At 41.2% G+C, this 72,089-nt stretch overlaps 2 protein-coding genes across 2 annotated transcripts; both read left to right on the forward strand.

Moving 5' to 3' along the window:
* Positions 1-27,682: 27,682 nt before the first annotated feature.
* On the forward strand, positions 27,683-39,644 carry LOC308353302 (spermatogenesis-associated protein 31D3-like; the record flags this gene model as incomplete). Its single annotated transcript, XM_080820175.1, is given in 10 exon segments — positions 27,683-27,791; positions 29,419-29,479; positions 29,755-29,797; positions 29,801-30,516; positions 34,447-34,726; positions 35,123-35,230; positions 36,242-36,301; positions 36,419-36,584; positions 36,919-37,114; positions 39,581-39,644. Coding segments are annotated over 10 exon segments (1,803 nt in total).
* A 10,385-nt stretch (positions 39,645-50,029) lies between these two features.
* Positions 50,030-53,910, forward strand: LOC308353303 (spermatogenesis-associated protein 31D1-like; the record flags this gene model as incomplete). The annotated part of the gene is given in 2 exon segments (XM_080820176.1): positions 50,030-50,383; positions 50,386-53,910. Coding segments are annotated over 2 exon segments (3,879 nt in total).
* Between the last annotated feature and the right edge of the window lie 18,179 nt (positions 53,911-72,089).

Below are 72,089 nucleotides of genomic sequence, written 5' to 3' on the forward strand. Positions count from 1 at the left end.
AATTTGGCTGTGTCTCTCCACACAAGCCATTCTGGGATCCGGGCTGAAGGAATAGGCAGACCCTATCCGCAACATACCCTTTGCATGGTAGAGGGAAAAGAACAGTGAAGAAAAAGTATGCAATGGAACCTAGATCTTCTATTTGGACATGATTTTCATCACTTCTGTTCCTATTCTATTGTGAAGTAAGTCACAAGGCCAGCCCTGGTTATCAATGGGTGTAGAGGGGATTCCTCCTACTAGGAGGGGCTCTGAGGTGGTGGCACCTAATAAAGGACAGCTAATATTTTCAGCAAATAATGTACTCATAGCTATCCAAATTCTCTCAGCCAGAGAGAGGCAGGGCTAAAGTTTTGAATCCAGCTCTGTTTGACTTTCAACCATTGTGCAATGGTACTTCCATTTTCTTTTCTCTTTTTGCTGATTTTGAGTACTTAACCCCTAGTTTGTTTAGCTCCACAGTTCTTACCTACTCTTCCCTGATTTAGCTGTTCTCCTGAATATAATTTCTGGCTTGAGTGAACCATATTCCTGGCAAATGGGTCTTCAACTTAGCTGAACTACAGGTCTCTGCCCTCTGATCAGCTTTGTTCTCCTGCTGCCCGTGGCTAGGATAAGTCTGAGTCTATCTCCAGCTTTTAGCTACACAGATCAAGTATCCATTCAGATGATGGATACAGAGAGTTTCCTTAATGCTATATCAAAATTCACAGGGACTAAATTTTGGCAACATGGCCTGAAATCCTGAAGAACTATATTTAAACTTGGATAAGAAACTTGTTAGGACAATTTGCTGTCAGAAACAAATTCTTTCTTGTGGTGGTGAAATGTGCTCCATGGGAAGTCTTATTTATTGCTAGTCTTGGTGCAGTGGGCTAGTGAGGTTTTATCAACATGCTTGCATCTTCCCAGAGTGGGTTAGCTCCTCCAAAATCTACCCATTCATGTTGTCTTTCATCACTCATCAAGAGAAGCCACAGATTTAAAGCTTCCCATTTCTTCTGCCAATGTGAGATAGCAGTAGAGTCTTACATGCTTTATTTCCAAACAGAAAATATATTTTGCTGCTATAAGACCCAGTGTCAATATATATCACTCATCATTTCATTAACCATAAATGAGAGCTGAATTCCTCTTTTGAAGGTACCAATTTTGACCTGCTTTTATTATTATTTTTTTAAGATTTTATTTTTTGTCCGATAGAGCAAGCACACACAAGCAGGCAGAGTGGCAGGCAGAGAGAGAAGAAGGATCCCTGCTGAGCAAGGAGCCCGATGTGGGTCTAGATCCCAGGATTCTGGGATCATCTTGCTGAAGGTAGATGCTTAACTGACTGAGCCACCCAGGTGTCCCCTTGATCTGCTTTTTATATCAGCATTTGAGAAAGCCACTTTCTAACTTAAAAGCTGAGTTCACTTTTTAAAGAATGCTTATTGGGAAAGAAAATAAATAGCAGGTCCAAACTGTCTTTGTTAAAATTTCTTTACAGAGAGTATGACCTCACTGTATTATCCTTTAAGAAACAGTGTTTACTTTCTCTAGTATACATAAGCAGCTATGCTCTGAGTTAACAATATATTAAACTTTATGTCCATTAGAGATAATGAAAGAAAGAATTATATACACAAAAGCATAAGTTATAGAGTTTTAGATACCAAACAAAGCTTCCTTCCAGAAGAGCAGTTATTTCCATACTAACCTGCTTCCTAATAAGTTCTTGTTCACATATTAGGATTGACTGTCTCATAAACTATCATCTCAATTTATTTTTTTCACTCAATGGTTGGTATATATGAAATCATAATGAGGCATAAAAAATCCTATTCAATGTTTTTCAATTTTTTTGCATCTTGGCTTAAAAAAAAGGATGTATCAAAGGCCTCAAGGCTAGAATAAGACTTTTCTTTAAATGCACGACTCATAATTAGATGTTCTCTGTATGTGCCTTCTATGAATGTTCATTATGTATTTTTGAGTATATAAAATAGAGGAAAAGAAAATTAGGAAATGTGGTTCTGACCAAAGAATGATTCTCTTTCTTCAATTTCCTCCAAATTTAAGGATGTGGTATTCATTCTAACCCAACACTTAACAAAAAAGCAGTGCCCATTTAAACTTGGCAATCTGGGCTTTACTCCTGCTGTAGCTTTATAATTTTCTGCACAAGTAGCAATCACTGCAGTAGTTTTGATTAAATGATTACCCATAGGTCTGCTCTTGAATGAAATGACAAATGTTCTCTGGAAGAATTCAAGTAGACATTGTAAACTTGGAAACTTTCTAGGGTGTGAATATCCTCCAAATGACATTATGTATTAGTAATAGCAATGATCTATGACTCAAATATAATAACATACTTCCTATAGAGAGAAGAAAGTAGTTTCAATGACTAAAAATGATGGGGAAAAAAGTAAAAATACATTTTTTTTCAATATAAGGAAAGAGCTTGGTGAAGTTCAAAACTTCCTTATCAGTACTTGAGGAAAGTTTGGTGGGTGTGTGCAGGCTAAGATGCTATACCTATGCCAGAAAGGAATGCTTTGAAAGGAGATTGGAAGGCCAGCAAATTTTTTCTCTCCCTTTTTCAGTCTTCTCCACCCATTATATTTGCTATATGGACAAGAACTTGTTTTTTCTGAATGAGAGAAAAATGATTTGGACAGTCTGATAAGGAAAACTTCACAAATCTTTTTTTTTCTTTTTTTTAAGATTTTATTTATTTATTTGAGAGGGAAAGAGAGACAGTGTGGGCGAGAGTGCAAGAGCCCAGAGAGGGAGAAGCACACTCTCTACTGGGGCTCTTCCTGGGGCTCATTCCCAGGAAGCCAGGCTTGATCTCAGGGCACTGGGATCATGACCTGCACCTAAGGCAGATGATTAATCGATTGAGCCACCCAGGCAACCCACAAATTTTATTTTTAAGGTCTATGATCTAATTGCTGAAATAACTGTATTTCTAAAGAGTAATACTTTATGCTCTGACCAACTATGTCATCCTTGTTTCAGTGTTTTCATCCTTTTGTTACTATGTTCAGTTAGCCAACATATAATATGTCCTTAGTTGTTTTTTTTTAAAGATTTTATTTATTTATTTGACAGACAGAGATCACAAGTAGGCAGAGAGAGAGGAGGAAGCTGGCTCCCTGCCAAGCAGAGAGCCAGATGTGGGGCTGGATCCCAGGACCCTGGGATCATGACCTGAGCTGAAGGCAGAGGCTTTAACCCACTGAGCCACCCAGGCGCCCCAACTTTTTTTTTTAAGATTTTATTTATTTATTTGACAGAGAGAGAGATCACAAGGAGGCAGAGAGGCAGACAGAGAGGGGGAAGCAGGCTCGCTGCTGAGCACAGAGCCAGATGCAGGGCTCGATCCCAGGACCCTAAGTTCATAACCTGAGCCCAAGGCAGAGGCTTAACCCACTGAACTACCCAGGCCCCCCATACATCATTAGTTTTTGATGTAGTGTTAGGTGATTCATCAGTTGCATATAACACCCCGTGCTCTACACAACACATGCCCTCCTTAATACCCATCATTCAGTTACCCCATACCCCAACTCCCCTCCCTTCTCTAACCCTCAGTTTGTTTCCTGGAGTCCAGAGTCTCTCATGGTTTATCTCTCTCTCTCTGATTTCTTCCCAGTTTTTTCATCCTTTAAAGATAGTCACTAGCAGGGCAGAGCCCAAAGTTTCAAAGCACGAGGAAGCTATGGCTTATTTCCAAAACTATTCACAACTTAAAAATAAATAAAAATATAAATTTTGCAATTGGTAGGTTTTAAAGGGCATACTCCATATTTTGCTTGGAAAACAACAGAATTATTGAAGTATCTAATTTTAGGTTATTCTAAAAACTTTTGATCTCAGCAAATCCTAAAATGACACTGATTGTAGCTTAAGAATTCAAAGGAATATGGTGAAGAGACATTAATTCATGCCACTGATATCAAAACGAATTATTTGCCTTTGAAATTTGGGGGCTTTTATAAATACAAAGATAAAATATATGGGTTGCTACTATATTTTATCAATTATTATTATTATAATAATTTGTATGTAAAATAATTTTTTCTTCAATAAACCATAATCAAAATGGAAATTTATAAAATAATATTATACCAAAATAAATAAATAAACCAAACAAGTTTCAGGGAAGGAGATCTTGGGGACCAGGTTTTTATTCTGGCTTTGCCACTAACCAGCTGTGTTGTTGATTTCAGGTGAATTAACCTATATGCTTCAGTTTTCTATCTCTTTTATAATGATGGGGGGAGCTTAAGAATTAGGACTCCCCACTGTCTACTCTAGCTCTAATTTGAATTTGTTTCTTTAAGCCCTCTGCAGGGATATGGCATAGTTAGGGATTGAACAAAGGCCTAAAATGTCTATGAAAATTGAATGGTTATTGGTTAATGGTTAAATATGGTTATTGAAGAATAAATGGAAGATGTTTCAGTAAATTTTCCCTTAATGGCATCAAGGAAGGCAAGATCAAGAGTGTAGAAGACAAGGGTAGGATTAGCAAGGGTCTGGCCAAGAGTGAAAGTAAAAGAAGAAAACATTTCCCATAGATGTTGCCAGAAATTCTTAAAGGGATATCAGTAGAAGGACTTCTTATAGCCAATAACTCTTTTTCCCTAACATTGGTGGTGACTCTTGAGAATGAAGTCTGAATGTGTGTGGCATCCAACAAAGGACACTGAAGGACAGAATGCCATAACTCTGCCACTTCATGATGGTATAACTCTCTGAATTTACAAAGCATGTCTCCTATATTAGCCTGCTGTTTCTTCCCAATAACCTTATGGCTGAGGCAGGGAAAGAATACACTGGTTAAGCACATGAACTTCAGAGTCAGACAGTCTTGGGTTCAAATCCCACTTCTACCGTTCTTGGCTGAGTTGACTTTGCACAGTTCATTCTTTTAACAAATACATTTTGAATCTGCTATGCTAGCTACTGAAAATATAGGAGGCAGGCAATAAAGTAAATGATGATTTTTAGATTTTGTGAGTGCTCTGTGGAAAACCAAATTGGGTAATGAAATGGAGAGTCTTGGGGGTGGAGCTAAATGGGATTGGGTTTTAGGAAAAATTATTCTAAGAAAGTACCCTTTGAACTAAGACTGGAATAAGAAGGAGTCAGCCATGTAAAGCTCTTCTGGAAGGGAGCAGAAATCTTCTAGGGCAGAAGAAACAGCAGATGCAACGGCTCATGGTGGGAAAGAGCTTATGTGTTCTAGGAAAAGCAATTCAGCTAGTGTACTGAGTGCTATGAAAGAGGGGGAAAGTAGAGCATGGTTAAATCTGAGAGATAATTAGGAGTTAGATCATTTGTGAGACTTAGAGAACCCGAGAGGACGTTTAGATTTCTTTTTTTTTTTTTCCCTCTAAATGCAATTAAGCCATCGGAGGGTTTGTTTGTTTGTTTGTTTCCCAAGGAGCATAACATTATATGTTTGATGATTTTAAAAGATCACCCTTGATACTGTAACAAATTATATTGAAGAACAATGAATGGAAACAAGGATTCTAGTTATGTGATTATTTTAGTTGTCCAGACTCAGCTTTCTTATTTGTAAAATGGGAACAATAGGTAAATGACAGGGCAATTTTAAGAATTGAATGAGATAAGATAAATGAGCAAACGCATAGTTCCAACAGATGGTGAGTGTTTAATAAATAGGGATGTCATTGTCTCCCATTTACACAAAAGAAAACTGGCTTTCTTAAAGGCTAAATGACTTGGCCATGGTCAGGCAGCCAATATCCATGGCTGGCCAGAGTCTGAATCCAAGTAGTGTAAGTCCATATTCACATGACCAGAAAAAGAGAACTTGAACTTATACTTTAATTCAACAAAGCGAGAGACATACTGTAATGTGCCAGACACTGTGCTGGGACTGCCGATAAGAGGCCTCTTCTGAGAAGTGCAAAGTTTAGTAAGGGTGACAGATAAAGTAAACAATTTCAAACCAAAATGACATAGATGACAATAGATACAGGTCATTCACAGAGAGGATTTTACATAAGATACCTCAGCTGGGTTCTGAAGTATAATAAATGATCACCAGACAGATGGGAAACAGCAAAAATAGCACATGAGGAGGGGTCATAAGCATAAGAATAAGCAGCAGCTTGTCATAACGTGGTGAAGTGAGTGATTTGAATGTACTGGTGTAAACAATATGTGGGGGAAGAAACAGGTGTTGAGGTTGGGGGAAAAGGATCAGGGTGCCATCATTACCAACAGGAATGATAATAGGGCTAAAAGTAGAAACTACCACTTCTATCAGTTGGAAGTGAATAGGATATCTAGACTGCCAGGAGGGCTGGGACAATGGTGACGTTAAATAAATAACAGTATATGGCACTTGAACATATTGCTTGACTTATTCTGCCTCATATGAGCCTGTAGCATCTCCATGCATACTCAGCACAGAATGCACCTATGTGGAGAATGAAGCTCAGGTAGTTTAAAGTGCCTTGGCCAAGGTCACTCAGATGGCAAATAAAAGAACCAAGAGAAGAACCTAGATTGCTTGTCTGTTGTTCAAGTACCATCTATTGACTACATTACTTGTCTGTTTGCCCTGGGAAATAGAGAAAACTTTTGAGAAGGAACTAGAGGCAGAGCATAGCAGAAGGGCTGAATGGCAAGGACATTCAGAGCATGGATGGATATTTAAGGAGCAGGTGGGGAAGAGAAATTAACATCTGTCTGGATAATACCTGAATATAGGTTAACATTGGGGAATTTGGAAAGAAAATGACATAGTGCCTGGAGGAGACCAGGGACCCAAAGCCTTCTGGAATTAAGGAGAGGAGAGAGGAAGGATGGAAAAGAAACAAGAGAAAGAGAAAGAGAGGGGTTGGGAAAGGAAAGTAGAAAGAGGCAGAAGGAGAAGGGAAGATAAGCTGGAAGACAGGCTGTGGGGGAAATTGTAGCTAGAACATGCAGATGACTATGCCAGAGAAAAATGTCCCTGATTAAAAAAAAAAAAAAAAAAGTTGGGGGGAGTATATAAAATTTTGGGTGGCTATATACAAAGAGTTGGTGGTAGTTCAATGATTACAATAGGGGTGACATGGTTTAGAGCTGGAGAAGACTGAAGAAAATTTTCCTCTCCCCATTGTTTTAGGAGCCTGCCACTAAGTGAAAAAAGGTAATCTAAAAGTGTAGTTAGTTGGCATTTTTAGGATTTTTCCATGGTACGTGACTGCAGTGATAGAGAATATTTGAAATTGGGAGATCTCAGAAATCCCAAATTATGTAATAATAACAACGAATCCTTTTTGAGTGCCAAGCTTTGTTCTAAGCACTGAAATCATTTCATCTCCTCAACAACCCTATGAAGCAGATTCTTTTATTATTTCCATTTGCCAGATAAGGAATCTGTGGCATAGTGGGGTTGAGTAACTTCTCAAGGTAACACAAATAGCAAATGGCAGAGCTGGCTCTGAGTTTTGCTTCCCCCAACTACTATGCAAAATTCCCAAAGGGTTTGATTACATTTGTTTTCATTCCCTTTGAAGGTGATATTATCTCAAAGGGTTTTGGAACAGAGAGGTTATGAGTTTTACAGATTCTGTGAATGCACACCAACAAGTTTAATTCACCATTTAAAATATTTGTATGTAGTTAAAGTACAACATTATGAACCACAAGATAATTTAGGCAAAGAGCATTGAGATCTTCATAGGAAGCTGACATGAATTGTTCTCTCTTTCAAAATGAAAAATATCTTGCCAAACAAAGGTGAAAAGTCTCAAACCAAATACCAAAGTAGGTAGTATTTCTTTCTATGTTGCTTTATGAAATATTGGCAGCCAGACATATTTCTCAACCCTAGAAGACATAAATCTTTCAGAGGGAAATCAAATTTCTTTGGTTTGGCTGCCAAACAATGACTTCAGCCTTGAATCTCATCTCAGAAAACTGTAAACACCCTTTTCCTCCCCTGTGTTTAATTTTAAACCTATCTTCCCTTCCTGAAGACCATCTTTTTCCTTTGGGGAGGCTGACTCTCACCCCTACTTATCCTGCATGTCAGCTGACCTGCTGGCTGACAGGCTGCCCAGGCCCATCGCAAGCCCTCTGCACTGTCACCTCATGCTCGCTCCTCTCTGTTCTTCTTTCCTCTACTTTCCATCTCTTTTTTTTTTTTTTTCACTAGCAGTTCTTGGCTTTCAATTCACATTCCATTAAGAGTTGATGATTTTGCTCTGGAGGTTTTTTCCACAGACCTGGGCTATCTCCCTTATCACAGTGACCTTTGGCTTACACTCTGTGCCTCTGGGGCAAAAAAGATTTGGAGGTTTCATTTAAAAATGGTCTTAGCTCACCTCTCTAGCAACCATGACTGACGAATTCTACATAAGTATGCAAGTATATCTACATCTACATGTGCTTCAGAGTGAAAGGAACTGATGTGCCTGAGAATGGGGAGGGGATGGGGTTCACTCTCCAGAAGTTCAGATCAGCATGATACCTTCTGGGTGTTCTGTGAAGGAAAGAGCAGGGTATAGAGGAATGAGCACTGGACCGGGAGACAGGACAGTAGAGCAGGTACTAGTCTAAGTTCTGACACCAAACAAGCTTGTGTGACACAGGAAAGAAAGTCATACTGACATCCAATCTGTTTTTTCATACTTAAAGCATTGGACTAAGTAGATTTTTTCATACTTAAACCACTGCACTAAGTAGATTCTCAACCTGGATAAACCTTGGAATCACTTGAGAGAGTTCTGGAATGTCAGAAGAAAAATCACTATTAGGGCTTCGACACAAGACGTACTCAATTGGGGTCCTTATGAATGGAGCCCTAGAATCTGAAGATATGATTTGATGTAGCCACCCCAGCCTAGATTTGAGGACCAGCATTAGGGGACCCTTTGATTCATTAAAATCTGATGTCCAAATTCCATTAGCACTCCCCAGGCAAGGCAAGCACAGAATAGTAACAGCCACTGCTACCCAGCCATCCTTTAGAAGTGGCTAGTGCTGAAGTGAGCAACACAGAGATCCCAAATAGCTGAACTTGTTGCTTTGGACTAGTTTACCAGGTGCTTGGATGTTCACAGTCTCTATATAGTAAGTAACAATTCCTTCTTCTGTATGACTTTTTTTCACAATGTATTGAAATTACAATTACTTGCAAGGTTGTTCCTAAAAGGAGGCACATTATCTAACAATGATTTGACCACTTCTACTTATAGCTTGAAATACTGGTCACATCTCTGCCATAAAATGATTTTGTTAGTTCTTGGAGTCTTATTGGTGTATGAAGGTGAAATAGAAGAACTACCTAAAACTGCAATTTGTAAGAACCAGGTGAAAACAAGACCTTTCAGGAATTAGTCATTTGTTGGGCTCATTTCTTTTTGCTATCAAGCATCCTTTTTTTTTTTGGTAATAACCTTGATTTCTTTTATTGTAATTACTAGTTTTTTGATTCTTAGGTAATTAGGCCACTTTAATTATTGATTCATTTTTGCACCCCTGTTTTGCATCCCTGTTGTCAGTTGATTCGGCTGTCACTCCCACAAAAAGCAGAGTGTACTTTTCCATCATTTGACATTGGGTTTGGTCACATGACTTGCTTTGTCCAATGGGATGTTAGCAGATGTGATGAGTGGAGACTTCAACACTGCTTATATGGTAGGACTTGCACTTTTGTACTTTCCCATGACAGGAACCTCTCCCATATAGCTCCTGGCCCTTATCTGGGCTCCTGAAGGAATATATGTGACATATATCTTTGCCACCTGACCTGATCTTTAAACAAGAGCCACACAGCTAGGCCCAACTTAGATCAGCTGATCCCCAGCCTATCTGTAGATGCCTAGGGAAATAAATGACTATGAATTCAAGCTACTGAATTTTGGAGTGATCTGTTACCTTTGTAAGAGCTGTTTGATTCTTTATGTCAGTCAAGATCTTCTGCCTTACCCTGGTCAATGGGTGGCATGTGGCCCAATCTAGACCAACCATATCTCTTCCTCCAAATCACAAACCACTGATGAATAGCTGAAACTGTCCTCAGCCTTAGCAGTCCGGTGTTTCCTAAACACTCTTAGTTCCTGATACAGAGACAACTTGAACTTACCTAGTTTTGTCCTTTATTTGCTGGTTCATCAGACTTACCTCATGCTTTGCCCATTCTTCATATCCTTCTAATGGGGGTTTCTTAGTATCACTCCCTTATGTTATGCCTTATGTTTATATCCTAATAAGCTCTTTACTATTTAAGTTAGTGTCTTCTCTATTGCTTGCAATGAAAAACTTACTTACTTATTACTGAAGGAATCAAAGGGAAAATGAAATGGTGTCAAAGCAAACTTGACCTGACTCACAAATGGTGGGTGGGGGTGAGGGGGTAAGTCATTAGCTATGTTTTCCTAGTACCTTTCTCACATTACATCTACATTTTTCATGATAAAGAGAGAGGAATTCTGTGGTTTCATTTAAAATAATCATATCAATACAGGAGAGGATAATCTGAACCTCTAGTACATTAAAATTTTACTTATGAATGATCAGCCATTGAATGCTATAATTTAGAGATTTCTATGCATCATCATAGCCACAGCACAACTTTTTAGAATGCCAAATATGTGCCATAAAAATGCATAGGAACATAGGTTCCAACAGATGTTAAACACCCTTTCTCATCAGAACCGTGAATCTTTGTTTTCATGAATCTTGAAAACAGATTGCCCAAGGTCTTTGAAATAATACATAACAGAAAATAAATCCACCACAATCAAAAAATGACTCAAAGGAAACAAGCTTCCAGAATGGGGAAAAATAAAAGCAGCTGCCAGTCCCCATGCCCCTCCCATAAATTGTTGCACAGCTGTTACCACCTCTGGTATTGATGTTTTGCCAAACCAAAGACCAAGGTATTCCAGGGATGATGTGCTGAAGTCTTCATCCAGGCATCTCTGTATAACTTATGCATTCTAAAAGCAAGGAAAATTGGTTCCTCTCCAAGGACAGAGTTGGTGGAAAAGGGACATTTTTTTAGGGCATGTGTCTCCTGGCAGGGTTCTAGGCAGAGGTAGTATCCCCAAGCATTCTTTCCCTTCCAAAAGACTTTCCGAGATTGTGTTGACAAGCTTATCTTCAGAACACAAAGAGTGTCCAGGAAACACAAAAATACTGCATTAGGAAATCATCACTCCAATGAGAAAGTGGAAAATGTGGTAACAGAGTGAAGAAATTTTGTTCAGAATCTTAAAGTTTGCTTTTACTCCGCAGACTATAAAAATACTTTCAATTACATTCTCAAGCAATCACTAGGTCACTTTTATTCTTTTTCCTTTTTCTTTTCACTTCCATTTGTTTCTTTTCTTTCTGGAGCAGTGGTTAATTTTGGATTTAGCAGATATCACCAAGTTCCCACAAGTTGCATCATGACTCTGTGAATACTCATATTACCCTTGTGAAGCTCACTGTGAGAGGTAATTTCCATTTTACTTACAAACACGTATACAGGAATGGATAGATTCTACAGTAACCCTAGGACCATGGCAAATCAAGCCACATCACCAAACAAATCTTTTTTAAATTCATCATTTATTATGAGCCAGGCACTGTGGTACAAAATGGGGACTTATTGACAAATAAAATATTATCCCTGCTTCAAGGATCTCACAGCCTAGGGAGGAGGAATTACAGAGTTTAACCTTAATAAGTAAATGGATTGTTTTCAATTCTATAATGGAGACATAGAGAAAATTCCTGCTTCATATACCCAACTGCTTTCTTAGAAATATAGTCTCAAGTCTTAGAAACATAGTCTCAAGATTTGCAGTGCTTGGATTTTCTTATTTATTTATTTATTTATTTATTTATTTATTTATTTAAGATTTTATTTATTATTTTGAGAGAGAGAGAAAGAGACATGGCAGGCAGAGGGTGAGGGAGAAGCAGGCTCCTGGCTAAGCAGGGAGCCTGATGTGGGGCTTGATCCCAGGACCTGGAGATCATGACCCTAGCCGAGGGCAGACACCAAGCCATCTGAGCCACCCAGGCACACCACTCAAAAACTGGATGATTTGGGGCTCCTGGGTGGCTCAGTGGGTTAAGCCTCTGCCTTCACTCGGGTCATGATCTCAGGGTCCTGGGATCGAGCCCTGCATTGGGCTCTCTGCTCAGCGGGGAGCCTGCTTCCCCCCGCCCCCTGCCTGCCTCTCTGCCTACTTGTGATCTCTGTCAAATAAACAAATAAAATCTTAAAAACAAACAAACAAACAAAACTGGATGATTTGGCATGTGAAATAGTTTCCATAAGTCTCAGTTTTATCTACTTTAAAATGGGGGCAAAATCTTAGTTATCTCACAGGTTTTTGTGAGAATTAATTGAGATCATACTTGTAAGAATCCTAGCACAGAACCCAGAGTAAGCCCTGAATAAATATCAGCTTAAATTATTACTATGTTCCAGGCACTTTGCTATGTACACACTTGGGTGTGCTGACATGAGTATTTTACTCTCACTATCATTAAGGATCATGCAACACAGTGTAAGAGATAATTATTCTCTATAAGCTCTGCTCAGAGATCATTGTTTTCTCCTTTAGCAACCCACTGAGTTCTCCTTTGCCCCACCATGCTCTTTGGTCTGGATTGGAGAGTTTCATTTTCTAATTTAAGAACCTCATGAAAACATTCAGTATAAGACATAAAATTGTAATGTCCCTATAATCAGCCAAGATGTTCCTATCATCAGCTGAGACAGGAGAAGAATGAATAAGCATTCCTGAACTTTCTCTTTTAAGTTACTCATTTATTTGTTGGTTTGTTTACTTTAGTAGTGAGGTATAACATATACACTATAAGGTACACAAATCCAACTCAATAAATTTAACTTACATACACACTTGTTAATTATGACTCAGATCAAATTCACCAACTTCCAGAAGTCTTTCATGCACCCTCCCAATCATGAATTTCTCACCAAATACAACTGTTATTTTGACTTCTATCACCACATACTAGTTTTGCCTGTATTAGAATTTTATATAAATAAAATTAAACATATGTACTCTTTTGTCTCTACTCTATCTTTCAACACTATCCCTGTGTTGTTCACCCATGTTGCATGTAGCAGTAGTTTGTTCTTTTTCATTCCTGGTAGCATTCTGTTGTATAATATAGCACAATTTATTATTCATTTTATTGTTATTGAGCATTTAGATTGATTTTCATTTTTATGCTGGATAATATTGTTATGAACTCTTTTGTACACTTTGCTGCACATATGTATGCTTTTTCATTGGTACCTAGAAATGGAATTGCTATAGCATATGGCCATATGTCACACTGCCAATCAGAATTCCAAAGTGATTCTTAAAGTTTTTACTCCCATTAGCAGTGAATGAGATTTTCTGTTGCTCTGTATTTTCTACACTTGGTTTTACCTTTTCTTCCCCTTAAATTTTATACATTCTAGTATACATTATACATTCATGATAATCTTATTGTAGTTTTAATTTGTATTATCGTAGTGGTTAATGATGCTGATAACCCTTTCATGGGCTTATTACCTGTTTATGAAATGTCTGTCCATTTTTTAAAAGATTTTATGTATTTACTTGAGAGAGAATGAGTGGGGGAGAGGGGCAGAGGGAGAAGCAGACTCAGGGAGCCTGATGCAGGAGTCGATGCCAGGACCCTGGGATCATGACCTGAGCTGAAGGCAGACGCTTAATGACAGCCACCCAGGCACCCAGTCATTTGTCTTTTCTTACATAAGATTTTCTGTTCTTTTTTTTTTCTTGTTAATTTTCAGGATTTCCTTATTTTTGGCTCTATTATTGTGAACATAATTCTACTCTGTGACTTGAATTTTTAGTGGTATCTGTTAAGTTTATTAAGAGAAGTTCTTAAATTCAATGAAGAAGAATTTATCAATCTTCTGTATTAGACTTACTGTTTCTGTACTTCTATACAGTTAGTGTTTAAGAGAATTTTTTGCATACCCCCAAGATAATGAAGATATTCTCTTATATTTTGAATCTTTGTTGTTTTATGTTTCATGTGTAAGTCTTTGACCCACTAGAAAATGGTTTTATGTAAAGTGTGAAGTGTGAAGTAAAGGTTCTTTTTAAAAATCTCTATGGATAATCAATTGATCCAATTGCATCTACTGAAAAGAGAATTCCTTCTCCATTGCATTGCAAAGAGGAACCAGGTGACTATAAACATATGGTTCTCTCTCTGGTTCCTCTGCTGTGTTCTGTTTGTCTAATCTGACACCAATACCATTGTTGTAGTTACTTTATATTAAGCCTTGATATTTGGAAATACAAGTACTCCCACTTTGTTCTCATTCTGTGAAAACTGTTTGAAAATCAGCATATCAGTTTTCACTACTCCTTCCATTGGATGGCTTTCATATTAATTGTAATTTATTGAATCTAGAGAAAAACATTCTTCACTTTTGAGTCTTCTAATCCATGAACATGATATAGAGTCCATTTGTTTAGGCTTTAATTTCTCATAGCAATGTTTCCTAGGGTTTTTTATTTTTAGAGCTCTTATATAGCTTTTTTCATATATTTTTTGCTAAATAATTTCTGTTTTGCTATTAGAGTAAATGATATTTTAAAATTTTGTTAAAAACTTTTCCTGTGGTTAGTGGGTAGGACCATAATTAACTGGTATAGTGATTTTGTAGTCAGTTAACTTATAAACTTTATTTATTAATTTCAGAGCTTCATATATAGATTCTTCTGCTAATTCTCTATGAACACAATCATGTTATCTACAAATAATGGCAATTTCATTTGTACCTTTCTGCTTCTTATGTCTTTTTGTTACTTTTTCTTATCTTATTACACTGGGTAGAACCTCCAGTATGATATTGGAGACAAGAGCAGGACATGCTTGTCACTTCCAGTCTCAGGAGGAAAGCTTTGGTAATTGTACCATTAAATATATTTTTATTGTAGATATTTTGGTAGGCATTTTTTGTCAGATTAAGGATATTAAAAGTTTTTATCCTGAAGGTTGTGGAATCTTACTAAATCCTTTTTAAAAAAATGGTTTATGATGATCATATTGTACTTTTTTAAAAAGTTAATTTTCATGTGATGAATAATGTTGATTTATTTTTCTATTGTTGAATCTTTTTTTTATTACTGGAAGAAAGCTTACTTGGATATAATGTATTATTCTTTTTTATATTGCTGGGTAGATTTTACTAATATTTTCTTTGGAAAAAAAACTGCATTTATTTTAATGACAGAAGTTGGCCATTATGACATATAGGAAAATTCTTATATTGTCCTCTGGTGTTAAGATTATGCTGGCATTATAAAATAAGTTAAAGTAATTATCAGAGCAAAATTTATATGTTAAAATGAGTATATTAGAAAAGAAAAAAGCCTGAAAATCGAAGATGTAAGCAACCATCTAAAGAACCTGAAAGATGAAACCCATTATAAAATCAAAGTAGAAGAAAAAAAAATATATCATAGATGTGGTCAATAAAACAAAAAACATGATGCGGTAAAGAAAAATAAACAAAGCCCAAGGTTTCGTCTTTAAAAGTATTAATAAAAGCGATACACCCTTAGGAAAAGCAACAGAAAAAGAAAAAGAAAAAAAAAAAAAAAGAAAGAAATCACAAATTGCTAGTAGCATGCAAACAAAAGAAGATATTCCTAGAAAGTACACTTCAAAAAAAGCATATGATTTTAAAATACTATCCTAATAATTTAAAATTTAGAAGAAATGGACAAATTCCCTTTTAAAAATTAACTATCCAAATTAAGAGAGGGAACAGAAAATGTAATTTTCTTATATCTATAGTGATCAAATATAAGTTTAAAACATTCCTGCAAAGAATATTTTATGCCTAGAGAGATCCTTTGGAGAATTCTTAAAAACATTTAAGAAAGAAATCATACTATTGAAAATTCAGCCATCGCTTTAATGTTCCTTTGAAGGTAACCCTTCTTTTTATCCTATAGATACTTTTAGGATTAGCTCTTTGTCTTTGTCTTTCAGCAGAAAGAAGGTGGCCATGTACTTCTCACCATCTCCTTAGGGTCTAGAATATGGGAGATACACAGTAAAAGTTTATGAAAGGAAGGAATGAGTGAGGAAACAAAGGGTAAAAAGAATAAACAGTAGACAAGAAAGGGATGAGGAGAACAGGATGGGTAGGAAGGAATGATATCAATTTGTCTCTTGCAAACCTTAGGCCTACAACTCTTTCTACCCTTACATTTTTTCCATGAGAGAGCACTTCAGAGTTATCTTGCTACTACTTAATAAAAAATACTGCTTTCATTCTGGAATTCCTGTCTAAATGGGGCCAATGTAATTTTTTTAGACGTTGCCATGGGGAATAATATTTTTCTTCTTCTGAAAGGTTGACGGGAAGACAATGACCGAATGAGAGAATTGAAAAGCTGTATAACCGGGTGGCTTTCTGATTATTCTAGGGCCTCATATATCCATGCCCTGACTGCAGCATGAAGCTCTGCGTTTTGAAAAGACACATTTGACTGTGTTGGAAAGAACAGCTCAGCAGTAAAATCAGTGGTATATCTACCCAAATTGTATATTTCAAATTGATAACCCTCCTCTGAGAATAATTTCTATTATGTCAAATGCATCCACAGTAAAAGACTTATTCATTTATGACCTGGATTGGCTAGATATGTTCTCATTAAATTGGACTGCATTTAGTATATGTGGGAAGGGTAGGTCTAAGTGGTTAAAGGGTGCTTTTCATCATGAAAGAATATATTTTAGAGGACCACAATTGCTGGCAAATATGAAAATTTGATTCCATTCAAGGGGAAAATAATCTTAAATACAATGAAATCTTGAACATTCATGACTAAAGCAGATTTCTTTGTCTCCTGCTGTGTATGACAGAATCAGAGAGAGTCCTAGGTTATGGTACATTTTTTTAAAAAAAGAATTTTATTTATTTATTTGACAGACAGAGATCACAAGTAGGCAGAGAGGCAGGCAGAGAAAGAGGAAGGCAAGCAGGCTCCCCGCTTAGAAGAGAGCCTGATGCAGGGCTGGATCCCAGGACCCTGGGATCATGACCTGAGCCAAAGGCAGAGGGTTTAACCCACTGAGCCACCCAAGCACCTCTGGTTATGGTGCATTTGAGCAAGGACACTGAATTATCTGCACCACTGTACTGGAGCTGGCCATTAGCTCAAGCTGACTCAGCAAGGACGGAGGAGCAAGGGACATGAATGGCAATATCGAATAATGGCTAGGAACACAGAGTTTGGGGTCAATCATTCCTGTGTTAGTATTCTTTCTCTATCTCTTACTAGTTGAGGCTCCACTGAAAGAGAGAGAACGAGCAAGCACTGAGCTGGGCTGAACTAAGAAGGGCTTCCATCTTAATGGTAGTAGGCCTAACATCATTTTAGGAAATCTTTTCATATCAGAGGCAAACACCTGTGACTGTTATTAAACTTCTGGTCATTACTGAGAACTGTGTGGCAAGTAAGTTATAGTTCCTAAGAACTATATATGAACATATAGTTCATAAAATGCTGACTATTTATCCAGTAATCAAAGTATATATTCTACTGAGAAAAACCCTCAGCAAGTCATATATAGCAACAGCAGATTCTGCCCACAGCAGCAAGTTTCTGTAAATTATCTGACCATGTAAGAGTTGTATAGCAGCATAATCACAAGAATATTGTTTCATTAAAGGGCAGTTCCTGAATGCTCTGCCACGGATACATTTCATTTCTGTTTATACACTATCTTCCCACTCAACTTGTATGGGACACTGCCTCAAATTTTGGCTTAGAAAGAAATGAGTTCTAGTTCTAACTCTGCCCTTGGCAGAATTGATGTTGAAAAAGTTCTTTACTTCGTTTGCTCTTCAATTTGGGATTCTGTCCCAGGAAGTGGACAGAGAGTTGAATTTGAAGGTCTCTTAAGTCTCAAGAGTCCTTCTTATTTGTCATAGGATTTTTCACTCCCTGAAAGGTTAATAAAATATTTGTTTTCACAGCAAAGATCACAATTAGTTACAAGAATTTGCAAGGTTCACAGCTGAACAATCACATTAACAGAATGGCAGGTTAATCTTGTCTAGACTTAATTATGAAGTCAGTAAGAGCCCATAATTGTTGAATTTGTGAAGCTGAAAATCCTAAGTTTAAGCTTCATACACTGTTTCATAACAGGTGGCAAGTTAAGGTTATATCATAATAAAAAAATTATTCACCTTTGAAGGAACTAATATAGTGGAGAATTATTGCCAACATAATCCAGAAACATGATAGCAGATTCTTTAAGGTTCTCCCCCAAAGTATTTCTGGTTAACATTTTTAGAATGAGTGTACATTTAAATGCAAAGATGTCTTCTTCTATTAAATATTCAACTGCCATTTGCCAGTAATCAAATCTTCATGCTTAAATAATCTTTATTAAGTACCAGTGTGTGAAGTATAGATGTGTGTTGTATAGATACTATATAGAGTTAGGAAAATTGGCACATAGATGTTCATATAAATAGATAGACAAGGAAGCATAAAGTTCTTCAACAAAGAGAAGTATGGCAATGCCAGGCAAGAACACAAGCTAATAAATGAATAAAAAGTATAGTAAAAATGTTTAACAAGTTCCTACTTGTAAAGCTTTCCTGCATGACACATGCATGTTTTTAGGTTATATATATGGGCACGTTTTACCATTCCACTTTCAGGATGTTCTCCCTGTTAAGAAATTTTAGCAGCTGCTTTTTACTAAAGACCTTGAGAGGGTTTTACTGCCCTTTCGTTATACCTACGCTTTAGTGCTCAAATTTTTATGACATAGGGTGGGTAAGTAACTCTTTGGGAATAATGGTCATATAAGCTCTCTTTGAAAAAGAACTACTGATTGATTTTTGTCCTCTGCCTGTTCATAATTATTTTGAACCCCTCTAATTAATGTAATTATCACACTCATGCATTTACATATTCATGCATTAATCCATTCATTAATTCTTACATTTATTTAACAAATAATCCTTATCCTAACTGCCCAAACTCCACCTTAGAAAATTCTTGCTCTCTGCTTTCAAGAAGCTCAGTCTTCTGGGAGGGGGCAGATGGATTTCTGAAGAGGCATTAGCATGTGAAGGGTGCCCTAATGGTGGTGTGGGACTGAGTGTTGTTAGACCAAAGAGGAAAAGCCACCTAAATGCCACTAACAGTCTCACCAAACAACCAAACAATAAAAATGAGCTGTGTATTAGCCAACAAAATATGCTCTTTACCCAGCATGTCCAAAATAGAATCAACTAAGTGTAGTTAAACCCAGAAGAGTTCTTTTGTATAGTTCATATCTTCTAAAAGTCATTGTTTTCCTACCATACTGCTCCAGGCTTTCCTCAGCTGACAGGAGAGCTCTGATGACTCAAAATAGAGTAGATACCATGCCTCATGTTGAAGGAGCATCAGCTGTTGGCTCCTGTCAGAATCGTCTGGGGGAAATGGAATTGTCAAAAATACAAATCCATAAACTTCCCTGCCGGATATTCTGAGGAAGTTGGTCTGGGAATCCATATTTTTAACATGGGTCCCAGTTAATTACATTTATTAGCTAGATTCGGGGAAATAGCCCTAAATAACTTTAGGATTTATGGTAATTTCTACATATAACATGAAAAGGCAGGGAGAGGGTGTATAATTCCTTCTTTAACACAGTGCTTTTATAAACTTCAATTTAATCCCAAACCCCTAAGGCCTTAAAGGCCTTAAAGTTATGGGGAATAACTTTCAAATGCAATGGAAAATAGAGGACATTTTCTTCTATAATAGTCATGATTTTTCCTATCCAAAGTGTCTCTTCTCTCCCAACCTAGGTTCCTTTTTTAAAATAATTCTACTCTGAGCCTTTTAACTATTTTACATGGCTAATTAAATGTTAAATGAAATAATGTATTGGGGGAAGATACTAATACTTCTCGAGATATGTGCCATCATTTCATAATACACTTGCAGATACCCTGATAGTATCTTGCAGTTAAGTTACCTCTGGTCTAGTGGGCCAACTCTCTGCAAGGCCCCTTATCACATCACAATCTATGCTTTAGTGGGTGGGTCTCATCTCAGAGCTGGTCCATCTAGACCTTATACTCACTCCTAAGAACTGAACTTTCCTGTCCTGGCTTGGTCAGATAGACACTAATATAGTGGAGCTCTATTAAACAGAACTTTAATAAAAATATAGCACTTTTTAGAATCTCTTTGCTTCTGTGAGGTCACTTAAGTAGCAACAGGAACAAGGGCACATATTACCCCATGTTTTAAGTCTACAATAAGGACTGAGTCAGTCCTTTGTGTCTCAATCTGTTTCAGAGGGAGGCCATTCTGCCATAAAAGGGACTTGACATGAGTTCTCTCAACCTTCTTTTCTTCTACTGCAAAATGCCACCTTTCCTCTGACCCTCAACCAATGAATGCCTCAGGGAGATTCCACTGTATCTCACCATTTTCAGTTACTGAGTTGCAATGAGGATTCTGACTCCATTTTTTGATGTTTGATGTTGATAACTTTTAAGCCTAGCTTCACTCTACCCTTTGTGCCCCACATCTGGGTTAGTTGATAAAGAACCCTAGGTACTTTCTCCTTTGGCACTCTGAAGGGAGATTAATATTACACAAGCCCCTACATGTACACAGGTGGGCCCAACCCCACTCCCAACTACAATAAAACCTCAGGCCAGTCCCCTTTTCTGTCTCCCTCAAGGAATTCTGAACTTCAATAATGTAAGTAATGAATATTTTTATACCTTCTTAGTGTGTGTGTATTTGGTGTCATCACTTGACATCTCAACTAGTAGAGGTGGGAGGGAGTCCAACAGCCTTTGCAAGTGACCATAACAAGAGTCCTATCTAGTTCACTTTAAAGCTCTAATCTCATATCTGATTTAAAGTGATCCTATATCCATCACCAATGAGGCTTTAGTTCTAGGACACTAAAGTGTGAGTGTGTGCGTGTGTGTGTGTGTGCATGAACGTGTGTCGGGGTATTTCTATGTGTGTGCATGCACACACATGCATGAATACATGTGGTCTTTTGCTCCTCCTCCCTACCTCTATCTTCAAGTTAGGACTGGCTAGCAGGTTTTCTGGGGGTCATCTGTTCTCCTTCCTTTACAAAACCTACCTTCACTCATGTCAGGTGCCAAGAGAAAGAATAGGGAGCAAAGGAACAAATGTTAACTGGGTGTGTGACTGAAATTCTGTTGCTATTTGCCCCTGCTTCTCTGACTAACACTGCCTGGCCTCAATGCCATCTGAATGATAGGTGTTCAAACGCTGGCTCTCTCATGAGACACATCTATTGGTTCTACGATGTCCTCCCCATTGCATGATTCCATTTTCTTTCTTTTTTTTTAAAGATTTTATTTATTTATTTGACAGGCAGAGATCACAAGTGGGCAGAGAAGCAGGCAGAGAGAGAGAGGAGGAAGCAGGCTCCCTGCTGAGCAGAGAGCAGGATCCCAGGACCCTGAGATCATGACCTGAGCTGAAGGCAGAGGCTTTAACCCACTGAGCCACCCACGCACCCCACATGATTTCATTTTCATTCCCTTTCCCTCCTACTCTCAACAGTAATGCATAGCCTTTTGGCTTCTTGGGTCATTTTGTGTGGTAAACATCTCTCCTCAGATGGCTATAGGAAGAAGACTCAAGCCGAGCTACTTTTTGCAATGCCAGAGGGAGCACAGGTATCCTTGCCATGCCAAGGGTAGGAGTGCAGATGACTCTCCTGCTCACCCAGCTCGATTGGTTGTTATTGTGGCAGATGTAATAATATTCACCTAATACTCCATATGTTTCCCTTTATTTCCCAGTCCCTTCTGGATTTAGGGAGGACATGTGCCTAGATTTGACCAAAGGTCTAAGTAGAAATTCCATGTGCCATATAGAGTCAGAGGCCATTAAGAGAAGGTATGAACTCTCTGTACTCTATTCTCTTTCACTGGCCACTCAGAAGTCCACATGCTAAGATGGCAGGATCACAAGGTGGCTCAGCCTGGAACCCTAAGCAACTATGTGGAATAGGATCCCTCACCAGTCATCAAAGACATAGTGTGTGCACAAGAAATAAATCTTTGTAATTTAAGCCACTGAGATTTGGAGGTTAATTTGTCACCACAGCAAAACCTACCTTCCTATCCATCTAGCATTCTATCTAGGCAAATATTTATATATAATTATTTTGTATATAGATATTTATTATATGAATCCATATAAATATATACTTATTACCTTTAGTTATGTGTTCCATATATGGTAGGAATAAGTTACACACATTATATAAAAACTGAATGTTTTATATAATAAATAGTATTACATAAAATATAATACATTACACTAATATAATCAGTATCATTAATATTAATAAAATAATTAATTAAATAACTTAAAGTAAGCACTGTCTTAAATCAGGACTATCTCTAGTTAGAAAGCAAGTAAATTAATAATACATGATCATCACACCCATTGCAAAACAGACATCAGAGCACACACAGAAAAGTGACGCACTGTACAATTAATTCAAAAATGATACACAAGAGAATTTTTAAAACTTGGAAAAGAGAGACATCTAGAAAATGAAGATGATAACACATTATATCCACCACATATATCTGTAAGTTACAGCCCAAAGTGTAAAAATCTCAGGGAGCTTCTAACTTACTATGTAGGAGAGCCCCTCCTCTTTGTGGTAGAATGGGGCCCAGAAGTTGTGTGAAATTCAGTATTCTGATCTAAAAATGTGGGTCTGCAGATAAGAAGTAACAAGAGAACAAGGTTATGTTCTGGTGAATTGGCCCTCAACACCTAGAAAGGAGACAGCAATGTTAGTTGTCAGCCTAAGGCATCTGCAGAGCAGCAAAAACACAGCTGTAGTTTCATACACTAAATTATGTTTGCAGTGAGGAGCTTGCCTCCTGCAGAAGGCAGGAATCCTGTTTAATAATTTGTGTTTAAAAAGGCATCAAATTAGAGAACATATTTTATTAAAATTCACACAAAAATAGTCACTTCAAAAAAGATTAGTACTGAAGGAGATATATCAACATTTCACTTTTGTTCTCACAGCTCTGACTCCACTGTCCCCTCCAAATGTGGGGAATATATAGCCGTGTTCCTCAAGAACTGGAATGTAGGAAACATCACCCCTTCCTAACCCTGCCTCATTCCCTTTTAAGCTCCAGAGTAGTGAATTCATTTACTAGTAAGACCTTTGGAATAACATTCAGTTCAACATGGTTTCCTTCAGTTCAATATGGGGTGGGGGGTGGGAGGTTGGGGGAACCAGGTGGTGGGTATTAGGGAGGGCACGTATTGCATGGAGCACTGGGTGTGGTGCAAAAACAATGAATACTGTTATGCTGAAAATTAAAAGAATATATATATATATATATGGTTTCCTTCACAAAATTACCTTTAAGAGCTGGGAAGGGTCTGAGATTTTTCCTATTTGCAAGCTAACAGGTTATCCTGCCAAGTTTCATGAATGAGGGCAGAACCCAAAACTCCTGGGTCATAGATGAAGGCCAGCAAAGGGAAGGAAATGCCTCACTCATAAGATGTGCAGAAACACAACAGATGTATTTGTCTTCCAAACGTTGTTGAGAAAAATATAAAATCTAAAAAGTGTTTGGAAACAAAAGATAATACAGAGGCTTCCAGATTGTACTTCAGTTAGCATCCGAGCCCACGGTCAGACCAAATGATAACATTTGAGGCCTGCTGAATGCTGATCTGCCATATTTGAGAATACATTTCACGCATCATACATTTTCTCCCTGAATATTTCATTGTGTATTTCTTAAGAAAAAGACTATCCTCTGACACCACAGTTATCTCCTTTGGTAAATTTCATATTGACATAAAATTTTTAACTAATCTCCCACTCACATTCCATTTTTATCAAGTTATCAAGTAATGTCTTGTGTGTGTGTGTGTGTGTGTGTGTGTGTGTAAAACTCTTTACAGGATTTAGTCTAGGATGACATACTACATCCAGTTGCTGTGTATCTTTAGTTTCCTTTAATCTGGATCAGTTTCTCAGCCTCTTTTAGAACAAGGCCAGGTTTGAAAAATAAAATCATTGTGCCGTATTTATAACCCCTTCTCGCCTGGAAATTTTTGGGGGTGGAACTTATCTTGCTCAGACTTTAAAGGATGTTTTTATAGTCGTGAGTCCTAGGGGCCTTAGGGACAGTTAAGACCACACTTTCTATTTAAAAACAATTCCAGAAACTCAAAGATATGTGGAGGGATTTTTCTTAACAGACATATGTCTGAAGTCAAGGAGGGTGTGTGAAGTCGGGTGGGCTTGAAGAGTATCTTGCTTTGGGTAGAGACAATGGTGAAGCTGTGGATGCAGGATCAGAGAGGGGAAAAAAAAAAAAAAAAAAAAAAGGAACTGCCATTACAGGCAAACCCTCTTCAAATGGCAGGGAAAGGATTGGGTGTCTAGGACCAAGACTGATTCATCAGCAAGAGAATGTAGGTGAGTCAAGTAAGGAAATGAAACAGGGCTTAATTTCAACAGTTTATAATCTAAATAATGAAGCTGTAAGAGTTCCAACTATTAAATGACTAGGTAGCATGGGGAGAAGAAATAAATACATACAACCATCAAAAAAAATAACATTACTGTGTAAAATTGGTAGAGATGACAATAAGGTATTTTGGTGAAAAGGTAGAAGGTATGTGAGAAAAACACTTTCCTTGGAGGAAATAAACATAGGTGTCATTCAAAAAACGAAAAAAAACTTGCCAGCATTGAATAGACAAAGTGGATACTCTTTGTATCCACATGGCTGCTTTAATTTAGGACTAAGATGGCTTTTTAGGATATCACTTATTATTTAAAATAGAGGTGTTGAGAACATTGGGGATTTCATCGTCAGTGCTCTACGAGTTACAGTTGAGTGATCTAGAGAAGTCACTTACCCTCTCCAAGCTTCAGTTTTGTTCTTTCATAATAGAGACACACTAATACCTGAGCTGCTTACATCATGGGGTGATTGTTAGGTTGCTCCCAGTAAACTTCTTGAAAAGGTAGCAAATCATTTACACTTGCTGTTAGTGTAGGAGGAGAAGTGCTATGAACCTCCCCTATTGAACCTCAGTGGAGGTTAGTTTTGGTGATATTCTATATATACCTTTCCGGTCTTGTTCCCTGAAATTTTGAAGGAACTTCTACCAGGTTCTGAGAAAAGTTTTAACTCAGGGCACATAAACGTACATAGGGATATCTAGCCAACATAAAAAGAGAAAAGCCATTCTTCGACTATCCTCTCAAAGAGCCATTAATTTGTATCAGATAATCACAGAGATTAGACATGCAGAGTTGCCTTTCTAAGGAGCATGGTGTGTGTGAGCATTTGTGACTCACAGTACCTGTCACTTTGTTCCTCTGTTCCAGAGATCACCTGGCAATTCACAAATGCAGCAGGATACCTATCCTGTGTCCTGTGTAACTCTCAGCCTGCGCAGGGCTTTCCCCTAGAACAGCACCATGAGATCCTTAAGGACAGAGACCAGGACTTAACAGATGTTTGTGTCTCTTGGCTTCCAAAAGTAACTATTGATTAAATGAAAATGTGGCTGAGACTGCATGTCAGGATGAGGAAGAAGCGGTGCCTCTTGGCAGGTCTGATCTTCCAGGCAGGTGACCTGTTCCTACAGAACCCAAAGGAGACTCTGCTGGGCCAGGGTGAAGGCTGTCCTACCCTTTCACAGATGACCAAGTTAATAATGCTAGGCCAGGGGTGTCAAATAAAGGGCATCCCAGTTTAAGAAAGACATGAGAAGTTAGGAGGCAGTTCAGAGGACAGCTGTCATGAAGATAGAAGAGTTTAGAAAGGAAGATGGAGGAAGAGTGGAGGGAAATACTGGGATTATTTAAACCTGACAAAAAGGAACCTGGAAAAACTGCCACAGGTAGTTGATTTTCAAACATACGTGGGGATGATAATATAGGGTGGAGCTTCTCAACCCCTTTTCATGGCAAGGCACTCCGAGGAAAGGATATACAAGGCCCGCAAGGGCAATCAGGTGAGGATCTTCAAGACTACATTCTGCAGGAAGGCTGTGACACTCCTGGGTCCCACCCTGCCACCAGAGGAGGGGATCGATAGCTTACTTAGCAGCCTGTAACCTCTCCTGGCCTTTGGGGAGTTTATGAACTGTGTGTTTGTGCTCTTCCCCAAATGCATATGATGAAACCCTAATCCTAATGTGATGGTATTAGGAAATGGGGACTTTGGGAGGTGATTAGGTCATGAGGGTGGGGCCCTCATTAATGAGTTTAGTATCCTTAGAAAAGAGACCCCAGAAACCTCTCACCCACTTTTTCTGCCACATCAGGTTGTAGGGAGAAGATGCACCTGCCTGTGAACCAGGAGGAAGGTCTCAACAGACACTGAATCTGCTGTGCCTTGATCTTGGAATTCCCATCCTCCAGAACTATGAAAAATATATGTGTGTCATTAAAACCACCCGGTCTATGGCATTTGTTACAGGGCTGCAACTCACTGAGAAGGGATTTGTACACCTATCAGGGTATTGATATACAGGACACAGTATTTTAGGTAGAGTAAGAAGACCTGGGGTCAATATTTTATGAAAGACTGAAATAAAAGGAGAAAACACTTTATTCTTCAATATGAAATATACTGGATTGTTTTGTCAAGGGGTGTGTGTGTGCGTGTATGTATGTGTGTGTGTGTGTGTGTGTTAGTTTGTCCCCAAACATTTTATGCAGTTTCGCTTCACTAACTTTAGGAATACAAGTGCTACAGAGTTACCCCCAAGGCCATTTGAAGGTTTAATTATTTGCATTCATTTTATAATGAATTTAGTTTTGGGATTATTGAATAATGCATCATTGAGTTTCATTGAGTCAGCCTCTCTGACGGAAGATACTAAAGGCCGAATGAAACACAAATTCAAATGTGCTGTGCAACATGTACAAAACGAAGTGAGCGTCAAAGAACTTTAAGGTCTCTATCTGGGTTCACGGAAGGCAAAAACATTTTCTTTTAAAGGTTTTATTTATTTGACAGAGAGCACACAATCAGGGGAGCTGTGGGCAGAAGGAGTGGGGGAAGCAGGCTCCCTGTGGAGCAAGGAGCCAGATGTGGAGCTTGATCCCAGAACCCTCAGATCATGACCTGAGCTGAGGGCAGTTACTAAACCGATGGAGCCACCCAGGTGTCCCAGGCAAACACATTCTATATGAAAGATGGATCTGAGGACCTATGTGATCCTGAGTGTAAAAATGTCAGGATACAAGCAAAACTTCCAGGTAGTCTTGCAGACTTTCAAGGCACGGACCTGGTAAGACCCAAGTCAAGGTCTCAAATAGTAAAGGGGGACCCAGGTAATATATGAATTACACATGGAACGACAGAAAATGTCATAAGTTTCACAAATGATGAAAAGGAGTAGGAAAACAGGATGGCAGACCTGAAGGACTAGGAGGATGGAGGGGCCTTCTGAGCTAGAAGGTGGGGAGGGGCTGTGGACACACCTTCTTTAATTGTCCCCTCCCTCACCCTCAGAAACTCTTTGTGACAGTGCTCTGTGATGTAAGCCTGGGGAAGATATATATATATTTTCAGCGTGTGCACAGTATAGGCTGTCTTGTGATTCAGACAATGGAGTTCAAACACTGGAATGTTCTCTCATTTCTGAATAGCGATACTAAACCATGTCTGAGCTTTGGCTCAACATGCTTGGAGACTGATCCCAACTTCACCTTCGTGTGTGGGTTGGGATTGCTCCTCCTGTTCCTGTGCTACCTGATGGGGATTCCATTTCCAACTTAGAAAACCAAAACCACCCAAAAGGTAAGAAATCCTCAGGTGGGGGGTGGGGAGGACTCAACATAGATTATTACGGTTTACATTCCTAATCCCCAATTTTTTTCCTTTTTTTAAAAGATTTTATTTAAGACAAAGCAAGAAAGCACAAGTGGGGTAGAGGGGCAGACGGAGAGCTAAGCAGGGAGTGCAATGTGGGGCTAGATCCCAAGACCTTGGAATCCTGACCTGAACCCAAGGCAGACACTTAACCAACTGAGCCATCCAGGAACCCTAATCCCAGGTTTTAAAAGGAGTTTGGTAGAGTGGGAGAAACACCTAAAACGGGAAGTCTTAAGAGAACAGACATTCACTCCTCTAGGAAAAGAGGCCTGGCAGGGGGAAGTGTTAAGAAAGGATGAAGCTTTCTACTTGAAACTACAGTCTATCTGGGTATGGTGGTGGTTCTTGAGCAAAATCCCAAACACAGGGAAACTGTAGTCCTGGATTGGGGTATTTTGAGAGGATGGGGTCTGTGTAAGTGAACAAGGTTTCCCAGCACTCGATCATATCGAGTCACATTCCCATGTCCAGCATCACTCGATCAAGCCTTCCTTCATGCTGGGCTGATCAGGAGAACACTGCTAAGCCTCTGAGAAGACAGTGGGGTCTGAGCTATGACCTAGGATACAGGGTCCTACCTGAGGCAGCACAGATGTGAATGTTGGGCTTGCTTGCTTTTCCATGTCCTCATTGAACAAAGGACTTCTGACTGGCAATACCAAGTGTCCAATTGGACAATGTCGGCCCCTGAGTTTTTCAAAGAAGTAAAGCTTAACAACATTTTATCACCTTAAAAGCGGAAAAAAGCAAGGAACACAAAGTTCTGATAAAGTCCTAGAATTCTTGGATAAAGAAAGATTCCATTTCCAAGGGAAGAGTAACACATGAGTCCCAAACCCCGCCCCCCCCCCCATTCTTTTCATTTTTCTTCTAGCGTCAGGGCAGAGCCAAGAGGAGGAGGAAAGGTGGGACTCTGGAAGGTAAGGCTCTGCTTATTCCACCTGAGCTCTCCAAGGCTGATCCTTGCTGTCCTCTCCATGAGGACCCAGTCCAGGATCTCTGAGGATAGGAGCTGCTAGATACATTCCCTCAGAGGAGAGGCTCATGGAAGTGCAGCCAGAATGAAAAACCCTTCTCAGATTCCCTGCTCTGACCATGACTGAGCATGAAGCAGTGATGGATCTGGACAATGAGTGCTGCCCAATAGGTGGCCGTGTGTGATGTCGAGAGTCAGAACTTCTGTCTCCTGACTTTGTGAAAGCTCTGTGACATCATGGATACTCAGGAGTCTTCCCTGACCTCTCTGCTTCACAGAGGTGGTCCGATCATCACATGGATGATTTACATGAAAGTACCTTATACAGGAAGCTAGATTACTAACCAGCTTCACATCCTTGGCCATTTGCCCTCATCTATTGATTATTGGAGCTTTCAGAGTCCAAGATCCCAAGGCTTTGCTGTAAGGGGACTCCTGTATTAATACCTATGTGTCTACTTTCACTGTATAACTCACTCTCCTGTTTCCCCAGATGGCAGATGGTACCAACGGGAAGTGGAGGAGACCCGGAAACTGATCTCCATTTTAAGAAGGTGACCAGATTTTCCCCTTGCTCCTATTGCCTCTTAGAACATGTTTTATGCAATTGCAGGATTCACTGCAGTCTGTCATAGCCATGGGGGGGGGTAGGGGGTAGCCATAGGAACAGATATTGGGGTGAAGGCTACTGAGTGCACTGTCAAGTCATAAAGGTGGGGCATTGTGAAGGGACAGCAGGCTTCAGGTGGACCCTCCCTTGTCAGTCCTGCATGGCCTCCTCCCCTTATTCTGGTCCTGGCTGCAGTTTTGTACCTCCTGTCTCCTGCAGCCCCCTTGGCCGGCATCATGATACCATCCAGTTTCGTCAACTGTAATGTCCAGACCCCTCTTGTGAGGTATGTAATAGCACAACTGCTGAGATCAATCGGCTGCTGTTCCTGCAGACTCTGGAAGATTCTACTCCCTTGGCTTCCACAGCTCCTGTGACTTCTTCATCGTTCACTCTCTCCCCTGACTTTTCAGCAGTCCCTCCAGGAGAGCTAATACCAGCTTCGCTGCCTGAGCCTTCCCCACCACCTGCCTCCATCTTCTCACCTAACCCAGTGATCCCTGTGGCTGATTTCTTTCCACCCTCACCACCGGGTGCTTCTTTGCTACCAGAGCCCTTTCCTCCATTGGATTCCAAATTCCCACTGGACCATTTCCCAGGCCAGTCCCCTGCCTTCCCACCTCCTGTTCTACCCCATCATGCCCATTCAGTGGACCCTAGTGTCCAAACAGAGATAGTGTCTCTAAATACCATATTCTCTCCGGAATCTACACATTCCCAAGATGTCAGCCCCTTATGGGAGTTCTCCCAGAGGGTGAATCACACTGAGACCTTTGCTCATCATCACACACCACCAACCCACTCAGCTTCACCACCACCGGACTGCAATTTATCTGTGACTCAATCTAAACCGATTTCCATCTCCAGTAAGCCTGTTCGAGAGAGCTCACGCCCAGAGAGCCCTGGTCGGTTGTCTACTTATGCCCCATCAATCACAGGCATTGACCCCTCCAGCTTGTCAATTTTAGAGCTCCCTCGGTGGCAAACTCATGCCAAAGACTTCTTCCCTTCAACCCTGGCTCCACGTGATTTCCATCAAGCCCTGCATTCTTCAGAGGCGTCTTCCAGGGGAGACCCTGTAGCCAACCTTGTAGAGCCTGGTAACCTCTCATTTCTCAGCCCTGATGCCCTGGCAATTCTAGAGAAACAAGTCCAAAACAGGTGTGGCTTCCTCAGGTGGAAGGAAACAAAGGGTTCTTTTCCAAGGCAAACAATTGCTGATAAGCAATAGGGTGATTGGGCATCCTCCCTCCCTTTCTGGAGCAGCAAAGACCAGTAAAAGGAGCTGCCTATGCATCAGCAGCACCCATATCCTACAACCTTGGAGGAGGGCCATTGACAGCAAACCCCCATCCGGCTCTTCCGGGGTCTCCAAACTCCTCAGAGTGAGTCCTTCTTCCCTGCTGCCGATGCCTCACATAACATCTCGAATGCCTCCAAGGGCAGGAATCCCCAGTAGTTCCCCACCCACTTCCTCCATCCTTGTCTGAGAACCCGCCTCAACTCCTGCCTCAAACCCAGCCCCAACCCAACCCATATGTCCAGCCCCAGGCCCACCTTCAATCCCCACTCCCAATCCTGCCATCTGGTCCTCTACCCGACATTAAGATCTGTCGAGTGTGTTTTCACAGACCTCAGAATGAATCCGAGAGACTCACGTCAACTGCAATGCAACCTCTGGAATGGGACCTGTTGCACAAGATGCGGGAACGTGTGCGGGCTTTGCCCACTGTAGTCCAGAGATCCCACAAGGATGATTGTCCTTCAGCTCCTAACCATTCTCCCAAACCCTGTGCCGCCAAGGCCCAAGTTGTAATCTCGGTCCCTCCCAGGCCCATGCTGCTATCTCCATCCCTCATGCACAGTTTCCTCTCAGTGACGAGATTCGGAAAAAAAACTAGAGAGTCCCCTTGGAAAGAGGATCATCCAACAATGGTGGGGCCTGTCCCCCAGGACCTAGGAGTCTCTCGCAATGACGAGCGGTCCCGGGACTCTTCCACAGCTACCTGAGTCTCAGGGCTATCGTGGAAGCTCAGGGAACTCTAAAAAGAGTGAGGTCAAATTGAGTGTCTCTAAAAGTGGGTATGTGGAGGACCCAGAAATGCTTCAGCTAGAGTGCAGTGGCCTGGCAAAGTACAAAGATGACCTGGAGAAGGATAACAATGATTTGGAGAAGGACGAAAATCTGGAGAAGGAAAAGGAGGACCTGAAGAAGGATCAGGGACATATCCCAGAGAATGGCCCAAAAGATCACCTGTTGAGTGACCCAGTTAACTCTTCAGATAATGAAATGGGGTATATGTCTGAGAAATAACTTAGGAGCCCATCAGTGAAAACCTCCATGGTGTCTGTGGAGACTACGGTCAGAGACAACTTGAAAATGCCCTGAATATACATTTAAGCAGAGAGTCTGGGGAAATCAATGAGGGTCAGTTGCTTGGGACTGTGCAGAATTCGTGGTACACTATGAGGCACACATCACTTCTTTCCAAGAAATCCCAGACTGAAATAAAACAGAGAAGTTTGCCACCATCAGAGGTTGAGGACTACTCCCTGAGTCCCTTCCAGGAGCTTCCCCTTGTTGAACCGAGTGCAGCACAGAGGCTGGAAGACCATCTTTAAAGATTTCATAAGAGGGGGACTTGGGGCCTTCCGCCTAGGGTCCAAGAAATCATAGAGGTCTTTTAATTGAAGAGTTCAGATTCCACTCTAGCCTTTCCTCCTCAACCAACGGGAGTGCTGGGGCAAACTGGAAACCTGGAGGCATCAAAGGGTAAACCTGGGAAGCTTGAAATCTCTCCATGGAGACAAAGCAGGAACAGCAAGTTCAGCCCCCATCCCCGTTCGTCCTCTCCCTGCCACCTTAATTTTGGGCAAGGAAGAACAGAGAATTCTGAGGCAATCACCCTCTAATATCAACCATCAGTTGGCAGAGGATGTTCTGAAAACTAAGGACGGCAGCCGTCCTCTGATACCTGTCAGACATGACACCGTAGGAAACAGACGGCCCCCAAGGAAGCCTACAAGTCGAGGTGCATTCAGACGTGAGCCAAAGGGTGAGAGTGCAAGTTCCAGTGTTAGGAGAGGAGGGCAACAAGGCATAAAGATGAAGAATCCTGGACCAAGATATTCAGGACCAAGGAATTCCATACACATCAATCACAACCTAGCATCTTGACAACCCACAAGCCAGTTAGCTCCCAAATTATAAAGGGGAATAAGCTTCAAGTCAAAACCACCATCCCACCAAGCATACCAATTCCGCAAGATCCTAACACATTGAATCTTAAAGAACCACTCTTGCTTGAGTTCATGCTTAAGCTTTAACGGGACAGGACAGGGAGCGTAGCCAGGCCCAAGCCCAATGCATCCGCCGGCCCCCTGCCACAGATTGATTTATAAGGCCTCAAGGACTCGTGCCCAGGGTGGCTCCAGTGGGGGCACGAGAGCTTCCCAGGTGCTACAGTACATCCAGAGGACGCATGAATTACTATGGAACAACAGCAGAGCCATGGGTCCCTAAGCATGTCTTAAGGAAGTGCCAGAATAAGAGTCCCCCAGCGGCTGCAAAGACCATGAGGCCTCCGGGTTCCAAGGCACAAGAGCATCGTGGAGGGGATGCAGGACTGGGAACAGCCCAACTGAGAACAGACAGTTTCAATACGGAACATGTGGCATTGAAGAAGAGGTTCCCTACCCAGGATGCAGTACTGAAGGTAAACCAGGGAAGAGAGACTTCCCAGACCCTATCACGGAAGGGTCAGCTGCCTCCTGAAAGCCTTTCTCAGAAGGGTCAGCCTCCTTTCTGAAAGAAAGCCTTTTCAGTTTTTTTTAAAAAAAAAAAAAGGGGGGGGGTTTTTTTGTTTTGTTTTGTTTTTTTTGTTTTGTTTTGTTTTGTTTTTTTTTTGCAATGGCTTGCTTACTCTTGGAATCAAAGGCAAAATGCACGAAAACTCCCAGGAGAAGCGCAGTCCCCTATCCTCTGTGGAAAGCAAAGGCCTGCTTAATGGTAGGGCTGCATTCACTGGGATGCCCGAAGCTCAGAAAATAACGACAGCTGTTGGGAAGTTCCAAGAGGAGAGAATGGGGAGTCTGCGTGCAATAAGGCAGCACCTGCCCTCAGCAGCCCATTCCCTCCCCAACCAAGTTTGGGAAAACTCAGCAGAAAGCACAAGTGCAGGCCCGGGCACAGCCGGTCCCGGGGTATCCTTTCAACTACAGGGTTCCCGCCCTTAAGGAGTCAAATACCAGGTCCTGCCAGCTAGAAGCTGTCTTTGCTGGCCAAGGCCTTACTGGAAGTAACAGACAGCTCAGAAACAAGGACAGACAGCCCCAGAAAGTTGGGGCACTTAAGGACCAGCTACCGCATCAGAAGCATCCCCTCTCCAGGCCCCACGGGGAGCCCGCGTCCCACCCAAAGGCCACCTGCGGGCATCAGGCTGCCCAGTGGCTTTCAGCCACTCTCACGACTGCTGAAGACACAGTGTGCAGAAATGTGTGCCTTACTATTTAGACAGAAAACTTCTCCGGAAATCCCAGTGAGAGGGTTTTGGGGGGCATTTCCTACCCCGAAATAATCCCCTTGTGAGGAATCAATATTTCTCTAATAACGGGTTGTCTGTTCTGTGTACTGTCTTGGGAGCATGGGTTTGGGGTAACTCCGTTCAGCTGTCTGTCCAGACAGATAGTGTCTCTAAATACCATCTTCTCTCTGGACCCTACACTTTCCCAAGAGGTGAGCCCCTGAACGGAGTCGTCCCAGACGGTGAATCCCAATGAGACCTTTGCTCATCATCACACACCACCACCCCGCTCAGCTTCACCGCCACCGGACTGCAATTTGTCTGTGACTCAATCTAAACAGATTTCCATCTCCAGGAAGCCTGTTCCAGAGAGCTCACGCCCAGAGAGCCCTGGTGGGTTGTCTACTTATGCCCCATCAGTCACAGGCATTGACCCCTCCAGCTTGTCAATTTTAGAGCTCCCTCGGTGGCAAACTCATGCCAAAGACTTCTTCCCTTCAACCCTGACTCCATGTGATTTCCATCAAGCCCTGCATTCTTCAGAGGCGTCTTCCAGGGGAGACCCTGCAGCCAAACTTGTAGAGCCTGGTAACCTCTCACTTCTCAGCCCTGATGCCCTGGCACTTCTAGAGAAACAAGTCCAAAAGAGGTGTGGTTTCCTCAGGTGGAAGGAAACAAAGGGATCTTTTCCAAGGCAAACAATTGCTGATAAGCAATTGGGTGATTGGGCATCCTCCCTCCCTTTCTGGAGCAGCAAAGACCAGTCAAAGGAGCTGCCTATGCATCAGCAGCGCCCAAATCATACAACCTTGGAGGAGGGCCATTGACAGCACACCCCCATCCAGCTCTTCCGGGGTCTCCAAACTCCTCAGAGTGAGTCCTTCTTCCCTGCTGCCGATTCCTCACATAACATCTCAAATGCCTCCCAGAGCAGGAATCCCCAGTAGTTCCCCATCCACTTCCTCCCGCCTCAACTCCTGCCTCAAACCCAGCCCCAACCCAACCCATATGTCCAGCCCCAGGCCCACCTTCAATCCCCACTCCCAATCCTGCCATCTGGTCCTCTACCCGACATTAAGATCTGTCGAGTGCGTTTTCACAGACCTCAGAATGAATCCGAGAGACTCACGTCAACTGCAATGCAACCTCTGGAATGGGACCTGTTGTACAAGGTGCGAAAACGTGTGTGGGGGTTTACCCACGGTTGTCCAAAGATGCCACGAGGATTATTTTCCTTCAGTTCCTAACCAGTCTCCCAAACCCTGTGCCACCAAGGCCCAAGTTGTAATCTCGGTCCCTCCCAGGCCCATGCTGCTATCTCTATCCCTCATGCACAGCTTCCTCTCAGTGACGAGATTCGGACAAAACTACAGAGTCCCCTTGGAAAGAGGATCATTCACCACCGTTGGGGCCTGCCCCCCAGGACCTAGGAGTCTCTCGCAATGATGAGCGGTCCCGGGACTCTTCCACAGCTACCTGAGTCTCAGGGCTATCGTGGATGCTCAGGGAACTCTAAAAAGAATGAGGCCAAATTGAGTGTCTCTAAAAGTGGGTATGTGGGGGACCCAGAAATGCTTCAGCTAGAGTGCAGTGGCCTGGCAAAGTCCCAAGATGACCTGGAGAAGGATAACAATGATTTGGAGAAGGACGAAAATCTGGAGAAGGAAAAGGAGGACCTGAAGTAGGATCAGGGACATATCCCAGAGAATGGCCCAAAAGATCACCTGTTGAGTGACCCAGTTAACTCTTCAGATAATGAAATGGGGTATGTGTCTGAGAAAGAACTTAGGAGCCCATCAGTGAAATCCTCCATGGTGTCTGTGGAGACTACGGTCAGAGACAACTTGAAAATGCCCTGGATATACATTTAAGCAGAGAGTCTGGGGAAATCAATGAGGGTCAGTTGCCTGGGACTGTGCAGAATTCGTGGTACACTATGAGGCACACATCACTTCTTTCCAAGAAATCCCAGACTGAAATAAAACAGAGAAGTTTGCCACCATCAGAGGTTGAGGACTACTCCCTGAGTCCCTTCCAGGAGCTTCCCTTTGTTGAACCGAGTGCAGAACAGAGGCTGGAAGACCATGTTTAAAGATTTCATAAGAGGGGGACTTGGGGCCTTCCGCCTAGGGTCCAGGAAATCATAGAGGTCTTTTAATTGAAGAGTCCACATTCCATTCTAGCCTTTCCTCCTCAACCAACGGGAGTGCTGGGCCAAACTGGAAACCCGGAGGCTTCAAACGGTAAACCTGGGAAGCTTGAAATCTCTCCATGGAGACAAAGCAGGAACAGCAAGTTCAGCCCCCATCCCCGTTCGTCCTCTCCCTGCCACCTTAATTTTGGGCAAGGAAGAACAGAGAATTCTGAGGCAATCACCCTCTAATATCAACCATCAGTTGGCAGAGGATGTTCTGAAAACTAAGGACGGCAGCCGTCCTCTGATACCTGTCAGACATGACACCGTAGGAAACAGACGGCTCCCAAGGCTGCCTACAAGGCAAGGTGCCTTCAGACGTGAGCCAAAGGGTAAGAGTGCAAATTCCGGTGGTAGAAGAGGAGGGCAACAAGGCATAAAGATGACGAATCCAGGACCAAGATATTCAGGACCAAGGAAGTCCATACACATCAATCACAACCTAGCATCTTGACAACCCACAAGCCAGTTAGCTCCCAAATTACAAAGGGGAATTAGCTTCAAGTCAAAACCACCGTCCCACCAAACATACCAATTCCGCAAGATCCTAACACATTGAATCTTAAAGAACCACTCTTGCATGAGTTAAAGCTTACACTTTTACGGGACAGGACACAGAGCGTAGCCAGGCCCAAGCCCAATGCATTGGCCTGCCCCCTGCCACAGATTGTTTGACTTCTAAGGCCTCACGGACTCATGGCCAGGGTGTCTCCAGTGGGGACACGAGAGCTTCCCAGGTGCTGCGTGTCCATCCAGAGGACACAGGAATTACTTTGGAACAACAGCAGGAGCCCTGGGTCCCTACGCATGTCTTAAGGAAGTGCCAGAATAAGAGTCCCCCAGCGGCTGCAAAGACCATGAGGCCTCCGGGTTCCAAGGCACAAGAGCATCGTGGAGGGGATGCAGGCCTGGGAACATCCCAACTGAGAACAGACAGATTCCCTATGGAACATGTGGCATTGAAGAAGAGGTTCCCTACCCTGGACACGGTACTGAAGGTAAACCTGGGAAGAGAGCCTTCCCAGACCCTATCACGGAAGGGTCAGCTGCCTCCTGAGAGACTTTCTCAGAAGGGTCAGCCTCTTTCTGAAACAAAGCCTTTTCAGAAAAAAAAAAAAAAAAAAAAAAAGACGGAGGAGGAATTTTTGCAATGGCTTACTCTTGGAATAAAATGCAAAAGGCATGAAAACTCCCAGAAGAAGCGCAGTCCCCTATCCTCTGTGGAAAGCAAGGCCTGCTTAATGGTAGAGCTGCATTCACTGGGATGCCCGAAGCTCAGAAAATAACGACAGCTGTTGGGAAGTTCCAAGAGGAGAGAATGGGGAGTCTGCGTGCAATAAGGCAGCACCTGCCCTCAGCAGCCCATTCCCTCCCCCAACCAAGTTTGGGAAACCTCAGCAGAAAGCACAAGTGCAGGCCCGGGCACAGCCGGTCCCGGGGTATCCTTTCAACTACAGGGTTCCCGCCCTTAAGGAGTCAAATACCAGGTCCTGCCAGCATGAAGCTGTCTTTGCTGGCCAAGGCCTTACTGGAAGTAACAGACAGCTCAGAAACAAGGACAGACAGGCCCAGAAAGTTGGGGCATTTAAGGACCAGCTACCACCTCAGAAAGATCCCCTCTCCATGCCCTATGGGGAACCCGCATCCCACCCAAAGGCCACCTGCGGGCATTAGGCTGCCCAGTGGCTTCCAGCCACTCTCACGACTGCTGAAGGCACTGTGTGCAGAAATGTTTGCCTTACTATTTAGACAGAAAACTTCTCTGGAAATTCCAGTGAGAGGGTTTTGGGGGGCATTTCCTACCCCAAAATAATCCCTTGTGTGGAATGAATATTTCTCTAATAACGTGTTGTCTGTTCTGTGTACTGTTTTGGGAGCATGGGCTTTGGGTAACTCAGTTCAGTTGTTACTGGTTGCTTTCTTCAGCTTCTAATAGGTGACTAATCTCCTGGACCTCTTGGGAAGTATATATCATTTGCCCACAAAATCCCCCAAAGCCCATTCTCTCTCTGTTGAAGTTTTACGAGATGGGCTCTCTCTCCTGTCCCATGGCTTAGCCTTACTGAAGATGTGTAGTAGCTCACACCTCTCCCCTCATTGGAAGTTTTACACCCTTTAGAACAAGGCTTCTAGATCTGAGGACGATCAAAGACAGGTATAGTTTTCAGAAAATAATGATTAAGCCACTGTTGTTACTTCACTGTTATTTTGTTCCAGTAGCTTAATCATTACTTAGAAGTCAGTTATCAGTGGATCCCACAGGTGGATGAACTCTGAGTGGGAGTGTTTTCGGGGCGCGGGGTGTTGTTCGGGTTGACCTTGGGCTGGTTGGGGTAGCGTCAAAGAATACCCTAGATGATGCTGAAGGATCTGTCCTGTGATTCACATTAAAGTTGACACTGAGGTTTCCACTGGAAGTGCTTCCCTTCCCTACGTGTTTCTTTAGGCTGCTGGACTCAGGATGCTTTTTGCAGAACAAAAGCATCACTTAGCTGTTAGTGGTAGGAATGTTGTCAAGGCAGATACCACCTTCCAGGATAAGACACCTTTGAAGAAATGAAAAGGAGAAAAGAGACCTTGCTGGTAGAACAAAAGTTTATGTCTTATCATCCCCTTCTCAGGACCCTGTCCCGCTCCCATCCTTCCTCAATCTGATCCAGGCACCACCACTTTGAGACAGACTGGAACCTGGCACAACCTACCAATGAATTATACCAAAAAGGCATGGTTCTCTTCCTTGAGTATGCAAGCAATACCTGCAGGCTGTCAGGCATGGCATCCCCTTTGGGGGAAGGTGATCTTGGTGATTGCCTTCCATCCACACTTGATGACAATATATAAGATACTGCCTTTACTATGGCTAGGATGGTGGTATGTCACCTTCAGTATTCATGGCCTTAGTGGAGCCAAGGTAGCTCTTCCCCAGAAGACGTGCAACTTATGAACCAGAGGTGAGTTCTAGACTGTGTACCAGGATACAGATGTTTGGGGGTCTACCATGGAACTCCATGGAATGCCTTTTTTTTTTTTTTTTTTTGGCCAAGACTTACTAAGTGGAACAAAATAAATGGGGTTAGATCACTATTTCCATACTACATTCTCTCCTCAGTGTTCTCAAATCTAATTTATTTTATTTTATTTTAATTTCATTTGAGAGGCAGCAGGAGCACAATCAGGGGGACTGGCAGAGGTAGAGGGACAAGCAGGCTTTCTGCCAAGCAAGGACACCAGCCTCATCACCTGAACCGAAGGCAGATTCTTAACTAACTGAGACACCCAGGTGGCCCTCAGATCTTTTTCAAATTTTCTTTACTTTCCTCAAACTTAGGCCATCTTCGCTTGCCCAGCAGATGTACTGGACCACAGCTTACAGAGGAGCAAGAAAGCTGTGATGGAGATTCTCACAAAACAAAACAAAACCCTTCCAAAGAAATCTCCACATTCTTCGTTTTCCTCTTCCCTCTTGTTATATGGAAAGAGGTTTTTTCCCAATCTCAAAGGAAATATACTTTCTGAATGACTTTATTGAGAGAGAGCCAACTTCTAGTCTTGATGGACTGATCTACCCTTGCCAGGTCTCCTCCTGACCCCTCCTCCCTATCCTTATGAGGCACCCAACACCTTATTTTTAATGGTTTTTACTACAGAAATGTTTAAGCTTGTCCAAGGGCACACAGAATAATATAACTTTCCACATATCTGCCACTCAACTTGCACTATTATCATTGGGTGTGTGTGATACACTGTGATTAAAGTGCAAAAGCCCATTTAAACATCTTGCCATCCACCTCTGAGACATATGCCATGTGTCCACCTCAAAGCTTTCACATTTCTTTGATGTTTATCACCTGTGGAACACATTTATTCACAACAGGTGTACACAGAATTGGTGACAAAAGGCAGTGGGCTTTAGACGCTTTAGCAATCAGTTCTGCTCTGCCTTATAGTCAACCCTGAGGAGCCATTTGAGTGAATTCCTCAACCCCTCACAAGTAGTAATCCTACGGAGCAAATTCAGGGCAGAATTTCACTGTCCCTTAATCACCGAGTAACTGTAATATGCAAAAAGTATAGAAGAACACTGTATATGTTGTTAAAGACTTGACACTATGTGTTTTCAAATATTTAGAAGAAAAATTTGTCCTGTTACTTTTCAAATAAACTACTGTGTTTCACCTATAATGGAGAAGATCAAACACTCCCCTCTTTCCAAAATGGCTTTAAAAGTAAAAGATTAGATGAAAACTGCTCAATATCATTAACCATCAGAAAAATGCAAATCGAAATCAATATTTGCCAAAATTTCACACCCACAAGGATGGCTAAAATCAAAAAGAATACAAATTTTCGTGGGAATGTGGAGAAATTAGAACCCCTACACAATGTTGGTGAGAATGAAAAATGGTACAGATAATTTGGAAACAGTATGGCAGTTGCTCAAAATGTTAGACATAGAGTTAACATATGACACAGCAGTTCCACTTCTTGGTATATACTCCCCAGAAATGAAAACATAGGTCTACACAAAAACTTGTAAACAAATGTTCACAGCTATCTTATTAAAAGGTCAAAAGTCAAAAGATGGAAACAATTCAAACATCTGTCAACTAAGAAATGGGTAAATAAAATATAACATATCCCTATGATACAATATTTTTTGGAATAAAAAAGACCAATCCATGTCAAAACTGGGATGAACCTTGAAAACATGTTAAATGAAAGAAGCCAGTCACTAATGGTCACATATGACTCCATTCACATGAAGTGTCCAGAATAGTGAAATCAACAAAACAGAAAATAGACTCATCTTAGAGCTCAAGGGAGGAGAGAGAGGAGAATGATAGCAAAAGGTTGCAGATTTGTTTCCCTTAAGTCATGACAACGTTTTAAAATTGACTGTGGTGAAGCATATGCTGAAAATCAAGGAATTACACGTTAAATGGGTGAATTTTATGGTATGTGAGCTGTATTTCAGTAAAGCTGTTAAAACAAAGGATTTAAAAATAAATGCTTAAAGATGACAAGAAGGGGAGCATAAAGGCCAAAGGTTGTCAACACATTTTTGGAAGATGGAAATCCGATGGAGGCCTGGTAAGTGACTAGCAGAGCAAACAAGTGCAGGTAAATCAATTCACACTGCAAAACCCAGGAGAGGAGCAACCTGGTGGCACTAGAAAAAAAAGAAATTAGGGGTTCCATGTTAGTAACCATGGTGAACTATTGTTCTTTGTTGTTTGTTTTATATCGCATGCAACTTCTAAAATCTTTTTTTTTTTTTTTTTCGAGTGTGGTGGTCTTTGCCAGTTTTGTAAAACCCTGTTGAAATGTTAGCATGTTTCAAATGTGCAAAGAGGATCCCAGGGTTCTTGCATTGGACAGAACCTGAGACAACTGTTTTAAAGTTAGCATTGCTCACATCTGGGGTTGGGGTATGTTGGAGGCAGTCGCTTCTGAAATCAAAGCCAGAAATCTCAAAGGTTGGGTTAAATTCATTTTTAAAATGTATTTAAAAATAAAGCTGTGGACAGGTTGCATAGATGGTACAGCCATAGATGGTAAAGCCATATACCCTTTACCCAGATGTACCTACTAAGATTTTGACCTGTTTACAATCTCTCTCTCCTTTTCTCCTTCCCCTTCTCTACATATAGGAAAACACATATATGCATATGAAAATTATACATACATTCTTGAATATTTGAGAATACATTTCATGCATCACATACTTTCTCCCTGAATGTTTCCTAGTGTATTTCTTATTAAAAAGAATATTCTCTGACAGCACAGTTATCTCCTTCAGTAAATTTCACATTGATCTTAAACTTTTAATTAATCTCCCACTCAAATCCCATTTTTATCAACTTATCAAGTAATGTCCTGTGCGTGTGTGTGTCTGTGTGTGTGTAAACCTCCTTATAGGAGTTAGTCTAGGATGACATACACATCCAGTTGCTGTGTATCTTTAGTTTCCTTTAATCAGGATCAGTTTCTCAGCCTCTTTTAGAACAAGGCCAGGTTTCAAAAATCAATTCGATGTGCCATATTTATAACCCCTTCTCACCTGGAAATTTTTTTGGCTGGAGCTTATCCTGCTCAGACTTTAAAGTATGTTTTTGTAGTTGTGAGACCTAGGGGCCTTAGGGACAGTTAAGACCACACTTTCTATTTAAAAACAATTCCAGGGGCGCCTGGGTGGCTCAGTGGGTTAAAGCCTCTGCCTTCGGCTCAGGTCATGATCCCAGGGTCCTGGGATCGAGCCCCGCATCGGGCTCTCCGCTCCGTGGAGAGCCTGCTTTCTCCTCTCTCTCTGCCTGCCTCTCTGCCTACTTGTGATCTCTGTCTGTCAAATAAATAAATAAAATCTTAAAAAAAAATAAAAAAAAAATAAAAAATAAAAACAATTCCAGAAATTCAAAGGTATGTGGAGGGATTTTTCTTAAAGGACATATGTCCTGCAGTCAAGGGAGGGTATGTGAAGTGGGGCGGGCTAGAAGTGTACTTTCCTTTGGGAAAGACAATGGTGAAGCTCTGGACACAGGTTAAGAGAGGAAAAGAAGGCTGTCATTACTGGCAAACCCTCCTCATATGGGAGGGAAAGGATTGGGTGTCTAGGGCCAGGACTGATTCATCATCAAGGGAATGTAGGCAAGCCAAGTAAGGAAATTATGCAGGGCTTAATTTCAACAGTTTATGATCTAAATAATGAAGCCATAAGGGTTCCAATTATTATATGACTAGGTAGCATGGGGAGAAGAAATAAATACATATAACCATCAACAAAAATGACATTATTATTTAACATTGGTAGAGATGACAATAAGGTATTTTGGTGAAAAGGTAGAAGCTATGTGGGAAAAACAGTTTTCATGGAAGAAATAAACATAGGTGTCATTCAAAAAACCAAAAGGTATTGCTAGGTATAGTTCCAGTTGTGCTCATTAGACATTATGCTAGAGGAGCCCACTTCCTAAATCAAGAGAGTTTGGTCTGCTGTGATGCAGCACACTTGCTCTGTAAAATAAAGGAATCTTTAAAAATGTTGGGCGGAGAAGGGGGACTTGACAGAGAGGGAAGAAGGAGCAGCAGGGAGAGACACTATACATATGGATGAGAACCTGTAGGGCGTGAATAGCCTAAGAGGGATTTGGCGAAATGAAAGAATTATTAAAAGTTTTTAAGTTGTTTGCCTCAGTTCCATGGGTGTGTTGTGCCCTTGTCTCCCTCTTTGTTATGCTTTCTGTTCCTTGGTACAGGCTATTCTGCTTTCGCATGCTTTTTAGTGAACTTTTGAATACTTTCTGGTATTCAGTACTTTTGGATACTTTTGAGGAGCTATGGGGGTGGGGCTGCTGCTGAGTCTATTTCTGGCTTCATACAGGGAAAAATGCATGAGGGAGAGCTACAGCTGAAGGCAGAGTACATCTTGAGGGTGTAAATCCCGGGGTAGAGCAAACCTTCGAGACGAGTTGAAGTCCAAAGTGAGATCACCAAGTAGAGAGAAGGGTCTCAGGTAATATCAGGGGACTGAGAACATTTCATTAAGGTAAATATATGATATGTGACTGGGTGGGGCAGGAAGGTAGGATGGAGGGATCTAACAGGCCAGGAAGAATGGACATATCTGCTGGGCTGGATAGTGGGGCAAGGGTTGCATGTGAGTTTCTCTATCCTGTGCTGTCCCCTCCCCAGCACTGAGGAACCTTTGGTGTCTGTACTAAAGCCCTGTGATGTGGGCCTGGAACTCTAGTCTAGCACAGGGATCCTCCATGCCCAGCTGCCTGAGGCAGGAGTGCATTTGCAAAGATGTGAATCATCTTTGTCTGAGAAGCCTTACTGCACCATGGCTGAACTCCAGTTATACTTGCTCAGTCTTCCCATCCTTGCCTTCCTGGGTCAGGGGTGGGGGGTGGGGGTGGGGGTGCTCCTTCTTCTGCTGCTGTGCTACCAAAAGAGGAAACCATGTTTACCAGTACTTTGGAAACAGAGATGTCAATCAGGTAAGTAAAGTCCCTCAGAGATACTAAATCTTTCTTTTCAAATAGATGAATTCAAAACAACTTGCAAATGATGCTTTTGCTGAATCTTACAAATTTATGTAGTTTATTTTTTTATTCTATTTTATTTTATTTTATGAGTTTCTATGCTCAGTGTAGAGCCCAAGACAGGGCTTGAACTCATGACCCTGAGATCAAGACCTGAGCTGAGACCAAGAGCCAGATGCTTAACCCATTGAGCCACTTAAGTGCCCCTTCAGTTGTATTTTAATTTTCATTTGGTTTAAAATATTGTTTTTCTTTTGAGTCTCCTTTCTTGGCCTGTGTATTAGTAGTGTGTCATTTAATCTAATCTAAACATGTTGGGATTTCCACCTATCTTTCTGTAGTTGATCTCTAGGTTAAGTCTACTATGGTCTGAAAAAATACTGTGTGTGATTTCTTTTTTTTTTAATTAAAAAATTTTTTTATATTAATCTATAATGTATTATTAGCTCGAGGTACAGGTCTGTGAATTGCCATGTGTGTGATTTCTATTTTATATTTGTTAAGGTGTGTTTTGTGGTCCTAAATATGGTCCATCTTAGTGAACGTTTCATGTGAGCTTGAGAAGTATGTGTATTCTGTGGTTGGATGAGGTATTCTATAAATGTCAATTACAGCAAGTTGATTGATGATGTTGTTTGGGTCACCTATATCTTTACAGGTTTTCTGCCTGCTGAATCTGCCCATTTCTGAGAGAGTGCTGCTGAGATCTCCAACAATAACAGTGGATTCATCTATTTTTTCTTGCAATTATACTAGTCTTTGCCTCACATATATTGACACTATGATGTTATATGTGTACCTGTTAAGGAGTGTTCTGTCTTCTTGGATAATTGACCTCTTTGTTGTTATGTAATGCTTTTCTTTACCCCTGATAATTTTCCTGTTGTGAAGTTTGCTTTGCCCAAAATAATATAGTTACTCCTATTTTCTTTTCATTAGTGTTAGCATGGTACATTTTTTTCTGTTTCTTTGTTTTTAATCTATCTGTATCTTTATATTTAAAGTGAATATTTTATAGACAACATATAATTAGGTCTTTTTTTTTAATGTGCTCTGACAGTCTCCTCTTTTAATTGGTGAATTTAGACCACTTCCATTTAGTGATTTTATTTTTTTTTTAATTTTATTTATTTATTTGACAGAGAGAAAGAGAGAGAGAGAGAGAGAGAGCACAAGTAGGCAGAGCTGCAGACAGATGGAGAGGGAAAAGCAAGCTCTCCACTGACCAGGGAGACCCATGCAGGGCTCAGTCCTAGGACCCTGGGATCATGACCTGAGCCGAAAGCAGCCGCTTAACCTACTGAGCGACCCAGGTGTCCCAAGTATTTTTTACGTATAGTAGGATTAATATCTCTATCTTGTCTGTACTGTTTGCTATTCATTATACCTATCCTTCCCCCTTTTTCTGCTTTTTCTGGTTTTAAACAAGTAGTATATATAAGTGTATTTTCTCACTTTTGTTAGTCTTTCAATTATTCTGTTTAAAAATCTTTTAGTGGTTGTCCTAGTGTTTGTAATATATATTTACATCTACTCTAAGTCCACTTACATATAATGTTATACCACTTCATAGTGCACGAGTGTCCAATTCCTCCTGTCCCTTGTAGCATTGATGCCATTCATTTTACTTATCCATATACTAAAATCACCCAACACATTATTATTATTATTAGGTCAATTGAGAATAAGATAAATGAAAGTTTTATTTGATCATCATTTATTCCTTCTCTTCATTTACTTTATGTAGATCTGAGTTATTTTCCTTCTCCTCAAAGAACTTCTTTTAAAAATTATGCAGGGCAGGTCTGTTGCTGATGAATTCCCTATTCTTATTTGTCCAAGTTTTTATTTCTTTTTAACTTTTGCAGGATAATATCACTAAATATAAAATTTTGGATTGATGGTTGTTTCTTTCAACACTAAACATTTCAATCCAATCTCTTTGTTTCATGGTTTATGATAATATGTCATAATTTGTATGTTTTTTTCCCCCTAGAGGTAGGGTTTTTCTTTCCCCCTGGATTCTTTCAAAATTTTATCTTTCGTTTTCCTACAGTCTGAATATGATTTGTCCAGGTATAGACTCTTTTAGTATTTCTCTGCTTGGTGTACTCTGAACTTCCACAATGCATCACTAACTTGTTATTAATCTTGGAAAATCCTTGGCCATTATTACTTCAACCATTTTTTCTGTTATGTCTTATTCTGGTATTCCAATTACATATCTATTATAGAGTTTGAAACACAGTTCTTGGATATTCTAGATTTATATAGATTGGATATTCTAGATTAGCATTAATAAAATTCTTTTTCTCTTTGTATTTCAGTTTGGAAAGTTTCTACTGTCATATATGCAAACTCATATATTCTTGCCTTACTGTATGGAACCTACAGATAAGTCAATCAAAGGCATTGTTCATTTGTCATACTTTTGTTTTCTAACGTTTCCTTTTCATTCTTTCAGGGAATTTCACTCTCTTGGTTGTTTTTTGTATGTTTTTGTATGTTGTCTACCTTTTCTGTTTTTGTATATTGTCTACCTTTTCCATTAGAGCCCTTAACATAATAGTTGTGGTTATTTTAGATTCCACATATGAGAATTCCGAAATTTGTCATATCTGAATATGCACCTGATGCTTGGTTTCTCTTACCAGCTCACTTTTTCTTGCCTTTAGCATGCCTTGTAAGGTTTCTTTGAAAGCCAAACATGATGTATTAGGTAATTGGAACTGAAATAAACAGATCTTTAATGTGAAATCTTACATTAATCTGGTCAGGTGTTGGGGTGTGTTCAATATTTATGGTAGCTATGCATATTGGAGGCTGCAGTTTCCTTTAGTGTCCTTGTTTGTGTCTCTCCTAGTGACTTTAGGTTTGCCTAAATTTCCCTAAATAGAAACTATACCTTGCAGCCCTGTTTAGCTATGATCCTGTTCCTATACCAGAGCCATCAATACTGTAGCAAGGTGTCAGGGGAATGGATATGATTAATCATTCATCCTTTAATGGGCTTATGTCCCTGGATTATGATGTTCACTAGTGTTTAAAGGTTTTTGTTTTGTTTTGTTCCACTCTATCGATGAGAAAGGAAGCCTAGTGGGGGCTGCTGTAGTTGGGTAATTTACCTTCTCACATGGGGCATAATGCTCTGGTAGGCTTTTCCCATTGAGTAGGTTTGTGTTATGGAAAACACTCTGGGAATATTTCACAATGTTTTCAAAATAGGTTACCTTTCTCTTTTCTCTCCAACACTACATTCCCCTGCCAGAAACTTGAGCATTTTTTTTTTTTTTTGGTAGCTCTACTGTGAGAACTAGTTTGGGCTCCTGGTAATATAACCCATAAATAAATGGGGGTCCCCCATTAGATTGTGACCCCAGGAGTTTCTCACTCTCATGCTAGCCCATATGCATCCTCCAGCAATTTGTCCAAGTGCCTGTTTAAGTGTTCCTACCAGGAGAGCAGTGTTGAGCCTCCAGTGCCTTCTGTTTCAGGTAAGGGAATCTTAGGTATGATTTTCTGCACTGAAACTCTCAGAAGATTTGAGGTAGTGGTTTGCCACTATGGTTCCAAGAAATGTCATTGATTTTTAGTCTGTTCAGCATTTTGCTTCTTTCACAGACTGAAGTGATGACTCCCAGGCTTTTTAAATGTTAGATCTGGAACCAGAAGTTGCCCTTCAGAGAATGACTATTTTCCTGTCCCTCTTCCCACATTTCTAAATGAGTTTGGTAGGGTCAAGAAAACACCTAAAATGGGAAGTCTAAGGAAAGAATAGACATTAACTCCTCTAGGAAAAGAGATCTGACAGGGTGAAGGATTAAGGAAGCACTAAGGTTTCTACTTGAAACTCATAGTCTATTTGGGTATGGTGGTGGGTCTTGGGTAAAAGCCCAAACATAATGATTCTACAGTTCTAAATTGGGTTATATGGAGAGTATGAGGTCTGTGTAAGAAAACAAATTTTCCTCGGTCTTGATCATGAGTCACATTCCCATGTCAAGCATCACTCAATCAAGCCTGCCTTCACATTGGGCTGATCAGGAGAACAGTGCTGAGCCTCTGAGAAGAGACTGGGGTCTCAGCTATATCCTAGGATACAGGGTCTACCTAAGGGAGCACAGATGTGACTCTCAGGCTTCAGTTTCTATGTCCACATTGAACAAAGAAATTCTGACTGAGAAAATCAAGTGTGGACCTCCCAGACAAAATCCTCCTTTGGTTTTCAAAGGAAATGTGGACAATATTTTATCACCTTAAAAATTGAGAAAAGCAAGGAACACAAAGTTCTATAAATTAAAATAAAGTCCTGATGTTCTTGGATAAAGAATGTCTCCATTTCTGAGAGAAGAGTGAGAGATGAGCCCCCACCCCTCATTCTTTTCTTTTTGTTCTAGTGTGAGGGAAGAGCCAAGAGGAGGAGGAAAGGTGGGACTATGAAAGGTAAGGTTCTGCCTATTCCACTTGAGCTCTCCAAGGCTGGCCCTTCCTGTCCTTTCCATGACAGCCCAGTCCATGATCTCTGAGGATGCCAGCTGCTAGACACATTCCCTCTCAGAAAACAGAGGCCTCAGAGGAGAGGCTCATGAAAATGCTGTCAGAGGGCAAAACCCTTCTCAGATTCCCTGCTCTGACCATTACTGAGCATGAAGCAGTGATGGATCTGGGCAATGGGTGCTATCCAATACGTGGCCATGTGAGACATTAAGAGTCAGAACTTCTGAAGTTCTGAGACTTTGTGAAAGACCTGTGACATCATGCATACTCAACTTCCTCTTTGAGGTAACCGTTGACCTGTTTCACATAGGGTGTTTTTCAGTAACACATGGGATAGATAATACGTACAAAAGCCCATTGTGAATGATCAAATAATGCAAGTCTTATTATTATCATTGATCATGTGACCTTGTGTCCTAATTCTTGGAGCTCTCCAAGTCCAATCTACCAAGGATATCTTTAAAGGACACTCTATTCAGTCTCTTATAAGATCTCTCGCTTCTATCTTCATCATTTTCCTGGTTTCCCAGGGTGGAGAACTTGCCAGGAAGAAGTAGAGGAGGCAAGAAAGGTGCTTTCTCTTGTGTAAAAGTGAGTAAACATTACCTTCTTTCCTGTACCCCTCTTTGAAGCAGAGTCTATGTATTTCTAGGGCCTCAGGGAAGCCTGGATTGACATGGGATGGAAAATTCTCAGAGTTAGAATTTGAAAGTCTTGGGGATATTGGTGAGTGGGGGCTACCTTTGCCAGACCTGCCAGTGTCACGTATGTTTCCTCTGGTCCTGGCTGCAGCTTTGTACCTCCTGTCTCCCACAGCCCCCTAGGCCGGTGTCATGATATCATCCACTTTCATCAACTATTATGTCCAGACCCCTTCTGTGGGGTGTGTAACAACACAACTGCTGAGGTGAATTGGCTGCTGTTCCAGAGGCCCTGGAAGATGCTACGTCCTCTGTGATCCCTTAGGTTTCTACAGCTTCAGTGACTGACTCATCATTCACTTCATCTCCTGACTTCTCTGCAGTTGTTCCAGGAGACCTATTACCAGGCTCTTTGCCTGAGCCTTCCCCCCAATCCCCTCCATCTTCTCACCTATCCCAATGACCCCTTTAGCTGACTTTTTCTTATCCTCACCACTAGGTATTCCCTCCCACTAGAGCCAAAAGCCTAGGATTTTTAATTCCCAGAGAACCATTCCATACCTCTACCCCGTGCCTTTCCTCCTTTCCTACCATATGATGCTCAGACAACCAGAGGCCACTTTTCCTGTAAATACCATCTCTGTTCTTGAACCCACCATTTCACAAGATAACAACCACTTACCACATCTGTCTCAGACAAGGAATTTCACTGATTCCTTTGCTTGTCATCATGCACCACCAACTCTGTCTGTTTCACCGTTGCCAGACTGCTCTTTAACAGTGACTCAATCTAAATCAATTTCCATCTCATTGAAACCTGTTCCTGAGAAGTCATCTCCAGATAGCCCTGGTGGGTTGTCTACTTATGTCCCAACAATCAGAGGTAGTGACTGTTCAAACCCATCAAGTTCAGAATTCTCCTATTGGCAGGCCCATGCCAAGAACATGTTCCCCCCCCAACATTATCACACTCTGATTTTCAGCAAGAGCAAGTCTACCTCCATCAACCAGAAAACTGTCTCTGGGGAGACTCTGCTACTAAGCACAAGGAGGCCAGTGGAATTTCTTTCCCTGGCCTTAACATCCAGGCCCCCTTGGAGAGACAAATGGAGAAGAGAATGGCTTTCCAGATTTTAGAGAAGAAAGTAAAAGAGGAGGGGCCATTTTCCAATCAAATGTGGTCAGAGTACCAATGGACATCTTTAGGGAATTTGTTGCATCCCCTTGATGCACAGGTCACCACAGCCTCCAAAATTGGCTGGAATATTGAAGGTAAACCAGAGCAGCTCTCTATTTATCAACAGGTCCTCTATGTCAAGGCTTTGGCAGAAAACTTGCATCAGACATATAGCCAGCTCTTCTGGGGTCTTCCTTCTTTGCACAGTGAGTCCTTAGTAGCCACTGTCCTGATTCCTAGTAGTACTTCCCCACTAGAGTCTCACTTTGTCTTATTCAATGGAATTCATAATACTTCTGCCACCAAAATGCAAGCACCTCCACCACTTCCTCATTCCCAACCATTTCCTCTCCCCATTGTACACCCCCAATCCTTGCCTCAAACCGTGTCCTCATCCCAGCCCCTACCTTTCACTAAGGTGAACACCCACGCTCATTTTCAATCCTGCCTCCCGATCATACCACCTTCTTCATCCCTGATTAGGGACTGTGGAGTGTCTTTCCATAGATCCAAGGACGAATTAGACTCTCCTATGTTGACTGAAAATCAACACCTGGGAAGGCACGTGTTGCAGAAGCAACAGGAACGTTTGTGGGCTTTAGTCCCCGTGTTCCAGAAACCTAAAGAAACCATTTGTCCTCAAGCTCCCAACCTTCCATTGGTTTGCTGTCCATCCCATGCCTATCTACCAGTCACCATCCTTCCTGGCCATTTTCCTATTACCTGTGAACCCCAGGAGACACTGGAGTTACATAGCCCAAGGAAGGTAATCCCACGCTGGTGCCTCCATGACTGTACAAATCTAGACTCCCTAGCAGTGATGGAGCCTCAGCATACGTTATCAGAACTCTCTCAGCAAAAAGGCAGACATGTTCACTTACAATTCTCTGAGTTCCAGGGCCATAGTAGCAGGGATCTAGCAAAGACTGAATTGAGTCTCCCCGGAAGTTTCCATGAGAGGGTCCAAACAATGTTCCAGCTAAGAAAAGATATGAGGAGGAATCTTGGGTATATCCTAGAGAAGAGTCCAGAAGACAGCCCACAGAGGATCTCAGAATGCCACCTAGTGAAGGGTCTGAGGGCTGCCTTGGAGACAACAAAGAACTGTGTGTATCATTCAAGGAATGACTCGGGGAATGATTTATTGAATGCCTCAAGGAAGGACACAGACCAGAATCAAATGACAAGTATTCTTAGTTTACATATGAGCAAGAAGTTTTGGCATATCACTGCGGGTAGGATTCCTATAGGTGTGTGTTATTCATGGCTCACTGATGACAATACAGTGCCTTTCTCTGGGAGTTCCCAGACTACTCCGGAAAACACAGATTCTAAAAAGACAATGGTGGGTAGGGTTTCCTGCCAGAGCATCACTCTAGAGCATTCTTTTCTTGATCCCAGTATACAACAGGTGCTAGAGGCCCACATTATTAGATTTTGCATGAGTGAGAGGTGGGGTTTACCCCTCAGGGTTCTTGAATCCATAAAATTCTATATGTTGAGAGAAGCCAAAACCTGGCCTCTTCCCCAGTTTGAATTTCCCTCCTCAGCCATGCTTATTTCTGGGGTGGATTCCAAAGCTGAGTTTTTTAAACCCCTTGAGGGAAGCTCTAAACCTTTTTTGGGAAACAGGGTGAGAACAACAAAGTCAGTCCCCACTGTGGATCATCCTCTCCCCGCTATGTCATCTGTGGGCAATGAAGGACATGGGGGCCTGAAGGCATCACACTCTGACACTGACCATAAGACTGCAGAGGGTATCCAGATAGCTGAGTGGGGAAGCCAGACTTTTCAGCCCCTTACACACAGCATCAGAGCTCAAGTGAGAACCATTGAGACTGGACAAGACAACACATGTGGCCCAGAGGAGCCCACAAGGCAAGCTGGGGCTGGGCATGAACCAACACATAAGAATGTGAGTTCCAGTAACAGAGTAGGAATGGAACAGGGCAAAGTGATGGTGGAGAAGAACTTACAACATTTTGCTATGTCCAACCTGTCCAGGGATATATTCAACACCAAGGAGCTGTGTACCCTTCAATCCCAATCTTGGGACACCTTGACAAGCAGTGAGTTGGGAAGCTCCAAAATGATAAACGTCAACATGAGTAATATAGAAACTGCCCTCACCACCGAACACCCCTCTCCCAAAATACTGGTTCCCCAAGATTCTAAACTATCAGACCTGAAAAGACAGATCCTGAGTGAGTTAAAGTTTAAACTAGAGAGTGAGGAGTATAACCAGGCTCAAGGATTTCCCACTGACATTCCCCTTCCTTCAGATAGCTTGACTTCCAAGGCTTCACTGACTCAGTCCCAGAGTGTGTGCAGCGGGGACATGGAAGCATCCCAGGTGCTGCACGTCCAACTGAAGGACAGCAGAATTAGCATGGAGGAGCACCAGGAATCCTGGGACTCAAAACTGGCCTTCTCTAAGGGCCAGCCTACGAATTTCTCACAAAGAAGAAGTGCAAAGAAAGTGAGACCTCAGGATCCCAAAGCAAGAAAATGCAGAAGTGAGGACTCAGGAGTAGGGACATCTGTAGGCAGAGAGGAAAGTCTCCATGCTGAGGACAGAAAATTAGAGAGTGCTTCCTCAACTCTGTCACAGAACGAACTGTTACCTCTTGAAAGTTACTTCAGAAAAAAGATGAGGCAATTTTCTCAGTGGATCAATTCCAAGAAAAAAATCACAGGGCATCAAGAAAGTCCCCAGCAAAAAGCCAAGTTCATGTCCACCTTACTGCAGCACCAAGACCCAGTTGAAAGTGTGGCTACTTTTGGGAGTGATCGGCCTCCTGAAGCTCACAAGCTCACTACCATTGGGAAGGTCCTAGAAGAGAAGCTGGAACATATGTATGGATCTGAGGCCTCAGAGTTAAGCCAGCAGCAGGAGGAACTACAGGCCCACGTAGGGCCTGACAAGAGACCTCCCTCCAAATATTGGGCTCTCTCTGACCCACAACAAGAAAAACGGGCAAGTATCAAGTCCTGCAGACAAGAAGCTGTCTGTGCTGACCAGAACCGTCCTATAAGTGTCAGACAGAACAGAGACAAGGTCAGACATCCCCAGAAAGCTGAGGCCTTCAAGGATCAGCTGTTACACCAGAGTCAACCCCCTTCTTCTCTGGCCTCTGGGGAGTCTATGGCTCATCCAAGCCCCACCTGTGTGCATCAAGTATGCCAGGTCCTTTGGGCCACCAGGGGTGACCCTGATGAAAGTACTGTGTTTAGCGATTTGACTCTTCTACTCAAGCAGAAAATGCTTCTCCAGCACTTCCAGGGAGAAAAATTTCTCTAAAGAAATCATTCAGTCCTTGTTGAGAAAGCTTCACAATTTTCATGACAATATATCCTCTGATGAGAACAACCTTCAGCACAACCAAGAATATTAATCCTCCGCAATAAACATTTCTTCTAATAGAGAGTGGTGTTCTCTGTGTGCTGCACTGGGACTGGGGCTGGGGCTTGTGCTTAGGGAAAGGAAGCAGTGCGTTCAACTCTTAGTAGTTAATGGTTTTGGCTTCTACAAGTACACCAGTCCTTTGTACAAAGCTGGACAGTGGCCTTCTCAGTTTTATCCTGGGGTCCTTTATTTGATCCTGTTCCGATATCCTGTATTTAAAACATTTACACTTTTTTCATGAAAAGTATAACGTGCTTACTCTGAAAACCTTCAGGCCTATACAAATAGTGAGAAAAACCCTTAAAGTCTAGAACTTGATTAAAACTGTGTTTCATCTGCTCCCAAACTATTTGTCAGGTAGGATACTATGTCAGCTAGGTCTCACCTCCTGGAGGCTACTCAGGCCCAATGATACCTTTTCAACATGTGAATATACGGGATAGTCTTTGAGCATGAAGACAGTACCTCCAGTGATGTTGCCAGGGACGTTGTCCTCCTATATGGTGCCTGCTTTCCCAGACATGCAACATTTTAGCCCAAGGTTATAGTAATTGAGGGGTGCATTAATTATCTATTGCTGTGTAATGGGTATTCCAAAATTTAGTGGGTTAAAAAATATATACTTATTATCTCATAGCTTTTTTAGGTCAGAAATTCGGGAGAGGCCTACCTGGATTCTCTGCTTCAAGGTTGCATTTAAGATGTCAGCTGAGGCTACATGCTCATCTGTAGGCTTGACTGGGGAAGGACCAACTCCCATACTCATTCACATAGTTTCAGGCAGGATGCAGTTCCTCAAAGTCTGTTAGAATGAGATCCTCAGTACCTTGCTGGCTCTTGGCTGGAGCTGGCTGGTTCCTTATCAAGTGGGCTTCTCCAGCATGGCAGCTTACTTCATCAAGGCAAGAAGAGAGTTTGCAAACAAGATAGAAGTTACAATATTTTGGAAACTAGTAATGGAAATGACATCCTATAACCTTTCCTTTATTCTATCACTCAGAGGCAAATCACTAAGTCCAGCCTATGCTTAAGGGGAGGTGTAATTATACAACGGTCTGAACACCAGAAGTGGGGATGATTGCAATCTTCTCAGAAGTCTTCCTAATGCAAGGGTTTCTTCTTGGACACCCTATTCAGTTTGCTGAAGCAAAAGTGGCCAAAGGTGCCATGTGGATTTTTGTCCTCATTCATATCCAAGTCATTAAGGTCAAAACTGTTTAATGGCTAAATGAAGTGGCACCTGGTAAGTAACCATCAAAGGGACTGGAGCATCCAAAGAAGGAAGGAAAGGTGATATAGGGAGGTAAAGTAGTTTGGGTTTATCCTGAATGGTTAAGTAAAATAAACCCTGAGAACCCCCTGACTTACCAGTATTCAAACTGGGGGGTAGGGAGGGAAGCTGGTGTAATATGGCTCATCCGGCTCTACCACAGTCTCTCTCTTTTGCCCTAGCTCCCAGACCATAGGTGTGTAGAAGTAACCTTCAGCTTCTGTAGACCTAGCCAACATTATAAGAGGAAGGGAACCCTACAGGTTGCAAGGTTTAATTTCTGTTCTTGTTAATATATTTAATATAGCACATCCATCATTTCAAATTTAATTCTCATAGCTTGAACATCAGAGAGAATGATTCACTCAACTATTGGAAAAGGGATCTTAGAGCACATACTCCCATTTTGGGATATTTTCCACGTACCTATGTCTTGAAGGCTCTGATGCCTGGGAACTCTGTCACACTCAGGCACCCCTCTTCTTTCCATGATCCCGGGAATCCTGAGACCGCACTGCCCCTCCTAGGATTCTGCCTGCTTAGGCGCCCAGGAGTCTTTCAGGCAGGGCCGTCCCTCACTGGAGCTGACTTCTGAAAGTTCTGATTTTGTGTTCTGCTACTCTATCACTTGCCTGTAGCCAGCTGACGGAGGCTCCCTACCCCCATGGATTATCTTTCCATATATTGCCTCGGATTCCCTCCTTTCCACCTCCTACCTGGCAGAACATGGTCACTTTTCTCTTTGTAGAGTTGCAGGTATTCTTTTCTTCGATCTCCCCTTGATTTCGCAGGTGTTCAGAATGATTTGATAGCTATCTAGCTGAATTCCTGCAACCAGACAAAAGTGAGGTCTCTTACTCCTCTGCCATCTTGGGCTGCAATCTCAATGCAGATTTCTTAATCCCCTCTCATAGATGGGCAACCTGAAGGAGAGAGAAGGTAATATACATTTAGTGGGCTAGCATGAAAGCGGGAGCCAGGGATGGAGAGCCCCCTTATACTGTGAGGAGTTATTTGGATGTAAATGACAGCAAATATAACTTAACTGACTTAAAAAGGAGAATCTGTTGACTTAGGTACCTGAAAAGGTCTGGGAATAAAGTTGGACTAAGGTATGAGTGTTCACGATGGGGCTCAACTGATGCGTTCAAGATTCATTTTCTAATCATTCCTTGGCATTTTCGATGGACTTTCTGTCAGACAATTTTGTAGCTTTAAGTGTATCTTCCAAGTTTTAAGTGTAGCTAAAAACGGTTGTGTCTCACAGTAATCCCTGCAGAAAATCCCGCTGTGCCTTATTGGCTCCACTTTTGGCTCAGTTTTGCCCATCCCTGACCAGTCACTGTTGTCAAAAGCATAAAAGCATCTTTTGGCCAAGCCAGAGTTATAGATGCATTCTTAAAATAGGAATGTTAGGGAAAGACAACTCCACCTGCCCATGGACTGAGACTGAGAATGAGGTTAGTTCCCTAGAGATCAATAAAGGGACTGTTTCCAGAAGGTGAATGAATGCTAGGTATCAAAAATAAAACAGATATCTACTCCAGACATTTTTCTCTCTGCCCCATTTCTGCTTTCTTGTCCAGAGTTATGCCAGAGTAAAGCTTGGAGTTGCAGGAAACACTGATTCTGAGGAGACTTAGGGATAAGAAGAGTCCCCAACATCCATGTGGATAGATCATCCAATAATCTGGTCTCTCACTGTTCACTCCTTCTCATCCTTGAGCCCTTTACTTCCATTCCAGTTTAGTTATGGCCATATCCTAGAACTTATGACCAGGAACACTTCTGCCATCTGAACAGACAGTCTGACATTCCACCCGAGTTCATCCTTTCAGCTTATGCCCTCAGTATGCCAATTCATCAACTTAGTCAGGAACTACAAGACACTTCATGCATCTCTCTGTCCATCTGAGAATGGTTTGTCTCATTTCCTCCCTCTCCAAGGAAAACTTCATTGTTCGTCACTTAATTCCAAACCTAAAGAGCTCAACTTATTTTTAATTTTTATTTATTTTTAAAATTTCTTTTCAGTGTTTCAAAATTCTGTGTTTACGCACCACACCCAGTGCTCCATGCAATACGTGCCCTCCACAATACCCACCACCAGCCTCACCCAACCTCCCTCCGCCTTCCCCTCCAAAACCCTCAGTTAGTTCCTCAGAGTCCAGTGTCTCATGGTTTGTCTCCCCCTCCAATTTCCCCCAGCTCCCTGCTCCTCTCCATCTAAGAGCTCTACTTTTGACAGCTTTTCATTCACCTTTCATCTGTCATGCCGGGCAAAAGGCAGTTGTTGTCTTTTTTAGGCCTGTATTCTAATAAAGGGGTGATTCATCTAGGATAAAATCAACACAAGTAATTATGTCGATGCCACCATGAATGTTCTATAGTATTAGTCAGCTTCAACAATCCCTGAAAACAATGCATTAGTTCCTTCAGTGTTTAGTGTGCACTAGGCATTCTTCAAAGCATTAGGGACACACCAGTGAAGGAAACAAAGCTCCCTGTCTTGGGCGACCTCATAGGATTGTTCTTTAGTCAATTCTCTTACGTAAGTGCTCAAAACGATTTCATTGTTCTACAATTTCTCCAGTCTCCTCACTAGTTGAGCGTATGTGCTGGACCACGGCAGGGGAATAAAAAGTCACCAGAACTTTTCATCATTAAAAAACGTCAAAAGAGTAACAAAATCAACACGTGAACACCTATCTCTTCTTTTTTCTTTCCTTCCTAATATACTGGAAGGTTTTCCTCGGGGAGCTGTCCGTGCTTCCCAACTTACAACCCTTTTTTTCACTGTTTGAATATTTGGCTTAATCATCTACTTTTCTCAAAAACTGAGAACATATTTACCTCAATACAGTCTGGCACGCCCCAGAGTTCAGAAACTTCTAGACAGAAGAGCCAGTATGGGAAGGGATTTCGAAAGGGGAGGTTCCGACCAGCCCGCTCTGGGGGCGGAGCCACGCACAGGGCGAGTCGCACCTGGAGGTGTGGTTACGTACAGGGGAAGCCACACCCTTCCGTGGGTCCCGTCCGGGAGGGGACTGCGACCAGGGGCGCGCTTCATCTCGGGAAAGCCACACCCAGGGGCGGTATTACCCCAGGGTGTGCCACACTCAGGGGCGGGCCAGGTCCAGGTAGGCGCCCTCGGGGCGGGGCCCTGTGGAGGTCGAGCCACACCTGGGGTGGTGACTATGTCCAGGGCAAACGTGCCAAGAACGGGACAACGTTCAGGGCAACGCATACGCGGGGCAGACCACGTCCAGAGTGAGCCCGATCTAGGTGCGGGGCTGAGGAGGCTGTGGTGTTTGCTTCTTCGTGGCGGCGGTGCTGTTCCGTCTGACTGTTAAGCATTTCACCTCAGTCTTCCGCATCCTGTCTCAATCACTTCTGAAAGTCGAGTTTTGATTTGCCTCAAAGTCAGATTTTGACGGAGAACTTCCGGATATCGGAACAACCTTCCCTTCTGCCCAGAAGGACCCTTCCCACAGTCGGCCTTTTCCATCCTGGCTGCTGGCTCTAGAGGCCTCTCAACGCCTAACGGCTTCAGAGAATGTGCTGAGGCTTGGGGGTGGGGCCGCGCCTGGGTCACGGGAGCCCCCTTTCCGGAGGTCACTGGATGGAACTTGCTGAGGTGATCCTAGTAATAAATATAGCTGCGATATGGACCACTGTTAAGACTTCACCTTGTACCAGCTGCCTGCCCTTGAACAAGCAGCCTGTCTCAGATCTCATCTATTATTTGCAGAGATAATAATATCTGACAGGAGTGGCCCTGAGACTTGGAATGAAGTGAAAATTTTAGAGTAGTGTTAAGGGTTGATGTTACTGAAGGGTTTGGGGCGCCTGTGGTGACCTCGTGGGACTTCCGGCCCCCGCAGAAGCTAGTGCCTTGCAAGTGCCTGCACTGGTCGGGACAGTGAGACGTCAAGATGTGAGTTCATACACCAAATTAACAGTCATCATTTCTGATTCGCTGCAGAACCCGAAACTGGAAGGATGGTCACAGTTCGCCAGTTTTCAAACAAGCCAACAGAGCTTCAACCGCTGGGACCTAGCGGTGAGTTCAGTAGGAATGGTTGGTGGGAACCTCAGGTATAGGTCAATCGAGGCATTATGGACAGGCTAGAGGCAGAGCCATTTGTCACGCCTCGCAAGAACCAGGATAGCAGGACGCGCACCTCTCCAGCAGTCAGGACTACGTGTCTTTGATTAGGCAGAAACACTCAGGTAATTGCCTTCAATTGCGGGCATTGATACCTTCATGCCTACTGTGTGTCCTGGTTCTGTGTTAGGAAGTGTCACCATGTTTATCATAGTAAGAGGTGGAAGAGAATCCCATTTGTGACTGTTTCCACTATTAGAAAGTATTAAATGTGAATTTGAAAGATATGTTAAGCTAAAATAAACCTCGTAGATTCCCACTTTCAAAACAATTACTGTTAACTTTCTGGTGCATCTTCTTAGAGATTTTACTATGTCTACTTTTTAAAAAAATTAATTTATTTATTTGACAGAGATCACAAGCAGGCAGAGAGCAGGCAGAGAGAGAGGAAGGGAAGCAGGCTCCCTGCCAAGCAGAGAGCCAGATGTGGGGCTCCATCCCAGGACCCTGGTATCATGACCTCAGCCAAAGGCAGAGGCTTTAACCCACTGAGCCACCCAGGTGCCCCACTATGTCTACTTTTAATACTGCTTAAATAATATATATTTTAACTGAAAAGCATGATCATAAACATTTTTAAGTTATTATAAACTTTCATAATGTTTTTATGATAACATTCTTTTAAGTGGTGGAATATTCAACTGCTTTTTGTTGACATTTGGTTAGTTTCTAACTTTTGAAATTTTACTGTTTTTGCTTGCCATGTTTGGTCATAATTGTACTTATTTATAAACCCTCCTGTTCCAAACAGCATCAAGCTTTTCCTATGTCTGACTAACCCCGGATTCTGCCCTAGGCCAAATGTTTTTTTCTTTCTCCTGCTTCCTTAGATGAGTTGTGTGCTCATGTGGTTCGCTGATTCAGCAGTAGACTGTCCTCTGAGTGTCAAGCCAGTGAAACCAAATGCTTGCTAAACATCCTCAATATAAGGTCTTACAGACTGAACCTGTTGTCTCCCTTTACCTCTAACCTTCCCTTCCCCATACAGTCCCAGTTTCAGTAGCACCTGAAAATCCAAGCAAGAGACACAAGAGCCACTTTACATTCTTCCCTCTTTATTGTAGCTAGCAGCTACTTCGTGGAGAAGCTGGAAAAATATGCCGTGCAGAGAAATCCTAGAACTCTCACAGTATAGTGCATTTCCCAAAAAGATTATAAGATCCTTCAGGTCATGAGCTACATTTTGGTAATTAATTTTAATTATATTAGTAATATATGTTCACATTCTCCTGAGTTAAAATTAAAACACTCTCATTAAAGTTAAATACCCCAGGGGCGCCTGGGTGGCTCAGTGGGTTAAAGCCTCTGCCTTCGGCTCAGGTCATGATCCCAGGGTCCTGGGATCGAGCCCCGCATCGGGCTCTCTACTGGGCAGGGAGCCTGCTTCCTCCTCTCTCTCTCTGACTGCCTCTCTGCCTACTCATGATCTCTGTCTGTCAAATAAATAAATAAAATTAAAAAAAAAGAAATCATTTATTAAAAAAAAAAGTTAAATACCCCATTCCAAAACAAAGTGTCTCATTCCACATCAATCAATTAATTAATTTCTTTGCTACTTATATCAATATAGACTATTGGTTTCGTAGTTGATTCAGTTCAGTCTGCTACTGTCTATTTATTTTGGTGCCCAAATTGTCATTTTTAGCTGATTACCTCAGTCTGACTGCTGTGTTCTTTTGATTTATCTCAGTCATTTTTTTACTTTCTGACACCAAAGATGTTTCAAGCTGATTGTATGCTTTTCCTTGCATAATCCTTCAGTTCTTGATTTCTTTAATGGAAAATAGTATTTGGAAGCCAACGTCAGTTTGCTAGATGTGTTCATTATTATTAGGATGTTGCTGCTTGTTGGCTGTCTCAATAAATAGTGCTAAGGAATATGTATATATATGTAGACACACACACATTCACACATTAAATATTAATTTTTTTCTCATCTCTAATGTGTTGAAAGTTGTGAGTTCACACCAATACTTATAGTTATAATCTAACACCACAGGGGTCATTCTAGTTTTCTCCCTTTCCAGGGGAGAAGCTGTCTGCTTTTCCCCATTGAGAATGATATTCACTGTGGGTTTTTCATAGATAGATTTTATGAAGATGAGAAGTGCTCCCTCTATCCCTGTACTTTGAAGAGTTTTAATCAGGAATGGATGCTGTATTTTGTCAAATGCTTTTTCTGCATCAATTTAGAGGACCATGTGGTTCTTTTCTTTTCTCTTATTGATTTGTTCTATGACATTGATTGATTTGCGAATGTTGAATGACCTTTGCATCCCAGGGATAAATCCCACCTGGCCATGGTGGATAATCTTTTTATTGTATTGTTGGATCCTGTTAGCTAGGATCTTGTTGAGAATCTTGGCATCCATATTCATCAGGGATATTGGTCTGAAATTCTTTTTGATGGGGTCTTTGCCTGGTTTGGGGATCAAGGTAATGCTGGCTTCATAGAAAGAATCTGGAAGTTTTCCCTCTGTTTCTATTTTTTTAAACAGCTTCAGGAGTATAGGTATTATTTCTTCTTTGAATGTTTGATAGAATTCCCCAGGGAATCTGTCAGGTTGTGTACTTTTGTTTTTTGAGAGGTTTTTGATCACTGCTTCAATCTCATTACTAGATATTGGTCTATTCAGGTTGTCAATTTAGTCCTGTTTCAGTTTTGGAAGTTTGTAGGTTTCTAGGTTGAATACATTTCTTCTAGGTTAGTTAATTTACTGGCATATAAATGTTCGTAATTTCAGATGATTGTTTCTATTTCCTTGGTGTTAGTCATGTTCTCTCCTCTTTCATTCATAATTTTATTAATTTCGGTCCTCTCTCTTTTTGTTTGGATTAGTTTGGCCATTGGTTTATCGATCTTATTAATTTCTTTCAAAGGACCAGCTTCTAGTTTCGTTGATGTGTTCTACTGTTTCTCTAGTTTCTAACTCATTGATCTATGCTCTAATCTTAATTATTTCCCTTCTTGTGCATGGGGTTGGCTTAATTTGTTGATTTTCCAGTTCTTTAAGGTATAAAGAGAGTTGGCGTGTTCGAGATTTTTCCATTTTTTTTTTTTTTTTTAAAGATTTTATTTATTTATTTGACAGACAGAGATCACAAGTAGGCAGAGAGGCAGGAAGAGAGAGGGAGGAGGAAGCAGGCTCCCCGCTGAGCAGAGAGCCCGATGCGGGGCTCGATCCCAGGACCCTGGGATCATGACCTGAGCCGAAGGCGGAGGCTTTAACCCACTGAGCCACCCAGGCGCCCCTCCATTTTTTTGAATGAGGCTTGGATGGCTATGTATTTCCCTCTTAGGACTGCCTTTGCCATATCCCATAGGTTTTGGAACTCTTTGTTTCTTTGTTCTCATTGGTTTCCATGAGTTGTTTAAGTTCTTCTTTGATTTCCTGGTAGATCCAGATGTTCGTGAGCAGGGTGGTCTTTAGCATCCAAGTATTTGCATTCCTTCCAAACTTTTTCTTGTGGATGAGTTCCAGTTTCAAAGCATTGTGGTCTAAGAAAATGCAGGGAATTATCTCAATCTTTTGGTATCGATTGAGCCCTGATTTGTGACCCAGTATGTAGTCTATCCTGGAGAAAGTTCCACATTTGCTCTAGAAGAATGAGTATTCCCTCGTTTTAGGGTAGAATGTTCTGTATATATCTGGTCCAATGTGCCATTCAAAGGTTTTGTTTCTTTGTTGATTTTTTGCTTAGATGATCTGTCTCTTGGTGAGAGTGGTGTGTTAAGATCCCCTACAATTAAAAAAAAAAAGATCCCGTACAATTAATGTATTCATATCAATATGACTCTTAATTTTGTTTAACAATTGGCTTATGTAGTTGGCTGCTCCCGTGTTAGGGGCATAAATATTTGTAATTGTTAGATCGACTTGGTGGAGAGACCCTTTAAGAATGATATGGTGTCCTTCTGTATCTCTGACTACAGTCTTTAGCTTAAAATCTAATTTATCTGATATGAGAATCGCTACCCCAGCTTTCTTTTGAGGCCCATTGGCATGAAAGATGGTTTTCCACCCCTTCACTTTCTTTTCTTTTCTTTTTTTTTTCTTTTTTAAATTTTATTGATTTATTTGACAGAGAGAGAGAGATCACAAGTAGGCAGAGGCAGGCGGGGGTGGGGAGGATGCAGGCTCCCCGCCGAGCAGAGAGCCTGATGCGGGGCTCAATCTCAGGATGCTGAGATCATGACCTGAGTCGAAGGCACAGGCTTAACCCACTGAGCCACACAGGAGCCCCTCCATCCCTTCACTTTCAATCTGGATGTATCTTTAGGTTCAAAACGTGTCTCTTTATAGACAGTACATGGACAGGTCCTGTCTTTTTATCCCATCTGCAACCTTATGCCTTTTTATGGGAGCATTTAAGCCATTCACATTGAGAGTGGTTATTGAAAGGTAAGTTGTTATTGACAACATGTTGCCTTTGAAGTCCTTGTTTCCATGCATTATCTCTGTAACTTTCTGTTCTATGTCACTCTTGGCTTCTTCTTTTATAGAATCCCTTTAATATTTCTCATAGTGCTGGCTTGATGGTCACATAATCTTTTAGACCTTGTGGGTCTTGGAAGCTCTTTATCTCTCCATCCATTCTGAATGTCAGTCTTGCTGGATAAATTATTCTTGGGTGCATGTTCTTCTCATTTAGTGCCCTGAATATGTCTTGCCAGGCTTTTTTGGCTGCCAGGTTTCTGTGGACAGTTCTAATTTTATTTTGAACTTCCTTCCTCTGTACATAAGAAATCTCTTCCCCCAGCTGCCCTTAAGACCTTCTGTCTGAATCTCTGATTCGTAAACCTCACAATTAGGTGTCTGGAGGTCTTTCTAGACTCACTGATCTTGGGTCTTTCTAGACTCATTGATCTCTGCCTCTACGACACGAACACTTGTTCCATTCCCCAGGTGAGGGAAATTTCCCCCAGTATTTGTTCAATTGTATCTTCTAGTCTTCTCTCTTTCTCTGCCCTCTCAGGGATCCCAATAATTCTGACACTGGAACATTTCATGGCATCATTTATTTCCCTAATTCTGTTTTCATGGCTTCTAAGTTATTTGTTCCAGGCTTCCTCCTGATCCTGCTTTTCTATCAGTTTTTCTTCTAGATCACTAATTCGATCCTTTGCCTCAGTTACCCTAGCTGTTAGAATATTTAGATTAGATTGGATCTCCTTGGTAGTATTTTTAACTTCTTCCAGATCAGCTCTCCCTTCCACCCTTAGAGATTCTTTATTGCCATGAATGGTCTTCTCCAACCTAGCCATTGCCTGGACAATTTTTACCCTGAATTCCATTTCCAACATATTGTTTATATCCATATCCAATAGTTCTGTGGCAGAGGTTGCAGTCTCTGATTTTTTCCTCTGTTGGGTGCTCATCCTCCTAGTCATTTTGGTGAGAGGTGGTTATGAGGATGTATATATATCAACTGCGATCCAGTCAAGGTGCCCCTCTCCACTGATGATCTGCCCCTGTAGAGATCCAGAAGTGTATAATGTTACATCTCAGGCTGATTTTATGGGTGTTCAGAGTGTTCTGGTAGATATTTAGCTCAATTCAGAGGACCAGTTGAAACAGGGTCTCCTACTTCTCCGCCATCTTGCGCCTCCCCTCTGAAATTCTGTTTCTGTTATTTTGTTTCTAGGTTTTCCCATCATGTAAATACTCACTTTTGCTTAAATTACTGTGCCATTGGAAATATTTAGTTTTTTTTTTTTTTTAAGAGAGAGCATGAGCAGAGGGAGGGAAGGTCTCAGAGGGACAGGGAGGAAGAAAGACTTAAGCAGGCTCCAGGCCCACTGCAGAGCCAACACAGAACTTGATCTCATGGCCCTGAGATCATGACCTGAGCCAAAATCAAGAGTCAGACACTTAATGGACTGAGCCACCCAAATGCCCTGAATATTTGTTAATCTTGAGGAGAAATTTTCTTTAACTTCTAGATTATGGTATTGTTCTTACCAGTATGAATGTCAGGATCAAATCAGAATGGATCAAACTTGGGATGTTCAAACAAATGATAGCCTTGGCATATTCTTCCCCAAGAAGACAGATAGCAAAACCTGGAGTTTATTTCTTATCCCTCCATTCTTACCTCACTAACTTTCTTCCTTTTTTAGGATTTTTTTGGTGGCCTTTTTCTTTCACACTGGAATTTCTGCCATAGAAATTTACTATTTCCTCAGTGTTGTTATCTATTAAAATCATCTCAATGTTGTGTTCTCATCAACACTGTGAAATAGATATAATTTTCATTTTACAGATTAGAAACTGAGACCTAAATGGTTAGTTGCATTGCTCAGGGCCACACACTAAATATTATCTTAGGGATTTAATTCTTCAGACATGATACTGACTTACCTGAAATGTTACATGTAGTGTAGATCTTTGCAGGTTTTAAGCAGCAATTTTGTCTTTTGGTTCCTGTGTTATTTTTTCTCTTTCTTTCTTTTCCAATTTCTTTGAACTCTCAACTTTTACCCTTGTTCATTTTTTTATTTATTGTGTCTTCTGTTTCTCTCATTAAACAGATTCTTTGTTTTATTGCTTATACTCTGCCCTGGCAGTTTGGCTTCCATAATTTCTTTCTTTTTTTTTTTTTTTTAAGATTTTATTTATTTGACACAGAGAGAGTAGGCAGAGAGGTAGGCAGAGAGAGAGGAGGAAGCAGGCTCCCTGCTGAGCAGAGAGCCTGATGTGGGGCTCCATCCCATGACTCTGAGATCATGATCTGAGCTGAAGGTAGAAGCTTTAACCCACTGAGCCACCCAGGTGCCCCGGCTTCTGTAATTTCTGTACATAATTTTAGCTAACTCAGCCTCAGAGTTTGAGTTTGGTTGTATTCCTGCTTTCTGTTTTCATCCTTTCTGAAATCCTCATTGGTCATTTTCTGAGTTTCCTCAAAATCTGGTGACTTTCTGCTTCCGTACCATGGGGTTAGCTTCTATTTCTGGTATAACGTGTAGATGGCTTCCCTTGTGGAAAGGATGCACCTTTTAGGATTCTGCTGTGGGCCTGTCTGGAGAGGCCACAATTCTTAAAACAGGTCGCTCTGCATTCCTCATCTCAGATAATACGTATCCTGCCTTGTTGCTTTAAGAAGGAGTCTCTCTCTTTTCTCCTTCCAGGCTACCTAGCATTTTTTTTTAATTAAATTAATTTATTTATTTGAGACAGGGAGAGTGAGTGAGAGCTAAAGAGCATGATCATTGGTGGTTGGGGAGAAGCAGACTCCCCACTGAGGAGGGAGCCCAACATGGGACTCCATCTTGGGACTCTGGGATCATAACCTGAGCCGAAGGCAGATGTTTAACCAACTGAGCCACCCAGGCTACCTAGCTTTTGAAATATATTTAATTTTTTTTTTAACCAGGGTAATAAGCACATGCTTTTTAAAGCAAATATTTTAAAAAGACTTATAAAAAGAAACAAGCAGTTCTTTCTTTCATCCCTTTCTACCCCCTCAATAACTGTTTCTTCTTTTTTGATATTTCTAAATAATAGATACATACTGCTATTTCCTGAATGATGAACATTGGGTATTGCATGTTAATTTTTTTACATAATAACATTTGTTTCTTTTCATTATTCTTCTAATTCCTGTCCTCATTATCCTTAGTCTTCTACCACAATTTTTGGTTAAATCAGCTGTTAGTGTTTATGATATTATTACCTTGAAAATATTGTGCATTGCAGACTCAAGTAACATACTGTGACTTCTTTTATTTTGGGGTATTTTTTTCTGTAGTTAAACATTTCCTCTAATATTTGTTTAGCTCTCTGTGAAGCTATGGCTTTTTTTCCCCCCAAAATAGTCCAATTGTTCTGTTCTAATCTTTAAAATATCTCTATATACCAAAACACCAATTAATATATTGTTTTATTTTTTTTTCCTCAGTAACCCTTGTAGGGACCAAAGGCAGTCAGCCCCAAGATGGGCCACTTTGGCATCAATATTATTTTGAGTTAAAAGCAATCCAAACCCTGCAGTTTCAGAAAAATCTCACCCCTCCCAAATGCCTGCTTCTACCAGGAAAAGACCTATTAATAGAGATTCCTCTTTACCTAAGAAACTTACTTAAGTAAAAAGGCAAACTTTGTTTTCCAAGCATCCTTTCACCTTCCTGCTAATGGTCTTTCTCTTCTTGTATCCTCATACCACTTTCTTTCTCCTTAGATCATATAAGCTTCATGTTGCCTCACGGTCTTTGGAATTTCCATGTCTGTGTGGATTCCCCATAAGTAGGCTATTAAATTTGATTTTCTCCTGTTAATCATCTCTTGTCAATTTGACTGTTAGCCCAGCTAGAAGGACCATGAAAGGTAGAGTAAACTCTTCCTCCACAATACCCTCCTTCGACATGTCTCCGATTTACTCTAGTCTTTCACTTTCTCCTTCTGTCAGAAGGAGAGATGTAATTCTGGGACTTTTTTTTTTTTTCCCTTCCTGTGTTGGGATCCTTATTTCCTGGATTTCATGTAGATAATCTTCCCATATTCTATAATATATCCTTTCATGATGATGTGCTTTGACACTTTTCCATTCGTAGTTCTTGGCTCTCAGTGGACCTGTGTGATTTGAAATGCATATCCTTCAGTTCTTGGAAATTTTCTTACATTATTTGATAGATACCAGTCCTTTCTTTTGCCTTTTCTCTCTTCTTGGAACTCTTCTCAATGAGAAGGTAAAACTCCTGAATTAATTCTCCAATTTCTGTTATTTTTCTCAATTTTTCCTGATGTATTGTTTTATCATTTTATTTTAGTGAGAGATTTTTCTCAACTTTGTTTTCCAACATTTATAAAGTTAACCTGTTTCTTTTTTTTTTTTTGTAGCATATTTTACTTATTCTTTCTTGTTCTTTAAATGTTTCTGCTTTTCTGTTTTACATAGCATGTGGTGGTTATTGTTTTATAGACATAACATTTCCATTTATTACTTTGAATATTTGAAAAATTTTAGAAGTGTCTCTCTCTCTTTTCTTTCTTTTTTTAATCTTACATTTGTGTTGGAGCTTTTTCTCAGTTGCCTGGTGACTCATAGGTATCAGTGAATAAGAGGCATCAGAAAATAAAATTGACAGGCTACTATACTTTTTCATTTGTCAGAATTGACATTTGTCATTTACAGAAACTCAATTTAAGCTAGCTTAAGAAAAAAGGGAACTCTCTTGCCATACACAGAAATAAAACACAGAGCAGTCTTCAGATATGGTGGGATTTGGGAGCTGATACAGTGTTGTCACTGTGATCTCTCTCTATTTTGGGATGAGGGCACTTCCTTTTATACCACATGAAATAAGTGAAAGAAAAGAAGAAAGAGGAGTGCTGTTATCAAAAGAAGGTTATAAGGGAAAGAAATACTTGAAAGAGAAAAACCATAGCTATTTCCTAAAGCCCCTTTGGATGCTGCATGTGAGACTCAGGATCCTAAAACTTAAGTTTATTTTATAGTTGAGTTATTATTGCTCTTAATAAAGCAAAATCTATTCCCTTCCAGTACTGTGATGTGTTATTCTCTCATATACCTACTTCTCTCCCCTACCCAATTGTGCTTGAGATGTATCCTTCTGAAAGACAGCATAGTCTTGACCCAGAAATTCTTTAAGGCAGCAGTTCTCAATCTTCAACAAGCATACAAATTCGTAGGGTTCTTTTTCAAATGTAGATGCTGACTCAGCATGTTCTTGGTGGGGTATGAAACTTCTATTTTTTTGAAAGATGCCAGTTAATATTGATGCTACCGGTTCTTGGATCACACTTTGAATGGCAAGGCTTAAAGCATTTGGTTTAACTTCTCAAGTTGCCATTGCTTAGAAACTTTTCCAGAAAATCTGAAACCTGACTTTGGCTAAAGTGTCTTACTTTCACAAACTTCAGGATCAAACCAAGTCCTTCATGACTTAGTAGGTAGGCTAACACTTCCAGAATGAGTAACTTCCAAAGGCCAAAGTAAAAAGAAAAAAAAAAATGATGAGGAAAAAAAAAAACAAAACCCACAAGACTTTCTGGGAACGATTTACATTTTCTGAATCTCCAGTACCTCAGGCTCTCTGTTCCTCTGTGTGAGCACAGACCTTGGAGGAAGTCTCTAGTCTATAAATGTGACTACAAATGGATGTGAGATTGGCCAAAATCAATCCCCTACCTAATAGATGCTAACTGGCTATTTTTACACAATCTGAAATCCATGAAGTAATTAGGAAAGCCCATAAGAATTAAATCCTAGGCTCAATAACTGTTAAGTGAATTGTCCCATCATGAGGGCATGTGTATCACAAGTAATGGGAAATACATGTCATCCTGTAGCAGTGGTCCCCAAATGATATACTTCTTTTGTTATTTAATAGTAGTATATCAGTTCCGCAGTACTATCACTCCTAAATTTAGCTACGCATGTTTCTCTATGATAAGAATAGAAAGTTAAATAATGGCAGCATGTATTTTTCGCTCAAGTCCCCTGAGTCTTTTCTATATCCTTTTATATCTCTTAGAACTCATATTTAATCATTCCTCCCATCCCTGCAATCTTTAAATAATAAAAAATGAAAGCACTGCTGAGCGTAATCTGGCACCAGAAACAATCCCGGCTTTGGCTGAGAGGTGTGGGGTGAGCACAGACTTGAAGACAGGGGCACCCCTGTGTGCTAAACCTGGCTCTGACATTACCTCCTTCAGAAACCTGGGGCAAGTGCTCAGCTCAATTGCCCCCAGCTGAAATGGGCAAGAGACTGATAACACTTAATCTTCCTTTCCCAGAGTGAATTAATTAACTGGCAGAGCAACTGTGGGGAGGGGTTGGGGGGAAGAAGGCCTATAAAATACTCAATAAATACATATGAGTTCTGTGAGAATGTGTTCACTGGACCTCATCAACCCCAAAAGTGGCTTGCAAGTTTCTGTGCAATTAATAATTGCTAAAATCTTAAAGAGCAGTTGACACATCATGTTGGAATCACAATAATGGGTATGTTTATATTTTTCATATGTATTTCTATAAACCAGAGGGTTATTATGAATACCTGTGATATCCTTTCAGATTCATAGATTTATAGATGGAAAAGAACCTTAAAAATTGACTAAATAATTTCATCCATTTTATAGGAAAAGAGGTGGAGGCACAAGGAGATTGATTTAGCCAGAGTCATAGAGTGTGACTGCTTTTATGCCAGGGCAGGACAAGAAAAAGGAGAAAGAAAAATGAGCATTTGTTGAGGGTCTCCTAAATGCCAGATATCCTGCTAGGATTCTTCACATAAAGGAATCAATTTAATGCTCACAGCAAACCTTTAGGATGTTATCTGTATAGGTTTTCTTTTGTCTAACTCAGCACGATTAGCAAAAGTAAGAGGTGAATGTATGTCTTAGTGGTTGAAAAATCATGTTTTGTTTCTTTGTTTCATTATACCTAACTACCTAATACAGAATTGCCAGTGGTTGAAGATTCCAGATTAGTGTGGCAAGAGGCCTGGGGAATCTGGAACCAGTCCTCCTTGACATTTTCTGGCACCTTGAATGAGAGAGTTCCTTTCCCCATAACAGGTCCCATGTTCTCCATTCCAGAAATAACACTAGTTCTGGTCTCCAGGCACAGTTTTGCAGCCTCCTGAGGCTCCCATTATCACCTATAATTCCTTACCTTATCTTTTCTTTATCTATTAACTTTTCCCCAAATTATTTTTGAAACTTTCCAAAATGTATCTTTGAACTTCTCTTTATCTTGGACAGTGTTGAATCTTTCCCCAGGTTTTAGAGGCCCTCTTTCCCCCAGAATACTTTAGAGTTAATTTTTTTAACTGGTAAAGAGTAACCATCACATGTTGTAGGATTATTCATGAGCCAAATATTCTACAGATCAGAGAACAAATGACCTGTTTTCCACAAATTATGTTGCAGTGTAGTCTATAGCCTACCGACATATCTATGAAAACATGATATCAGAAAATTCAACACAAACTCAGAGCCTTCCCTACTTGAAAACCTACAATCCATTAATGTCACATTTTACTAATTCTAACTGGTAACCTCTCAGTCTTGCTGTAGACCCTTGTCAGTTTATTATAGGAAATCAGTTTTCCATATAAGAGCCTTTGCTTATATTTAAATGCTGAGAACATTTTAATTTTCCCTCTTAATCTCTTGCAGTGAAACTTCATATGTGAAAACCACGTACTCCATGGTTTTCTTGGCTGTATATATTTCCAGACTTATTATTTAGAAAATTTATAAAATTATGTGATCAATAGTCATGAAGTTGGGTCTCTTAAGAAAGACATGTTGGCAATGCTAAGCTTATTAAGAGCATAACACAGTCTTGAGAATGACATCAAAAAAGCTAGAATCCAGGACTTTCATAAACTTGGGACATGATATATATTAATCCAGTGATTCATGCATTAATCACTTATGAAAATTAGCTTCTTAAATAAAATTCCACTTGGATTTGCTATTTGTAATCCAAGGGAAAGTCATTTGTGGGAACCTCAGTCAAGGTAGTGTCTTTACAACATTAGCTATTTCTATGAATCTTCATCATGGAGCCTCTTTAATCAAGGGAAGCAAAGTTTTATTGTGAATTACTGGGTGAATCTGAGCTATTTTTATAGTAATTCTGAATATTCAGAGAAATATCAGA

Source organism: Martes martes, assembly GCF_963455335.1.
Source record: "Martes martes genome assembly, chromosome: 12".
Classification (NCBI taxonomy): domain Eukaryota; kingdom Metazoa; phylum Chordata; class Mammalia; order Carnivora; family Mustelidae; genus Martes; species Martes martes.